This window comes from Malurus melanocephalus, unplaced genomic scaffold (genome assembly GCF_030028575.1).
Source record: "Malurus melanocephalus ecotype Western Australia unplaced genomic scaffold, MMel_1.1 scaffold_60, whole genome shotgun sequence".
Taxonomy (NCBI): Eukaryota; Metazoa; Chordata; class Aves; order Passeriformes; family Maluridae; genus Malurus; species Malurus melanocephalus.
In genome coordinates, this window is record NW_026623292.1 from 329606 (window position 1) to 401694 (window position 72089).

Sequence of the window (72089 nt, forward strand, 5' to 3'; positions counted from 1 at the left end):
CCATTGGTACTGATGTTTAAATTCTCTTCTGGTTCACAGGCACCTGATCTAATTCATGCGCAGATTATGGACAAATCTCATTTAAAAGCTTTTGCCAAAGACTTTGCTTATAAATTCAGGTAAAAGCATGAAAACTCTGTAAAGCAGTAAAGTGTCATCTTGGCAACTCCAGAGGTAAGTAAACTATTTATCAAATTCAGTTTAGACATGTGTATCCCCAACTGTAAAATTTGAAGTAGCCAGGCACCATTAAAGCAGAGCATAGAAAATAATTCATCAYCAGTGTCATCTCAAAGCATTAGTGGCATGGTCATATTTGGTTTCTTAATGAAGTGTAAACGTGTCTTTTAGTTCTGGATCATAGATTTAAATTATAGCAAAAATAAAGTTCCTAAGGAACACAAAAACTTTCTTGAAAAGTTTTTTACTATGCTTCGCTTTGCTGTAGATCACCAACTTCCCCACCAGCAAATATTACACTGGAAGAGGAAGGATTTTTTTTTTATTCTTACAATGTTCCAATATAATCTGCCTGTAGCTTTTTCTAATCATGTTCTTTCTAGCTCATTAGTGCACTTAATATAAAGGTGATCTTGTAAAATATATAATAATGGTATTGATGAGGTCACATTTTTGTAGATCTTGTCTACTTAATCAAATGAGTTTTAAAGATTTTATAAACTGATGAAATCACTCAGTGGACTTCCTTTAATTCAAGGTACTATAGCCTACACTCTTACTACAAAAAATTTAGTGGTTAAAATGGAGTCACCTACAAACTTGAATCAACTTGTCTGAGCCAAGAGGACTGGAACATTCAAGAAAAAGATTTTCAGGTCAAGGCAAATCCAGATGACGCACCTGAAACTTCTGATGAAGGTGAAATGARCCAACTGATTTAGTCCTGTTGAACTGAAGGCTGGTAGACAAGAATATAAAAAAAGTTATTCCAYCCGCTCCTTTCTGATGAAAATCCTACAATTTACTGGAGAACAAATGTCCAGGGAATTCTTGTGCTGGACAGCACTGGGGCCATAGTACCCAAAAAGCCTGGGTAAGTCTGTTTTCTCAAATTTGTTGAAACTTTTTATATATGTTTAACCTTGGACAGCAAAACATTTTAGGAAAACTAACCTCAGTTTAAACTTTCACTAGTTACATTGTCAGTTTGCTTTTAAAGTGCTGCCTAATAATTCCAGGGTCCTCTTTTTCTAGTACTGTGGTAAATACTGAACAAATTAAATCTCCATCTTTAGTTAAATTTCCATTTTATTCATATTTGGATGAAGTTTCCCCAATCTCAAAACTCTTTATCTGATCAGCTTTTGTACTGACACTTTTCCATGTTTCTTGTGATTTTTGTGGCCTCTCTGTACTTTCTCTGGTTATACTCTATCTCTCTGAGATATGATGAACAGAACAGAAAATAATGCTTAAGCAGCAGGGAATCCTGGATGTGTGCAGTCTGGTAATGATGCATTCTGATTTATTGTGATGTTTTCCAAACAGCACCTAGAATTCTTCAGATTTTTCTATCTACTTATTTTACTGATAGTTACCTCTGAAAGTAACAGAACAGATAAAAGAGGGAGAAGTTGGTTTTGACAGAACATTCCTCAGGACTATGTCAGCAAAGTAATAATGGCTTGCAATGAGAAGTCCCTGCCAGAGCCCAGGCCACAATGAAGATTATTAATTTAATAGAACATATGTATAGCTAATACTTGTTCTGATATGTAATTTGCAGATTGAAAAAGGCTTCCAACCGTAATAAGGCAGAAAGTGCTTTAAATAGCAAAATTAATTTTTGCCTCTGYGGCTAGATAAGCTATCAGTGCTCTGTTTCACTGAGTTCAAATGTGAGAATTAAGGATGGAGAAGGAAAGGAAGAAGGATTTATCTTGAACCTAGAAGGTGTAAAAACAATTTAAAGGGGATGAACAGGAAGGTAGTGCCTATGGGAAGTGGATATTCCCACTTCTCCTTAACTGGGTGGAGGGCTGGGTGGGGATTAGCTGCTGGGAGGAAACGGGAAAGAGGGGTTTTCTTTGAACTTAAGGTCACAAAATTCTAAGAAAATTTAGCATAATGATAATGTTACTAAAATAGAATGATATTTTCTACACAAACTTTTCCCGGGTCTTAAAAAAATTCAGCATCTGACCTAAAGTTTACTTAATAAATGCTGTACTTTTTATCATTCTGCCTGCTCAGTGATGTTGAAGTATATGCATATAGTATATGCAGTATGAAGAGACCAATTCTGGGTGAAGTGTCTCCTCAGAAACAGAGATTCCAGACACAGCAGTKCAGATTTGTGTCTATGGTGGATTTGGAAGAGGTAGGACCTATGGATGGGTCATGTCAAACTGCAAAGGTCTGTGTGGTAGCACTTCTGGGTGCTGGGATTTAGGATAACCTCCCTCTTGTATTTACTCACCTGCAGCTTTTCTGCAAACCCACAACAGCACCACATTTTCCTCTAATTTGGAATCCCTTCACAGACTGTCACCTTTTAGGAAGAGTTCCATTCACAACTGACCTGCAATATTCTGTGTTATTAAAYCTTCACTGTTTTCCACTTCTTTCCGTGTGTGGCCTTGTTTCTGGAATGAGAAGTCCTTAAATAATTACCAGTCTTGCTTTTCTCAAGGCTCACATTTGTTTTGCTACACACAAAAGACAACTTATGTTGGGGTATTATAATTMTTCTTAACTTGAATACATGGTCTTGTTTATACCAGCACCGTTTCATCAGACTTTCATTTGAAGGTGTAATACAACTGTCTGATACAGACTTTTACGACRTGTACATGCATAGATGTGTACATCGTCCTAGTTCCCTTTATGCAGAGGAGCAGATCAGCTACTTCAAAAACAATCCCACTCAAAAACTGAAGTTTAATATATGACAAAATGAATCACACTCTGAAAGAGTGGACAGGGARCCAAGAGTCAGAAGTCCACTGAAAAGAATCCTACACTGGAATCTATTTTCTCATAGGTGATCATTTGAGAACAGGAACTATCCTTCTTGTCAGCATATGTATGCATGTAAACACCCACAGGCAGCACAGCAATATGACAAAAATAATAGCAAAATGTTATCTTGGTTTTAGATTATTTTTTCTTGCATTTTTTCTTAATAATTGCTTCAATTCTTATCAATTTCTGTGGTGTCTAGTACAAGCCAGCAGGTCCAATTCCCTTCTAGTTGCTCTCATATCCAAAACTACAACATACTTAACTAACAAAAAAGCATTTCTTGTAAGCTGTTGTATGCTGTGGTTGAAAGCCACTCATACCCTTTGTCACAGCTGCAATCATYGTAATTATGTTGTTACTGCATTAGTTGGCTTCCATCTGGAGCACAGTGTTTGTTCTCAATAGATGTCATATGGTTGAAAGGCACCACTTAACTATGAATCACCCTTTATTGATGTAATCATTCTTATTTTATGAACACAGATAATTAATATAAAGCTTCTCTGGATGCAGCATTGGCAATCTCATTCTGGCAGAATATTTTTTTAAGTATCTTTCCAAAACAATAATTTCTTTCTTTTTTTCACTTTTCCAGTACCATTCTATTAAACTTTCTCAGCTGAAACAAGGAATTATAAGGAATTCTTAATTCCTTTTATCTATATGYATGGAAATGCTTGTGTTCTTTATAGTGACCAAGAATTAACTTCTTCCTCTATGACTGTTAAATGCCCAAGGAAATCCTTACCACGAAGCCCACAATTACATTCTCTTTTTGACACTGTTCCCCTTTTTCTTATCTCAAAATCAGAGCTGGCATAATTGCAATGGTCTTAATTTTGGGGGCTACATTTAGACTTTAGCACAGCCCATAATCTGTCCTCCAAAGATAACATCTCTTCAACAGTCCAGGCTCTTCCTTCTTTACTTGCAGCTTCACATCTGAATCACAGCCACAGGTTCTCAGGGCAGGAACCTTGTACTTTTCATCTGTTTCATAAAGTATTTAGGCAATACTAATTAAAACATATTTAACAATAAAATACCATAGGTTGATAAATGTAGGTTAAGCAAGAATCAGAATGTATCCTCATTTGTTCCTGTGGAGTTTGCCTGTTGTTTGGTATTTTCTTGTGAGTTTGGGCTCACAAAACAAAAATTAGATTCTTKTTTGGGATCAACTTTGTTATCTTCATTGTAGTAAAGTAAAAAAAGATGGAGAATGAATTTTCAAAGCTACTTGGATTTTCCCATTTGGCAAACAGTACAATTGATTTTGTCATTGCTATACAAGAAGCCAGAAAAAGAGTAAAAAGAATAGAGCAACATTCTAAAATAACCATACTCCACATAGACAAAAATGAGAAAAGAAAGCCCCCCCCAAATCACATTTACCTCCTGTTTTGCTTTGCTTAATTCTCCAAAGACAGCAATATATCCTTTAATTTAATATGTACAAAGTCCTTGCAGCTGATTTTTTTAACTTGTTTTCACAGAATCACGGAATAGTCTGAGCTGGAAGGGATCCACAAGGATCATTTTGTTTGTCCATCTGACAGTATTAAAATTTTATCYTCTTCAAATAAGGTAATATTCATCCCTGGTGACTCATCCTTAAATCCAGTGCTGTTACAACAGGTGAAGTCATCACAATGTATGAGACATATTTCCTCCTACAGCTTCTGTGTTTCATAGACTTAATTTAATTTGCAATGTCTTCAGATTTCCCATGGCCTCATTTCTGYCCTTTCCTAGCCTGCAACCTGCCATTAAATCACCTTTCTCTTCTTTATATCCTTGTTAAAATTGCATGCTTTCCTTCCTAGACTTCCAGCTAAATCCAAATTATCTTATCTACTCTTCAAATTACCTCACTGTGCATCACTTCAAATTTTTCCTCTGTCAGAGCCTCACAGTTTTCAGATCTTTCAATTCTCCTGTTCAGAGGTCACTGGCTACTCTTTCAGTTTTTTCCTTTCGGTTCCCTGTATATCTTCTTTCAGACAAGCCCTTGCCAGTCACATGGCAGCCCCAGTCCCTGGGCCAGGCTCTCCTTTCCTTTGCACTAAATAGCTTTGTTTCCACTTGGTCTTGGGGGAGGGAGGGAGACAGGCAGGCAGGAGGGAAGAAAGGAACGAAGGAAGGAAGGGATTATTCATCTATTTTTTTGCTAAGAGAATTCCAGCCTAGAAAGAGTTAAACAAACACTGAGGTCATAATCAGGTCAAAAGAGCAAATGCATTGAATGAAAATCACAGACAACATGCCGGAACAAAAGAGTGTGTTTAAAAAAAGGAAAGGTAAAAATGTAAGAAATCAGTAAAATTAAATAAGGAAATMTTTGAAAACTTAACGTATTCTAAGTTTTGAACAATTCCACAGAGGCAGAAGCAAGGTAACAGATAAACACATTAAYGCCATGCCTGGTTAAAACTTTGCACCTTATTACTTTTTGTTATTGTATTATTTTACCATCTAGCTTCTTTCCTATGTAAATATTTCTGGTTGGTTTGCTTGTTTTTTGAGCGGTCTCCTTGCTTTTTTTAACTTCTCCACTGGAATTCAAGGACAGATCAGGCACAGTCATAGAACACCTCTAAAATAATAGCAAAGGAGAATTTGCCTTGTCTAATGCTATTCTATTTGGCATCTTCACGAGACATTGAAGACACTGAAGAGTCATTCCTCTGAGTGCTGATGTTTCTTTATAACAGTGATTCATGTGAAGCATCTGTCCTGCCATCTGCAATTACAAAGTGGTTCAACTTCCATGTCAGTTTTGCAAATACAGATTGATTTTTGGAGATATATTCTGATGAATCAAAAYAAAATCAATGCAAGGAATTATTTGTTGAAGTATTGCCAGCCCATGTAAAAGAAAAAGATTCCTGAAGGAAAATGTCACTCATCAATTAACTAACTTGCATATAAAGAAGAAATATGAGCATATTGAATTAATCTCCGATTCCTGATTGCACAAATTTACCCAATAATAATAGGGGCAATAAACTAACAGTCGAAAATTTGACTCTATACCCTCAAGGTATTTTTACTCTAGAAAAAAAAAATAAAACAAGCTTAAAAGTAGCAGTTTGAGGAAGCAAGATGAAGACTGAAGGGATGGTTACTGGTAAACGGAAAAAATGCTCACSAAAAAAACAGATTGTCTGAAAGAAAATCTTAATACAATTTAAGTGCTAAGTAAAGTTCTGAATATTCAAAGTTGGAACACATAATTTTGGAAAATTGATGACAGGTTAAAATGAAAGCACTTTAAAATGTGTAATTAATAGCAATGATGAATTTCCATTAATAATAAAGCACTTTGTTCTGAGAATAATGTACATTCATTTAATGAAAAATATAAATTATCCTTAATCACCCATTTTTTGTCTGTATGCATTTTTAACATTAGCAAGTCTTTGCAATGGTTTAGAGTGGAGGCTCATTTTAACAGGATGTCAGCAGCTTCCAGACCAACATTAAAATGCAGGATAAGGAAATCTAGGGAATATAAACACACTTTGAAAAGCTATTTCAACAAATACATGCTGAAAGAACTTTCCTAGTGATTTTAGAGCCATTTGTTGTGTTCTCTAATTGTAAGACTAACCCAGCTTTCAGAAGGGAATATTTTTAGCTTCTAGTTTTCTAAGAAGAAAAAGAGTAACCTAATGTACTATAAGTGGGTGTAATTCCGCTGATATACACCATATTTTAATTTGGCAAATCCGAGCTTTTGTCTACTCTGTTGCTTCCCTGAAGCAGTCAAGGATTTATACACAAGCAACACAGAATGTTTAATTTAGCAAAATTGCCATTTCAAAACTGTATAGTCAAATGTTTAACTAGAAGTGTTYGGTGAACAGATGGACTATTTAATTGTTGATTTTTAAAAAAGTCCTTAAAACAAATAAACAGCCTATTTGAATGCAGTTTTGCTTGAAATATTCTCAAGGGTATAACTGTTAATGTATGAATAAATGTGTTTACAACTCCATTTTTATTGCTTAGACAATCTTACAAGCAATTGAAGTAAAGTGTAAATATCACTGCATTTAACATGGTTCTTTTATTCTACAAGTAGTAAAAGAATAAAAATTTTAATATTTTACATATTTGTGACTGGTATATGTGCTCCTTGCATGAAACATTCTGGGTTCTAGGGCACTGCAAAACCTCCCATGTTCCCTGCTGTACTAAGAAAATGCAGTAGAAGAGCACAGGAACGAAGAGGAAAAGCCCAAAAGCTGTTTCTCTCGCAGGTACCAAGGGTTGCTGTAATGGAGCTCTAAACATTGACCATGAGACTGAAATGGGGCACTGCATCCAACTCAATCCAAGGCAGATGTAATTTCTGAGATGCTTTCATCTGTGTCATGAGTATAAACCAGACTAGAAGTAGACCTGGAGGCAGCTATGATGGGAAGTCCTAGATCTCTGCAGCATTTTCATAAAACCATTTCTGATTCAGGGAATATGTTTTACACTGACCCCACCCCTGCAATGAATTGAGGCAAAGTAGAGCGAAATGATGTTTAGACTGCATGGGGAAGGAGACCACTTTACGTGTGTGGAAATACCAGATTCCTCAACCCAATAAATCAGATTTTTATAAATAATTTTTTCTACAGCACAATTCAGAATGACTCATAGCATTTTGATAGGAGTAGAGCAGTGACTGCTCTGGGGGATGCAGCCCAGCAATCGTGGATATTTATAGTGTGAGACTGGGCAAGAAGTGTCATTGAGTTGTAGGTGAGTTACCTCCTATTCCCAATTCAGTTGCCTCTTTCATAGGCAGCTGCTCATTTCCTAGCTCAGGGGAAGAGCCTTTGGAGACAAAAAGGCAAAGGAGACAGTCAGCTGAGCATTTCCTTGGCAGACATGCTATCCTTGGCATCAGACTCTGCTCTCCYGGCTGGGAGAGTATGTATTTCATGAAAATAATAGCTTTGACAAGGTTGGCTGTGTCCTTTTCCTTCTCACCTCACACTTGTCCATCAGGCAACAGTTCGAAGGAATGAGACTGGAATATCACCAGATCCCTGGGACATCAGCACACCCCTCTCTTTCACATCCACACAAAGCTGTAGGGAGGAATAATGTCTCTCCCCAGCCTCTTTTACTCCAATCTGGAGTAAAGTATAATAGAGTAGTAAAGTGCTCTTAATTCTTGATGGATGGCAAGAACATAGTGTTAACTACATGTTACCAGCATTACCCTCGAGGCTGTGTCCTTCCCACRGGAAACCATCACCAGCTACACTGCACATACTTGCCAGAGTTCARATCAGAATGAGCAGGAAAGGCCAGGTAACCACAGCCCCATCTTTGTTTTTTCTACTTGTCAAACCCTTACTGTTCCTATAGCATTGTAAGTGACAGTGTCTAACTGCTTCTAGGTGAGCCACTTCCAGTCGGTGCTTGTAATACTCAGGCTGTTACGTACTGGGTGTGATTTTTTACCCTTTTTTAAATTCCTATTCATTAATATAAGTGTCTGCTGTCAGACCTGTTTGTTTTTCTGCTTCTCTTTGTTTTCAAGAGTAGTGCTTGGTAGACTATTATAAAGTGTCTTAATTTTCTTTAATTAGAATCGTTGAGATCTGGTAAGAGCCAGCTCGCATGCAAAAGTGAGGGTGAGTGTAGAACAGAGATCAGTCAAGTTTCTTCAAATAAAACAATAAACACAATGGAATTAAAAAAAAAAAAGAAGGTGAGAAATCTACACACAGATGAGTAGAGTGAGTAGAGCTGGGGAAATATTAACCTCCCTACTCATTTTCATCACCCCTCATAGAAGTTCAAGCTAACACCAAGACAGCTTCCTTCACCTCCATCCAAAATCAGCTCCAAGAGGCAGCTCAAAGACAGAATCAGCAGCTCTGCTCTGGCTGCAGTTAAGGTCAGGTCAGTCCCTCAGAGGACGCTGCCTYCTTCCCTGGGGGCTACATCACCTCTTCCTGCTTCCACTACTTGTACAAATCTCMCAGGTATTGTACACCACAGAGCAATCCCTGCTGGAGGACTCCGAAGGAAAGGTCATGTCATTTTGGTAGGTTTGGATCTGCAGGATAAGGTGTAGTTTGCTACACCCAAACTAAGGACATATCCTACYTCCAAAACTACACCTTTCTACATTTTAACCTTCAGGCCATGATTTCTTTACAGAAACCTCCTCAGACAGTCCCTGGGAAGCAGTTTTGGATGAGCTAAGTGCCAATAGGTGGGAGCCCCGTGAGGTGGCAAGGTCTTGGGGCCAGATGTGAAGACCTCTCATTTGTAAGATGCAGAGTTGAGTTAGATAGAGAGGGGGCTGGTAAGCATGAGGAGGAGGGAAGGAGAGGCATTGTGGGTCTGTATCTGTGACTGCAAKCTTAACAACCTGTTGTACACTGCCCTGGAGTGAGATGTTATACAGCCAGGYGCAGCCTCTTTTACCCCAGCACCTCATTACAACATGAGAACAGTTTAACGTTATTTTCTGACTCCGCACCTTAACTCATACACACACTCYTTCAGATGAAAACTCAGAATTCCTGCTATGAGAAGAAAAAAAAAAAAATGCTGCAATTTATGTAACTATCCAAAAGCTATTAAGGGTGTAGCAACAGTTCAGTCAAGGAAGCAAAAATAATTGCTAATTAAACAGTGTAGCCTCAGCATAACCAAGAAGATTAGTGAAGACTGCATAAGAGCAGGAAGGCAATTKAGCATCTTAGGTGTAACTTCCCACAATTTAAAAAGAGATATATGTAAACAATTAATCCCAGATACTCTTCAAGAACCCTTCCGTACTACAAAAGAGCATCAAATATCTCAAATAAACAGATAAAACACATATCTTTCTAACTTATTTAAATTTCCATTCTCTCCTACGCCCTACATTAAACAAGAAGAGATCTGAGCAACACACAGGTTTTGCAAGGACCTCAGTCTTTACAAGCTCCCTCTCAGTCGTGCTGTTTCTTGGAAAAGCTTTTTGCTTTCAAAAAGGCAGCAGTGGGGCAGCAATGAAGAATTATGCAAGCTGAATTGATACATGACAAACTGTGATATGACATGGATAACAGGGGTATCAGTCAAGTGAGCTACTGATGTAAATACACTTTGAATTTTTCGTGACACTAGCAAGAAAATATCTCTACCACAAGAAAACCTGAGGTTTTATACAGCAGTGAGGCAAAGGACATGTACAGTTCTGTGGGGGAGATATGAGTAGGGTTATGGATAAGCCTGTAGGTATCAGTGCAGATCTTCCTCTTTCTTTCCAGTCCCCACTCCCCCACCCTACTAAATCTGATATTCAAGTAGGAAAGCATTAAAGACTCTAAAAGCACTCTAACAGTTTTGCATAGATTTTGCTGAGAACACAAGCTTTAAGATTCTAGCCCATGGCAAACTTAAATAGACATGGTAGCAAAAAAAAAGTAATACTCTCTAAAACCAATTTTAAATTAAATGGGTGCCTTTATTTAGTTGAATAGATTGGCAGAAAAGACTTACCATTAGAAATCATTGATTTCCTTTTTTGAAAATCTGTAAAATTAAGGTATTACCTAGGAAGCTGGTGTGAAACATTCATGCACAAAACAACAGCCACCCACCACAAGTTCATGAGCTTGTGTAATGGCCCAGAACATAAGTGCATTACCCCTGCTGTAAACAGAAGCAGAAAGGCTGATTTGCTCTCAGAAATAGCTGTCAATTCCCAGAAGCATTCTGAGTAAGGAAAGAGCTGTTAAGAACTGAACAAAGAGGAGTCTCTCATGCTGTATCATTTCTTAGCATCCTGAACAAAAACAAWGGAACATCAGATACAGGGAGATACTCAGATGTAAAATTGATTCCAGCTGTCACTGTCCAAATTGTGACTGTCAGTTCATACTAAGTCCCTGCTATATTGCATTTACTTTGGGAGATTTACTTTGGGAGATCTCATGCTTCCTTTCATGCTTTTTTTTTTTTTTTTTTTTTTTTTTTTTTTTTTTTTTTTTTTTTTTTTTTTTTTTTTTCAACTCAATTTGCAGTTTCTTTCCTTGAAGGGAAATGGAGGAGGTTTGCTTTTTGTCCTTCTGTTTTTTGCCTTTTCATTGTGGTCTTTCTGAGCTGCTGCATTTGCCTCTTCCTTTTATTTATTGATATTAGCTTCAGTTTGTGCTTAGCTTCTTTTATTGCATAATCCAGTTTCTCATGCAGCAAAATCTGTCATTTTCTGAAAGGAGGTTGTCTTTGACTTGTTTTCTGAAGAAATGTCTCTGAACTGTCTACAATCCTAGTAGATATTCTTCCCTCTACTTAGATGCTACTTATTGGGACATCTTTTTCTCAGGCAACAATCATCCAGTCTAGGTCTTGGCTCCTTTTTGCTGGCTTTATCTCAGAAAGTATATGTGGTATCTAAATATAAGAAAAAATATTTCTTCTTAATTTCAGCTTGTTCAACTTGTTCAGTTTGTTCAACTAAAGTAATTTTTTTGTGTAAATGGTTGAGTCTTCTGAAGTTTTTAATTMTCAGTGAGTGCAATAGCTCCTGCTTAGAAAGAAACACTAAAACATACTCCACCTAAAAAACCACTCACCTGTAAACCTTAACAAATTTATCCCTAAACAAAACTAGATAATGTTGGGAAAAAGATAAGAAAAGAAATTGTACCCACTTTTTTAGGGGATAATCAAATGCTGCTGTTTCATTATATGAAGATCTGCTTTTTCAAACTAAATTATACCTGGATAAACAGTAAATGCCTTGCCAGGGCAAAATTCCTACTGATATATTGATTGTTTGTTATGATGGTTATGTTTGGATTCTTCCAATGGATTTCACTTTCTATTGAATTTCAATAAATAAAACAACCTGAACCTGTTGCAAATACTAATTTAATGCTATCTTAGATATTCCATCCTTCTGTGAGAACCARTGAAGTAAAACATTTAAAATATCCAGGTGCACAAATTATTGAGCTCTATAATGAGATCGCTGAAAGCAGAATAAGATATCAAACATGAAAGGAGGCCAAGGGACTAAAATTACTCAAAACCTAGATACATTATAAAAATAACCATTGTCTGGTTGCATAGTTGACAATAAATAGCTTTCAGAAACTAAAAAATAAAGTAAAAAAAAGGTTGGGGTATATATTTCTGATTTCAGTGTACACATTGGATGCAATAGGAAGAAATTTGTACTGCAGAAAGTGAGCCTGTATTTGTCCACTAGGATTTTTTTCCTCCCTCCTTTGATATATCCAGTATTGACCTCCAAAGYCAAGGGCTAAGGGACCTCCAGAACTTAGCCGTTCTTTCAACAAATGTACTTCTAGGATTAAAAGGAAAAATTTTGCAGGAAAGTCTCAGCATGCCCCAGGAAATGGGAAAAAATTACTTTTCAGGCCACATGGCAAACCAGAAATGTCAATAGTCCCTCACAAGTGCTAACAGGATAGGAAAATGAAGTGTGAAGGAACAATACAGAAAGTGGCATAAAGGAGGACACATTTGATCCCCAAATGACTGGAAGACTAACATTCAAGCAGACTGTTATGCTGACATTTTGTGAGAGACTTTGATGAGGTGACAGTTTGCCTGACTGAAATGTCAGAGTTAAGCAAAGTAAGCGTTCTGCTGTGCAACTGAACAATTTGTGCCCAGCTAGATCAATCTTTGACATGTGGACTAGAGGTTGCCACATGGTATGGGGTGGAGGCGAGACATGATTCCCACTTTACCAGCCACTATTTGTCTTTCATCTATGCAGTCTTGCATTTTGCATTGAATTGTCTTCCTGTGTGGGGCTGATATGAAATTACTGATCCATGAATGCACRTGGCTGCAAAATTTAAAAATGGCATTTTATTGCAAGTTCAAATGTCAGCTTTCTCTGCCAACAGGTAATACCTMAAAGTGACTACTCTTCCTGGACAATTTAGACTACATTCAGTTAAAGAATATCTACACAGTAGAGCTTTATTCTCTTGAAATAAGTGAGACACCGTTATTTACATTGCATAAGAATTTTCACTGAGCAGTCAGCTGGGCAGCTTGTRAATTTTATTGCAATATACAATAAGTTACTATAAATATGCTGCAAAATAGAAGAAAAACTGAAATATGAGAAAAGGCAAAAATTTCCATAATGGTCAAATATCTTCTCTTATAGGAGGGAAGCTATTGCTATCAAAACATTTCAAACACCATTCATTGCCTGCAAATGYTGGTTTGAGACTTCTCAGAAAGTACTGTGTTTTTAAGAGAAGCAAAAAGCAATGTATGTAATAGGTTTGTGTCAAAGAAAGACATTGATTTTAATTGCATTTCAAAAGGTATAATTATTCTAGATGAATGCTTGTCACAAGCACAGAGATACAAAGTTCAAATTAACATTGTTTTCAAAATCAATCTACAGTCCAAACTTTTAATTACATACAGGTAATGGTACTTAGGTGGATTTTAGTTTCGTTTTTTTGGGTTTGGTTTGGGTTTTGTTGTTGTTGTTGTTGCTGTTTTTCGGTTTGTTTTTTTTTTTTTTTTTTTTTTTTTTTTTGGTTTTTGTTTTTGTTTTTTTTGTTTTTTTTTTTTTTTTTTTTTTTTTTTTTTTGGTCTTTTTAATTGTAATTCATTTTTAGGCATAATCCTTTGATACACTCAGAAACTGGAAACTTGCACCCTCAACTCCCAGAGTAGTTCCATGTTTTCTTCTAAATAGTGTTTTGACCATTTTTGCTATTACGTATTTTCTTACAGCTCCATTTTAGCTTTGCTCTATGCCATGAGCAATTACTTCTGCTCTTTACTAATATAATGAAATTTCAAGGCACCAAAGAAGGGATTTTCAAAACTGTTTAGTGTTGGCTAAACCTTATCCCCAAGAAAAGGCAATATGATTTTTGCAATTTATATTCATGGGAGCCAAACTAGGCATATATTACAGGCTTAGGAGTATTCYACCAGTCTGATGGTTTCTCTTGTTTATACCAAAACTGTTTTCTCATCTGTTTTGTTWTATGCAGTATTTACACACATTAATAGTTGTGTCCAGTTAAGAAAGCAAAGATTTTCTTTTAAGAGGACAGACTATACATTTCAATAACTGAAACTACTTCTTGCTACTGGATCATATATCCTTAACCAGAGGCTAAAAAGCAATCCTATTTATAACTATTTCCATTTGCTCTTTAACTGATGGTTGTATTTTCAATATCAGCAAAAGGGCTTGTACATTGTGCCTGGCAAAAAAGGGACAGAAATAATATTAGTAAATAGTTATCACCAGGGGTTGTGTGGTTGATTTTGTACTGCTGGACATATTTCTGTGCAGGAAAAAGCACAGAGCACACCAACTTTTTCAATCTTTGTCTTGCATTTAAACCACCTCTTGGTGAGGTGCATTTTGATGTTCTTTAAAAGCAGATCCCTCTGTATTTCCCTCTGCAAATCTGCAATCTCACCTCCTCCCSTTCTTACCCCAAGGAACAGAGCTATTGCAACTTATATTTTAAAGAGCAAAGCAGAGGAATCTGCTTCTGTTATTGATAATTTGTACCTTTGGATGCAGTGCTGGGTACAAGGAGCTTTGAGAGGGTTCTCAAGCATTTTGCTCGTTCGTACCATTGGAAAGTTTTCTGCCCTGCCTCTTCTCCACTGCATTAAAGAGGTCTACAATGATGAGGTCATATAAAATACTATGAAGACACAGAGAAAATGAAARTCCAGGCTATTTTCATGTCCGTGACAGGAATATGTACCTGTCTTTTTGCCTGGGCTATTTGCCTTCATTGACATTGATAAAGATTCTCCCCTTCTTAAGAGCATCCAATATCACTCAGACATCTCATGAGCTTACAGAATCCTTAAAAACACTTCATTACCTGCATGATATTTGGGTCAATTAATAAGGCAGCTCTGTGACTCTCGATCCTCTTTAGTTGAATGCTACTGCTCTGTCTCAAGGGCTTTAAAGTCTCTGGGATTGCAAATACGATAATCATCAGCACTGAGTTTGGATTCATTGAACTCAAAGGATGGAATTTGGCATTGACCGAGACTTAAAAAAAATGCTGAGAAAAGTCAGTTCCTTCAYTGTTGTCTCTGTTGTCTGCAGAGGACACTGGAGAGTAATCAGCCCATGTATAAACACTCAGTACTGTCAAYAGGAATATCACACACTTCTGAAGATCTTTGTAGTGTAACAGATTTTGACAGGATAAAGCCTGGGGCATTGTTTTCCTTTGTTTGGAAATTCTTCCCTGTCCTCTGTCAATAATTATCTACATTCTCCCATAAGAGCCTTCTGCCTTGAAATATAAACAGATAGATAAACTTAATAGTTATTGCTTTAACAAGCAGTGAAAGCTGTAATTGAGAATTAAAACTGAATCCTATGCAGGAACAAGTACATGCGAACACATAGGCTCTGTTTCACAAACAGGTTTATGGTGTGCTGTGACCTCAGAATAAAAGGGGTTATATGTATTTTTCTACTTCAGTAAGCTAGATCAGTTATTTTGACATTACACTTTTTGGTATTGCGAAAGAAGACCATTTTGCCAGAGTCTAGTTCAAGAGACTGAATTTAAAATTTACAGGAAATCTAATTTTTCAATGGAAAATTATAAACTGCCCATACCCAGACATAAATCAGTCCATTTTTTTTTTTTGTGCTTCAGACAATCAAAGACACAGTCACCAGGCCCAGAGTAGCAGTCTCTTCTATTTCTGCAGAGGCCCCTTCTGAGAAGGTAACAATATTGATTAACTTCCAGCATAGGAGTTCAGAGTTGTCAAACCCAGATCACTTGTCTGTGAGCAGCCCTAACTTGCTCTATAATCCATTGTGGGAAAGAAATGAATTATGGCATCATAAATTTGGCACAAGTTATTACTTTTTGCTAAAAATAACAAGATTTGCCATTGCACTGGAGATGGAGGTAGGAAGAGAGGTAATTCCAAGATTCCACAGTGTTTTCATGGGACTTTGAGACTGTTTCTGTTCAAAATAGCTATCCATGGAGCAGGCAGACTACGAAAGAAAGTAAGGAAGAATATAATAGTCAAAAGAGGCGGATTGAATCAGTTAAGAGAAAAAAAATATCCTATTTCTGCTTATGAATTTACCATACTTTTAGAAAACTGAAGAATATTTCAGTCTTTGGTTTGGATAGAATGCAATTAGAAGAGTATGCAATATACTACTTGCCAGTAGTCTAAACACAGGTTAGGACTATGGGTTTTTTTCATATCTCCAACATTGATTTCAGAAAAATTAGAGGAGATGGAGAAWTWAAAAAAAAWAATTAAAACAATTAATACTTTTATTTGTAGTTGTAATCTAAAGGATATGAAGCAATGAAGCTCATAGATAATAYGAGTATGAACTGAAGTCATATCAAGAAAGAATGTGTGGATAACTGTAAGAGCAATAAAAATGAATTGGCAAAGGTAAAATCACAATATCAATTTTAAAAATGAACTGAGACAAGTTTAAGAGTGCATTGAAACATAGCTACTTCATTTTTCTCAGGAGTAAGACAATAAACTCATTCATGCAGATATTCTTTAAAAAAAAAAAAAAAAAAAAAAAAAAAAGCCTACCATGGTTTTAGCTACTCTATTTAGAGATTGTGTGTGTGTGTGTGTGTGTGTGTGTGTGTTTGTGTGTATACATATATACACAGAATCATAGAATCATCAAGATTGGTAAAAATCTCCAAGATCATYGAGTCCAACCTTTGACCAAATGTTACCTTGTAATTAAACCGTAGCATGAAGTGCCACATTCAGTCATTTCTGGAACACTTACAGGAATGGTGATTCCACCACCTCCCTGAATAGCTTGTTCCAATGTGTAACCACCCATTCAGTGAAGAAATTCTTCCTTATATCCAAACTGAATTTTCCATGGTGCARCTTGAGACCATTTCCCCTTGTCCTGTTGCTGGTGGCCTGGGAGAAAAGGCAGATCCCCACCTGGCCACAATCCCCTTTCAGGTATTTGTAGASAGAAATAAGGTCTGTCCTGAGTCTTCCCTTCTCCAAGATAAAGAGACCAACTCCCTCAGCTGCTCCTCAGGTATGCATGCACCTGATCTGTTTATTTATTGAGCAAAGTGTTTTATGTTCACTTGGTTAAAAGCTCAAGGCATTTTGAAAACTTTATTTGTTATACCATATGGCTAAATACACTTAGACTAAACAGGGATTTTTTAACAGCTTTTCCACATCAGAAAAAACACACATCCCCCTGTGCTGCAGGGAGTACCGGATACACAATGACAACCATTTTGATTTAAGTATTTAGACAAAATGACAAAAAGATGCCATGTTGTATTTTCAAGGAGAGAAAAATAACAGCTCGGTGCTTAAATATATGGCTCCTTGTATTTATGGGTGTTTGGAGACACAGATTAGTGTTCCCTCCTTCAARGGAAACCTAAATTTGACATATCAGATAAATTCACTGTTCCATCTTGCTTATTATCTATTCTTGGGTAGCAGCCAGTACTTAATATTCAGAACAATAGAAAGGAAAAATCTTCCTGCTCTGCACAACCAATTTACGTATATTATAAGCTGCAAAGTTTAATAATATTGCACTGCTTTCTTAGCTTGTGCAGTTCAATGACAATGAACCTTCTCTTCTGCTTAAATATTTGAATCAGTAACTTTCAAAATCTTATTCACAACTTTTTATACTGATGAGTTCATGCAAAACAATCTGAGATCACATATAAAATTGTTGCACTAGTGAAAAACTGAGTAGCACAATAACATGGACAAAATTGCAAGAGCAACGATGGCTTTAAATGGAATCCAGTCTTAGTTATGTGCCCCATGTAGCTACTTTCTTTTCTTCTGGAACTGCCACATTCTCTGGGCAGATAAGCTATTTAAGTGCCACTCTCTTTAGTAGCACTCTTTCCCAATTTTGCTGGACTTTACCTAACTGTGTACACTCATCTACAGAAATGCTTATTCTGGGAATGCTAATGTCTAAAGTTGAAATATGATTCAAACCTAGGTGGGATCACTGAGCTGCCTGACCTCAGTAAGTACCATCTTCACTTATTTTGCTAAAACTAAATTTTCAAAAAGCAAGAGGAGATCAGAAGTACTAAAAGRAGTCAAGAGTATGACTAAAGTCTATTTGAGAGACTGAGATCCTGATAAAGATACTTAGGCATTTTATGCTTAAAGCCGGTTTGATTTTAAAACAATTTAAATAATCCCCTTTGGGGTAGAAAATAGAGCTTCTTTGGCTACTGTCCTTACTGAAATCAGTCAATAAATCATCTCAGCCTGTAACTCCATTTATCTTTTTAATCATATCATTCAGCCTGGAGCTCTATTATTCACCATAAATTGTTGTTTCCTTGGTCTTCTTCAAGCACCATTTTTTTTGTTGATGACTTTAACTCTCCTCCTGTGACATCACCCCCTACTTCATGCYATGCCACTTAGTGTTTCCTGATCTCCCTCTTTCCCCTCCTTTTTACACCTCTCTTCTTCCCTGCTCTACTCCTCTGTTTTACTGATGGAATTGTTCATTATATTTGTGCTTTGTCTCATCCTTAACCCTTTATTTTATCTTTCCTATTRCAACACTTCTTTTATTATTTTTAGATGTGGCTCACTTTTGACACTATTTCCTTCATTCCTACTCCTGTATTAGGAAATATTTATGACAGAAATTCTGAGTTCTGATGAGTTCATTTTTTCCTCCTTTAGTTTTGCTACCTAGATTTTTCAGATCTCTTCCAGGAAGGTTGTCCTTCTGCTTGTCTTTCAGGTCAATAATCTTTGACTCAGGCTTCAGTGACAATTCAAGCTTTCAAACTACAAACTTGACACATTCTTTTATTTCTAGGATCTGTCTATTCTACACAGAAACCCACCTTGTCATGCAGCCCATATTCCTCTAACAATATGTGGTGCAATATTGYTCCAAAGATGATTAATAAATTCATCTCTCCTGATATTACTTGTCCCCTCTTCATGTCAAGGACAAGCTGATAGTGTTGACTGTCAAAGTCCTTTTTGCTGTTCACTSGCTCTCCAAACTCTGGCTTGAAATAACAGCTTTGTCGGACCTCCATCTGACAGTTTGATCACATTTTGGAACAGACACTGATGGGATTCTACATGTTTCCCTTCACATGTGAAAAGCTGTGCATGAAGGTGTTTCATTATTTTTCTCAATCAGCAGTTTTTTCATGCCACATAGGTCTATCCACATCACTGGAATCTTCTATTGTGTTTCAGTTGCAAGCCTTTTGAAACAAGATCTATCTTTGTAACCTTATATTCTTTATCCATGTAGGCCCCTCAAATGAGCTTCCAGGCACTATGATAATACAAATAATTTTAATAAAAGGAAAAAGTGTTCAGGAAGTTTTTACTCCAATTAAAACAAATTAAAGGAACATATGGGATTTTTGCAGTATGTTTCACAGAGGGAAATATGATATGACCACACTATCCCACCTCCTGGTGGGGCATATGGGGCAGAGCACAGGTCCAATGCTTCCTGTAGACCAAATGGGGAAATGGGACCCTTCATTTCAGCAAGGAAAGTGCAGCATGTGCTTCCACCTCCTTTGCTCAGTATGAAAAAAGATAAGCCATTTCTCCCCTTTTGCTATCAGTGCAATGCCACCCCTCACAGCAATCCATGCAGCTGGGGCAAATCACGACTTTTTGTTATGCCTGTTCCTGCTTCTGCTTCCCAGAATTCTCCCATCCTTCTGTATATCTCTGCTTTGATGGGTGCAAGTTAGTCCAAAGGGATTAGTGATTCAGTGTAATGAATAGAATGCACACACTTTCCTCATTGATTATACAGATTTAGAATATTAATTAGAGTTTGGATGTATACACACAACTAAATCATAAAACTATCTCCAGAGAAATACAGCTCCTGGCTGCCTCAATCCATCCRATATGTCAAAAAGCAATTACTCCCTACAACCTTCCAAAAGCACTTTTCCTTTGAAGATGKCATCAGAAAAAATCCAGCAGCTTTAATGGTCTAGAAGTGAGCTTCTGGCGCCTCAGAGTCAAAATCTCCATAGGACACAACACACAAACATTCTCAATGAGATTTCAGCACACGGTCAAGTGATTGCCTGTTGAAATGTCTTTAGAACTGTGTGGTCACTCAAATATAAATCAGAACTGTGATTGCTGAGTTTTATTACAGTGTGTCAGGATGACTACAGGAAGCAAGCTTCCACTCTGCTACCTTTTTGAGAGGGCTGGCAACCTTTCCCTCCCTGTCACAATCCAGCAGTGCTTACTGAGCTGCACCACAATCAAAGTGATACTTTATCTGCTGAGTACACGAAGAGTTAATTCAACCTAACGGCTTTCTTTAGAGAAGAATGCACTCAAATATATCTGTGTAATGAAGATTTTTATATTATACAATGCTACAGAGCTATCTCCTTTATAACAATGAACTATCAAAAATAAATCTCTCATCTCTCTTATTTAATTCAAGCTGGGAGAAAGAATGAAGATGAGATAGGGAAGAACAGTAGCTGTAGAAATGAAATCAGTTTGGTACTGCTGAAAGATCATTAAAGGGAGCAATATGGAATAAATTAATTGTGCTATAACTGGTATCATGGCAGATTTTGGCACTTAGCTGGAGCCTGCAGAGACCACTCCAGGACTATGGGAGCAGTATATTATATCCAAGGCCTTTGTGCTTCATTTTGTTGTCAGTCTGTGCAGCCAAGAGCAGGAATGCATGTTTCAGGAAATTAAATATGAAATATCCTAGTGTCAAAGCCTGGACTRTAAACTATTATTCCTACTTTAGCTGTTCAGAACACTCAAAGAGGAAAGTTCGAAATTCTTTATGAAGAAGTACTTGGGGTATTTTTTGATGTGAAAATATACACTTTAATTTTTGATTGCCTACTAGTTTATTTGTCTGTGAGTTGAAGTGATACAGAAAATACCCAAAACACTCAGGGATTCCAGAGGTGTGATAGAGCTTACATTAGATTTACTTACCATCTTTGCTCCCAGACAGAGGCAATACAACAGAGAAATGCAGGCACTGTATAAAAGCTAGTGTTTCTTTCCCAGGATCTGAAAGATTAAGCTTTTGGAATATTTTAATTTTAATTCACTTGCAGAGACAGGAACCAGATCCTCTTTCTTTATGTCAGTGATTATGGTGTGAGCAGAGAAAAAGACTTTAAATCATTCACARTAAACAATTCAAGAATACTGAACAAAACAGGGTCCTACAATAACTTCTTAAATCCTCAGGATATTTCTGCATATCCTTAACTTAAGCAAAACGACTTCTCATTTGAAGCCAGAATGAGTCTTACTCTGACATAAAAAGTGAACAAATCCTACACAAAAAAAAAATATATTAAAAAAAATCCTTTGAATCTTAATCCTGTTCTTCATGCTGTCACTGTATTCTTTGAAAACTGAAACATGAAAGACAAAAGGATTGCAGAAATTATTGGTTTTTATTCATTATTAACAGTATTTTAGTAGATTGAAGTGGAATTGAATAGTGTCTGAGATTCTTGAAGGAATACAAAAAGCCATCACAATGTCTACCAGGTGGTAGATTTTAAGGTAAGATCTATGTTTGGTAATAATAAGTAAAAATAAACAATTGTGACTATTTCCCTGGGGTTCCTTAGAAAGAAAAACTGCAAAGATCAGAGTTAACAACAGTATTGGATTGCAGAATGCGCCTTTGCTAAGAAGAAACAAACAAATCTATGTACAGACACGCACCATATTCTCCGACAAGAACAGTTTCCCATCTGGATTTATGGGAAGTTTTATAACTGAGAATTACAAGCCTGATGTTACAGGTCAAATTCTACCCTCCAAAGCTGTAATACCCAGACCATGCAAGTGCTTTGCAGGCTTTCTACAATCACTCAGGAAGACAAAATTTCACCAAATAGCTTCCACCCAACGTGCAGACTTGGATGGCTCATTTCCTTCATCTGYCCTTAGGATAAAACAACAGGATAGGAAGTGTTTTAAAATACAATATATGTTTCTATCATTGCACACCTAAATGTTCTGCCACRTAGGGGTCCCTCAGTGCAGGAGTGTTTCTTGTGAAGGCCACAATGCATAGCAGAGCACTCCTCTTTGGAAAACTTCCTTTGAAAGCATCTGTGGATTTTAACCAAAGACAAGCTGAAGAAAGTGTCACTTGTGAAGTAACACAGAGAAATTGGCAAAGCGGAACCAAGTGCTCTACTGCCAAAATCCAGTCACAGTGATATCACATCACTTTCTGCCTTCAAASCTGCATTCTAATCCATTTTCAGCACTGAATACACATTTGCTAAGCCAGAAAATCAGTATGTGTGAGAGAATCAGRAAAGTAAAAGTGAGAGAATTAATGGTTTAATAGGTAAAGCAGAGGTTGTGCAGACAGGCAAAAGGAAAACAAGGGCTTCCTTGAGCACTTCCCAAGGGCAGGCAGGTGTTCAGCCTCCCAAGGAAAGCAGGGGTCCATCACAACTAACAGTGTGATTAACTCYACCCCAGTCAAAACCAGCACTCACACTAAGGGACTTTTTTCTTGAAAAGAAAGTGATGAACAAATCAGGGGGAAGGCGCATGTCTCATACCCCTTTGTCTCCCTGCACTGTGCAGCAAGAGGGGAGGGAGCAGCCTGGCAAGACAAGAGCCATGGGAGTCTCCTGGTGAGGGGCAGGTAGGAAGAGAAGATGCAGAGAAAGCTTTCAACAGACCAAGACTATGTCCCATAAGTCTGAGATACTGATATCTCATGAGTGCCAAAACATGAAATCATTTGGAAAATACAAATGTATATTTCAGTTTTATAATAAAAGGACAATGGAAATCCTCCCTTCATTTAATTAGATTGGAGAAGAAACCCCATAAATTGCTTCTTGAGTCCAATGCACTCAACCATAAGAGGAGCAAAAGTCTTAAGCACCAAAGTATGTTTAGCAAATGTGTCTAAGCACTCTGCAGGCTCTTAAATGAACTATTCAGGTGGATTATGTGCTAGTCACATAACATTGCTTTGCCTTTACCTGCCAAAATCCACAGCACTACAAGATCTTTCCAACAGTACCTATTCCCTTCATTATCCCATCTGATCCTACTGTAATACTGTGAACCCGCTATGAATATCTTTTACAAATTGAGAGTCATCACAGAATGTTTTCACGGGAAAGAACATACTGTACAAACATTTGAAAATATATCAGCTTAAYTGAAAGTGTAGCAGTGTAGCACAGACTTACTAAACCCATCAGGACATTGAAAGAAAATCCAGCAATGATTTTCAGTTCTGTTTCCAGATGAGAAAGAGACCCTAGATACTGACACRTTATTCAGTCAGTACCAGAGACCCTGGGGACCTAATTAGCTCAATACMTAATACCAGGTCTTCTGTTGCCTATAAAAGCAAAGATAATATATAATCCATGTGTGTGCAGAGCAGACTTCTTGCTTACAGTCTTTACAGTTGCTAATACCTTTAGGAAAGCCTGGTTTTACTGGAATGATAGCACTGATTGGTGGAATATTATTTTAGAGGGGATTCTGTTTTATAAGCAGTGTTATAAAAGTCAAAATAAATATGAAAGRCAGCTTCCAGAAGAAAATACAGGAAAAATTGCATGTAGTCCTTGGATAGCTTAGCTATTAATAGGTCTTTATTTCTATTATGGTCCTTATTAATTTGCCACAAAAGTCAAAGAAAATGCTGTGCTGTATCTCAGTAGTTCCTTGTAATTGTGGTTTGGCTTTCCAGGCAGCATCTGGGGACGCTGTTCTGCTGTAACACATTGAGGGARTGGGAATTGGCAGGCTGGTTACAGGCATCTAACAGATCATTGACTTTAACCCCTGTTAACCAAAATCAGYTAGAAATTGCAAACACATATGTGTTTGAAAGTGAAAAAAGTGCTACATTTAGAACATAGGTTGTTCTGCATTATTATTCTATATATCCTATTCTCATAGTTTTCAGAATGACTGAAAAGAAACATTGGTCTGCAAATTTCCTATTTACCTCTATACTAGTTAAGCAATCCAAGGTGTGTATTAAAACATTCAGTATGTGTATTTTATCAGGCCTGAAAAGGAAATAGGCATATATTTTTTGAATCACTGTTGTTTATGTTTATTAAAAAAATGATAAAATTATGTTCTTCTGAGATGATACCTGCATCTATTGCCTGGATTTAAATAACTAGTTGCAATGCAGAACTCACAATTTTATCCAACTATTGACCTGAGGTCAACAAACAACTTTTTCAGTTATGAAGGATAATGCAATTTTTCCCCTGTATGCATATCCAGCATTTCCAGGGGTAAAATGTCATTTATTTATTTATTTACTTGTTTATTTATTTATCTTAAAAGACTAAGTCAAACCAAAGAGACAATTTTTTTATCCTTCTGATACATGGATTGAAGCTCTTTTCTTCCTGCCAATTGTATCTAGTTGTGGGGTTTTTTCCCCCAAAAASCTGAAAATGGTTACAGAACTCATTTCATCGTTCACATTTCATCATCACATCGTTGATAGTGTAGGTGAGCATTGCATCTTTAGGCCAGGTTCAAGAAAATTACCCTATTATTTAACAAGTAACCAAGAAGTAAAACATGATTACAGTTTAACAAATTTCTAACACAGTTATGTTCATTTCTGTTTACCAAATCACATAGGGACATGGTAAACTGTAACTAATTAAGAAGAAAAAAAAATATAGATTGACTATTCCATTTAAATGGTCATATAATTTTATCTATAACCAGTATGCCATTGCACTCCAAATCAAAAAGTAAACAAGAGTATTTCACAGGTCCTCTAGAAAGTGACAWTGAATAAATTCTTTATAACCTCTCTTGTATTCTATGCAAAACTCTGTTTATTAAAAAAAAAAAACCTCCAAATTTATTTCCACATAAATTAAGTCTTTCATGTGGATCTCTCTACAGTGTGGKTCCCAACAGCAGCTGAAATATTTTTTACTGCCAGCATTCAAGTTCTTTCTTTTTATAATTCAGTTTTTGGCTTGAATGCTTTTGCCTTGTTAGCAAGGAGATCTGCTTTGCTGTCTGTGGACTAAATTAGCTCAGTGGGGCAGAGGCAAAGGATGTCTGCAKTAAGAAAAGCTCCCCTTTTGTAAAAGTGGAGTTCTTCACAAAATGCAGTCACCTCCTTTCCCATACTGCGATCTGGTGGCTTTCTCATAMCATTGTCCAGAAATGTGTAGCATCAGAGATGAAGCAAATTGTTCTGTGCCAACCAAATTCTTCCTGGATCTTTCTACCCTGAGAAGACATCAGGAAGATAGTCAATAGCTTTGAAGCTTATCGTCCTTTGATAACAGTAATTATTTTAGCCAGTGGCTACAAGGATCTTACCAAATTCCTTTTTGTACCATTCTGATCTCAATACCACAGAGGAGCAGTTTGTTCCTCTATGAGAGGAAAAATGATGGTACTTTCAAYTTCATCTTGAAAACCTTGGCTCAGATCTCAGGGGTTCATGACTGCATCTCTTTGATGTGGGAAAATGGGAGGCAACTACATGGCCTTTTCATTAAAATAATGTGCTCTCATGTTATTCTAAATGACTTTTGAACCTTTTCCTTGAAACAAGTTGTGTCATTCTCTAATGGGTTCTGTTTACAATCAACATTTCAGTTATCTGATCACAGTTGAAGGTCTTTACAGTGTAAGTTGAAAGAGCTATCTGTGCCAAGGTCGGTGTCGGGGTCTGGTTYCTTGCCAGCATAATTTTCTCTTCACTATTTTCCCCACTGCTTGTCTGCTGCAGAACCTGGATGCATCCAGTTTGCCTGCAACTCATCTCTTTGAGTCTTTTAAGACCACACTAGACTGTTCTTAAAGAAAAGACTGTCTGCCAGGCCTTGTAATGCCAGGGTTTTTACAGAAAATAAAAAGCAGGTTAAACAGGTGCTCCTTCCCTAAAGAGACATAGCCAGTCACCTTCCACTCTGTAACTCACTAATCTATCGCAGAACAGACATTGCTGGAGCTTCCAGGCTTTGACTCTATTACATCATTAAACCCAAGAGAATTGGGGTCACTGGGGGGATAAAGATCCTCTAAGCATAAATACTCTCTCTGGACAATTCTGTATCTTTCAAGGCAGACATCTTTCAGAGAGTAAAGAGGTTTGGAAGATTCAACGAAGTGACTGAAGAAATTGAGCTAAGAACYGGTTAGCTCCCATTTGCACCTGCCTCCACCCTCATTAAGAGGAACCTGACAAAATTGTAGCCTACCTAACATTCAAATTCTTATCCAGTGCTCTCAGGACATAAAAAGACAAACAGCAAATATATAGCTGTGGTAGGTTGCCCCTGGCTGGATAATAGGTGCCCAACAAAGCCACTTTATCACTTCCTTCCTGAGCTGGAGAGAAAGAGAAAATAGATCAAAAGGCTTGTGGGTTGGAAGGAGAGGAAAAGATCACTCAGCAGTTACTGTCACAAGCAAAACACACTCAGGGAAAAATTATTTCACTTATTACAAATCAAATCAGAGGACGATAATGAGAAATAAAAACCTTAAAACACCCTGCTCCTGACTGAGTCCTCCACTGAGTGTCTTCCTCAATGCTTTCCTTCCCTGGCAGCTGGAGAAAACTAGTCAGGAGATTTTGCTTTCAAAGTAGCTACAATGAAATTTACCTTCCTGAAAAAGAGTGTGCTTATGTATCTCATATCATAATGRTATCTTCAACTAACCACCTGTCACAGAAATTTGGCAATGTTTGCCTAAAACAAATTTTTCATCTTCCATCTTATTGACACGAAAAGTTGAAAGCCAGTTCTCTTGCCTTGAAAGATATTGTACTCTTCAGATTCTTTTYGTATCCTTCTGTCTGTAGAATCAATAATTTGAATTTATTCAGKGACTCCTAGATAAATCCAAAATTTATCAGAAATCAGGAAGCACAGAATTGTTAATATACTGTCAAGATATTTTTGTTGAATCAGGACTACAATATTGGAATATATTTCTTGCAAAATTATGGTAGAAGGACACCTTATATGATGATCTAAGAATTAACTTCAGGCTAATGGAAGCCTTATTTGCATAATCAAAATAAAACAAAGAGTTACTAGTCCAGTTACAACAATCTTAACACTGATAGTTTAGATTACCAAATTACAGAAGAGTTTCATTGGTAATACAGTGTAAAATTATACACATATATTTCCTAGTATTTTCTTTAGCACTATGCTCACTCTCCCAATATCCCTCCACATCCAAAGGCTCATAACTTCAGTCTTCCTCAGGCAGAATTCGCATGACAGGAGGGGAAAGTTAGGTATTAAAAGTCACCAATAGGCTTAATCATTTACCAGCAAATCCATAATATAAATTGGCATGGAAAAAAATATTTTTAAGTCTACTACTCAAAAAAGAATATTTAAGGTTATTTTTAGCTTTTTGTCACAGAGGCATCTTATTTTTTATTCTCTGTTCCTATCTAAAATTCCTATATCATCCATCAGTACATTGCTAAAGTTATGCAAAAACCTCCTCCAGCCCTAGAGGCCTGATGTTTGTTTGCATGTGCCCATAATGAATTTTTAGATCTCTACCATACACGGAGCYAAACAAAGAGAAAATGGTCAACAGTCACCTCACCTTTAGACAACAGTTATGGAGAAAACAACATAAAATCAGTTCCTGCTGGCATAAGGCACCATGCCTAATGTGGTGACTTAATACAAAGGTAGGTCAGTCTTTCAACAATCCTGGAAAAACTGTGGGCCACAGAAGCTATGCCTTACATTATSTAAATAAAAAAAGACTGCTATACTGACAAAAACTAAACACAAATTAAGAAACTACAACTCTATGTGTGTCTGTTATGGAAAAACGTCTAGATTCATCTGATTTGCTTTCATTACAGACTGTTCCTTAAGAAGAAAATATAACCTTTTTTCACACTATTATGATGAGTTAACTGTAAAAGACCAGATATGGTCTTCCTGGAAACTCTTGATTACAGAAAATGTGGAGCAGACTAGAAATATATATTTGCTCTGTAAAAACCTACAGGGCAAACTTAAAATCAGATAGTTGTCAGTGAAAAATGTAAATACCAACTTTTATTTAATTTTTCTGGGGTTTATATAATTTTTTGRCTTCTGTTTGTATCCTGCTGTTCTTCCACAGGCAAGCTGCTATATMTCTCTCATTCTAGTGAAAATTTAATATTAAATCGCAGTTCTGCTGCTGGACATAGGAACAGAAATGCTCTTCATGATAATTCCAATAATTTTTGACCCTCAGCTTTCCTTGGAGAGCCACATCAACAATATCGATAAGGTTTCGTGTTACCATCTCAGGAACATAAAAAGGTTAGGATGATTGCTGTGTCAGCAAGATGCTGAGCTTTTGACTCATGCCTTTACAAAAACAAGGTTGAATTATTGCAATTTATTGTTGGCAGCTCTCCCAGGCTGTTCACTATGTAGGGTGCATTTCACACAAAATTCAGCAGCCAAAACATTCAAACACTAATAAAAAACTACCAAACATGACAAGCAGCAACATCACCACCAGACACATGATGAAATCCTGATCTGGTATAAAGAAACAGTGAAACAAGTACTTGTTGTGAACSTTGTGCATAACCAGGAATTATTTAATCTAAGAGTTATCTGCTTGTCATTTTAGAAGGTAACTTCTACCACTGTCTTTGGCAATACTTCTCTTCTGTGGAATGTCTTATTGTGCCGAGCTCTAAGCCTCTGTTTCATTTAATTGTAGATTTGAATATCTAACATTTTTATCTTGATAGCAATATCATGGATGGATTGGTCAGTAGTATATCCTAATCCTTATTGTGCTCTGTATTTTTAGAATAAAAGTTATAAAAATAAAAAGAAAAAATACATAAGATATACACTCTTTAGTAGGTCAGCTTTTGGTGGAGCACTGCCAGGTTTACAAATATTAACTCAACAATATCTGAAATAGTCTAAATCTAGTTAGCACTTTCCATCTAACRATTTTAAAATGTTTTACAGTTAATGATATATTTCCAYTTACACACAATTTATATTTTTGCAAAACAGAGCAGATAATATTTTCCWTTTWWAAAGTATCATTAAYAWTATTAATAGTAATAACAGTAGTAGTAGTAGTAAYAGTAATGATAACAGAAAAACAATAGTATTGTAAAGGTCTAAAAAGCATTAATTTTGAGTTTTGTGCAGCTTACATAGTTGCAAGTAAAGAAAAGCTTACAGAAAAGCTGTCTTTTCATTTAACATAGCAAAAAAGTATAAATTTCAGAGAAGAGATTTTTGATTTTGTCTTAGATTTTTAAGAGTGGAAAAAAAGAAAGATATCTATATAAAGTCCAGCTGCTCTATTTTGCTTTTACAAGCTGATACATGCCAGCATGTACCTGATTTTCTTTGCAGATGCTTCTTAGATTGCCTATAAACTGTATCCCAGATTTGCCCCTACATTCACTTCCCTTCCTATGGCACGGCCAAACCACTGGTGAGATAACTTTAAATTTTGTCTGTACTGATGAGAAGCATCAAGCCGAGTTTGGATGGGATGGAATGAGAAAGAGTATACTATAAAACTGGTGTGTGTCTTGAGCTCATACACTTTAGTACCCACTGGAATTACAGCTTTTAGCATTCATCTTGTTCTTCTGATGGTTTTTTACAGACTCCCCAAGGATTAGGTCTCATAGGACAGTGGTTATTTTGAAAAACATTCTCCTTCTATTTTTGACTCTGTSTGTCACATCTTTTCTAGCACAGAGAGGTTGTGTGATCCCATACACATATTTCCATTAACATACTTAGCATAGTTCATAGTGTAAATCATACYTGGAGTTAAATCAGTGTAAAATTTGTCGGTGTTAATGGTCTTCCTCTAGAAAAGCACTGATGATAACATCTTCAAATACCCCTGACCTCTCAGACGCAGATGCTGACAACCCATTTTCCTATGTCATAAAGCTCTAACAATGCATTCCTTGCTGGTACCTGGCTCTGCTCCACTGGTGGTGATCACTCACTTTCTCTAAAGTTGCTTCATAAAAAAAAAAAAGAAAGATATTAAACCAGGACCATCCAACTACAAGGTAAAATTTTTGTCCATAAAATTATGTTCTTGACTTAAAATAAAACATTGCCTTTTTGCTTTATCATATTGAGAAACAAACAAACAAAACCAAATCATTTAACTTCAACAGTTCTATGATTCTTGCATTCTCATTTAGACCAAGTTCTTGGTCAGAATATGTGGCTGCCTTTCATCCACCAATCAAATCTTTAATAAATGAGTTAATGATTGAACAATATCCAAAATTTAAAAGTTCCCTCTTAGATGAAGATCCAACTCRACATAAAGGCATTCAAAAAGGTTCAGGCTTGAACATTTACTTAAAAAGGATACAAAAATAAACTTCCATTCGTGGCTGTAACTACTATTTCCAGATATTCTTCTGCCAGTTGAAATGAGAAATATAAACTCTGTATCTAAAGATTCAACACAGTAATACCTTTTATCTTAAGTATACAATATATACTACTATACAATATTATATAATTGACAGCAATTTCAAGTTTGAATTATTGTAGTTAATTGCATGTGAATTATCACAAYACTAGAGAATAGTTACTTTCAAACCCACTTGACAATATGAGTTTTTAATACCAAAGTTGTCCAGTGGTAGCTGTAATTATTTACAGGGTAGAAGCAAAATTATTAGGTAATTCTTTATCAAAGCAACACTAACAGACTCATTAAAAACAAGTTCAGTTTTAAAACACAGGCCTTGTAATACCCCAAGTAAAAGAAATTTCAGGACAAATTTCTAATGGATTATTTATTCCTTGCCAAAGAAAAATGCTTGAAAATATTGAATATATCAGAAAAAAGTAGTGAAAAAAAAGTAATGAAAAATAATTCTGAAGTATTTTTGCATATTTCTGAAATAAGTCACCTTCTGAATGACAGAACATTTAACTGCGTGAACAATTGCAAAGATTATGCAGTTCTCCTGCTCCTGTAAATTTGTGTAGATAAAATATCCAATATAAAATATGTGGTTATTGGGTAGCATTAATTATTAGGTATCAAATAAGGACTTTTCTCAATTACAATGAAAGATTTTAATAAGGTCAATCTCTGATTTTTGATTTTGCGTGGAATTTCTGTCACCTCATGTCCAGATAGTCTTCCTGCAGATTAAAGAAGCTAGGCTGACTTTTCTCWTGTGTCTAATGCACACAGAGCTGAGATTCTGGATGCTGAGAAAATGACACTATTTCTTCTTTGCATACAAACTAGCTAATTCATAAATTTTGTCTTTACTTTTTGTAGAATACAGCTGGATACCTATCAAAAACTTCTTCACTCAAAATAAACAAAATGGTTACCTACAGTAAACATTTTCATTTTCTTAAATAGGGAAAGGTCCTGWTAAGGAATCTTATAGCTGTAGTCCATGTATATCTGGGTATCCCAAAAGAAGAAAGCAGCTCTTTTAATCCTTTCATACTTGTGAGATTTTCTGAGATTTGTAAGAGCTTAGAACAGATAGGTCCATATTTGATAGCCCATCCCTCCCTGACTCAGAGGTGTTTAGTAGGTCTCCATGTCTTGCAGACTTACTTTAAGATACTCTTCACTATGAGGGTGGTGAGGCATTGGAACAGATTGTTCTGAGAAGATGTGGATGCTTCATCCCTGCAGTGTTCAAGGCCAGGTTGGATGGGGCTCTGAAMAATGAGCCAATCCAAATCTTGATCCAAACAATGATTCTATAATTCTATGGTTCATGTCACCATTAAAACACCTCTCCACAAGCAGCCAGAAATGTCTGCTTGATGCAAGCTGAAATCCAACATGATGGACAGCAACTCTGACCGTTCTGCTGTATTGCCCTGACAGAGCAATTTCAGTGCATCCCCACAGGACCAACTGCCAGTCAGAAATTTTATATTAATGCTTTATTTTACCAAGGACCAAACACTGGTCCCTGGACTAAGCAGAGCTCTGTCAAGGGTCAAATAAATAATTTGTACCCTCATCATAGGAAAATGTTTCCAGATGACAGAAATATAACTACAATCCACAGTTTTCTCATTATTGTCAGTAGATATTGCTGTTAGAATACTAACTTCCCACATATGACCAACTTATAAACAGAATAAATACAAAGCAAGTGAATGAGATTATGTTATATTAAATTATAAAATAAAATAAAACATATCATAAAATATAAATCAGTCTTACTAATGTCCATGCAGATAAGGTATTTTGGTTTCTTTCCATGATAAAGGGATTTCTGGTACTCTTGGTACATGTAAAATGCTAGATGTTATCTGCATGCTTAAGCTTGAAGTGACCTTGTACTGGGACAATATTTGATGATTTTATTTCAATCTTCAAGTAAATTTAGTTTTAAAACAGTAGCCATGCAGTTAGATAAGTCTGCTGGTCTCCGAATTTATTCAATATTATATTTTTTAACCATCTGGACAAGTTCAGGTTTTACTTTATTTCTCTTTGCTAATGGGCTTCYTTCACTGCATGCAGTTTTGGCAGGACACCAGTGATTGTATCTGTGTGGTACATTCTGTCCAGAATGCTTGGTAACCTGTTAATGATCTCACATGTTTGTCAAAGACTGTCCTATGAATCCTCTTCAGAAATGATGTATAAATTCATTTGCTTATCTGCTTTTGCAGACTACCCTTAAGTCAGGATTAAGGTATATGTATGATGGGACTGCCCATGGAATTTWATTTAATCACTGAAATTCAGGGCTAACTTTATAAGATAATAGTTGATCACTGCCTTACCTGCACTACTAGGCAAATGAAGAGACCTTAAATCTAAACTAATATACAATAGTCAATTAAAAAACAGGTATCTAAATGGAGCATTTGGGCTATTTAAGTTAAAAATGTCAAGTCTATAACTTCAATATTTATTGCAGTTTTTAGCGAATGTGTTTAGATTACACTAATTACAGTCATCGCTTATTGGATCTTAACTCTGTGGTTCAATTGGCATGATCTAATGGTAAAACTAACAGTTTTTTATGTATCACAGCTCAGCTTGGATTTAAAATACTATTAGTAGGGTTATAAAACTGAGGGGTTTGCTTTGACATAAATCTGTATTTTATGGATAAGAGGTGTATCTATTCCCTTTATTATGTACTAAAATATTTAAAGTAGAACTCATGAATATGTTTATGACATTYAAAAATTTACTAGCTGACATTTATTCCTTGTGTGAAATTTGTATTTGATTATGAAAATTTAAGAGAAAGTACAGGCATTAGTTGATTTACACAATGGAATTGCTTGGGCAGATTTCTTATGTGTCACCATAACAYTTAAGGTATAATAAAAAATTGCAGTTACTTTGTTGCAAATTATTCAATTTAATCTTCTGAAGAGACTTTTATTGGCAATGTTTGGAAGCTGACCTTTACCTGCATGACACTTTCAATAAGAAATGTCAAGAAAGCTTACAAATTACTTTTACAGCGCATTAATAGTTTATAAAATTTATTTTGGATCATTTAAGGAAACCCACATACTACATAAACACCCTGCCATAACAGAGGTGTTTGACACTTCAGAGTACCRTGAAAAGGAATTTGATTTCTTACAGATCATAAAGGCAGGGAAGTAGTAAAGGCCAAACTGTGACACTACACTAATTTTAAACTGATCTTAATTTTATGAATGCATGTACTTACTATAATGGAGCAACAGAGGAGTAAGATGTTGTTAACTATGAGACATCARGATGTGCCTCTCAGTACTGCATTGTCTCAAAGAGTGCACTGACTGCATCAGATATCTTGAGAATTCTGTTCATGAAAATAGTTTTATGTATGCATTTGAGAAAATAAAAAAAATCATTTCTAAAATGGGCCCAAAGCAAGGCATRAGAGATGGGTCTAACTCCATATTTCTCCCTGTACTTATATCCAAGTCTGACAGCTTTTCTRTGAGGCTTTGCCAGAGACAGAAGTAAAGCATCTAATTCTGGGCCAAAAAAATTATTTGCCTGAGATGTATTTTTTTTCTGGCTGTGGATACTCTGGATCTCTTCAGGTGAGTCGTTCATCCTATTCTCCATTCATTGCTGGTATTAAAAATAGGCACTTTTAGTGCACAATAAATCTAGTTTTGAAATAGGCACCTTAAATAATTCAAATCTCGCTTTGAAAAACACATAGGTATCCRCTAGGTACAAAAGAGACCTTATCTCAAATGCAGATGTTTTTATTTGGGTTAACTGAATATCACCCCTCCTGTTTATTCAATGGGAGAAAGATTAATGAACATCCAGCCATAAGACTTATGGGAACAGCTCAAAGCTGTGTCAGGAGAGGATCAGACTAGATATTAGTCTGCTTACTGAAATGCTGGTCAAACACTGGAACAGACTTCCTAGAGAGGTGGTCCATGCTCCAAATCTGTCAGTGTTTAAAAGACAATTGGAAAATGCTCTTAGTGACACACTTTATTCTGTTTAGCCTTAAATTGGTCAGGCAGCTGTAGTAGATGGTCACTGTATGCCCCTTSTAACTGAAAAAGACTGTTTTGTTCCGTTCTGTTAAATCTTCCAAGGTTCTCCTTTGCAATACTTCTGGTTTATATGTCCTTTCTCATTCTCTTGAGAAGTTCAGTTGCTGTATTGATTTAACTATTAGGTCAATATGATTAGATAGCATGGATTTTTGGGAAATACCGTGTCTCCTTAATGCTTTCAGTTACTTCAGTGCACAAGTGTTTTACTGCATTTAAATAATCCTTCACACATGAATGTTATTTCCTCTCAAGTATTGATATGGCTGTTCAATTGCATAAAATGTGATGCTGAAAGAGGAAATGGCAATTATTTGGCTTAAAACAGTAGTCGGAAAGTTCCTGTGGAGCAAGTCTTTTATTTTTATTTACAAATAGTAGAATTGGAACATTTTCTATTTTAATTGATCTTTTGAAGAGACCTCTGCTGGATGTGGCACTCCCGATGAATAAAAACCCCCTGTACAGAAATACTRTAAGCCTAACATCAGTGATCATAAACCAGTCTCCCTTTGGCTTAACTTAAAAATCAAGAATTTTCCTTAAATTTAATGATATGGACCAACTAATGGAGAAACCAGTTGAAGGCCAATTTAGGCTGGATATGTAACACTGCACCACTAGCAAAATACCACATAACTCAAGGGAAAAGTAGTGTGCAGGACCTGTCACTTTATTTACAGAAATACATAACGAATAAAGTATTTCTGCTTACTGGAAAGAGTTGAAGATTTTTAAAATAGTGTAATTTATGGTTGSTCTTTTCATTTTCATACTAGTCAGCTGGTAAAAATAGAAGGAAAGTTGACTTCTTTGTCTTGGTTTTGTTAGGCCTATATCCAATACCACTGGGGTGTCCACTCCAACCCTAACTGAGCTAGGGGTGTTCATACTTTAAAAATGCTTCATCTGATGCATCAAAATGTCTTTTGTGAGCAAAACCAACAGCAAAGCAGAATAAACTCACAGACAGACACTTGTAAGGGCAGATAGAGCTGGTTAGCAACAGTAACCTTAAGAAAGAGTCATAAACTCAAAACAACTTCAGCCTCAAAAGACGTTCTGAGCAATAATTCTTGATTTCACCAAAAACATTCTTGAACACCAAAAACATTTAATTTAGTGGAAACGCTGGTTTCATGATAMAATATTGTTTGTGCTACTTTCAGTTGGAGACTGCTCTGTCTTTCACAGCAAGCCAAATGTTCTTCCTTTGCCCTTATACTATAGATACCAAGCACCTACATTTCTTCTTGGATTTTTTGATTAACACAACAAATTTAAACTGAGAGCAATTATTCTTAGCCTATACTTAGCTTGAACTATGTTACTTCTACACCCAAATGGCATCTGGAAGGCTTATAGAATTTGTGAGAATTTGTGGTTTTTCTTCCACCCACAGCCATGCATCTAGTAAAAATTAATGCTACTTTATGTGGTATGTGCTTTCTCTGTATCTAGAGAATTATCATTGTYACACCACTACTGCAAAATGCAATTATTCCACTAGTTTAAAATGCAAATAAAATATAGAAAAACTGGAGCTGTTCTTAGGGTGGATTTTGTGGTAAAGTGGGTTTCTGTTGAAATGTTGTGTTTGATGTTGRTGTGTATGACATTTCATTTTTTGAATACTACAGACAGGTTAAAGGTTGCTCAAAACAACTTTCAGTGTTCTCTGCTCTTAGAAATCCACTCCAATATTATAATCAAGGGTTTACTTATAAACCACGAGGGTTACARTAGGATTATTTGGCATTTATAAGCAAGTCTTTTGTTTGCTGAATTTTATGTGCATATGTGAACACCCACAGAGTTTACACATAGGATATAATTTCCAGAGGTGCTTTTTGCCTTGTGTAAAATGGGAATCAATTTTGCATGGTAGCTGCCTTTTCCCAGCAGCAAGCATTTCCACAGTTGGTTTCTGTTTCCCTCACGCATAGTTTCCTATCACATACTATTTTTTCAACAGTCCTCTTGCATCCCAAAAAAAAAGAAAACATTTATTCACAGCAAATCAAAAACTATGAAAAAAATGCTACTGAAAGCCTGCTTTTTTCTCTTGTGATTACAGAAAACCCACATCTTTTCTCTTCAGACTTAACTGATGCAAAGTCATGGGTATAAGCCTTTAAGGATCAAGAACTTTGAATTTTGTTTATTTTGACAAATAATGTAAAAATTAAATATTTTGTTACACCAAATAACACAGCTATTTTTATTTTTTTCAGACAMTTTTTTAAAGAATGGGTTATATAAAGCATTGCTACATTTTTGTTTCTTTGTTTATCAGAACTTTTTAGCCATATCTGTAYCTGAAGTAGCAGAGCACTGCCTGTCCAAGACAAAGATTTCAACAGAGAAAATGAGATTAGAAGGAGCTTCTGAAAGCATTTCTCAGATAAATTCTCAAATGTCAATGCACAGAAGTGACTTGCTACCTCCTCCTGTTGAACCTATTGAAAATATATTTCTAATAGTTTTTATACATATTTTTGAAGGAATGAAATGATTGGYAGTTGCTGTACTGCTTGAAGAAGTTCTGAATGATAAATCAGGGTGAGGATATTTAAAGMTTTTCTTCATTCTAATTAACTGATGGTAATGATAAATGTAAGCTCAAGGCAAAGACATTGTCCCTTCAGGCAAGGACAAAAGTAGTCCTGTTTGTTCCAGTATAGGTAAAGATTTGATTTGCCTCTTTACCATAGTAGAATTGACATGAACTTTAATCATTCAACTGATAAATGAAGAGATGCAAAGCTGTAAGATATGCATCATTTATTTTACAAATTAATAGATGTCATAAAATTGAAAATCATACTGTATAAAACAGCCCCTCATGCTTTCCAAACCATTTTGATCACCAAGAAAGTGAGGATAACTTAATGATTACACTAATGTATTATACAGGGTCACAGAASCACTTGTGAAGCCTTGTCAGTCTGAGGCTGGCTCCTTGTCTTAGAAATTACTACCCCTGCAATAGAGTCAGCTGGAAGGATTTTTTTTGCTTGTGCTTCAGGTGTGTCTGCACAGCATCCTTCAGCTTAACTTAAGTAGCATGGCTTTCAGATAGATGACAGACTCTGCACCCTACTGCTGAGGCAGGGGCAGGCACTTTGTTCTGTCTCCCCTCCCTGTGAAGGAGTGAGTTCCAGCAGGAGGGAGGAGCAGTCAAGGATAGGATCTCTGGAAGGCTGGTTAGATGTCCCGGGTTAATCCTTTATCCTCCTACACAGATATATCTTCCAAGGAAGAAAGGATGAGAGGGACAAAATGAAAATTGAGCAGAATATTAAAAACCTTCAAAGGGCTGTGTTTATAGCTCTTTTATTATTCAGTTCCCCTAAGAGCTGCCATTTAGCATTAAGTATTTTGAGAATATCTTTTGTATGGTAATGACTGTCATKGGTATAACTTTCATTGATGTCACACCTTTATGGCTTAGATGAACACCACTGCCACTACAGAGTTAAAATTTCTGCAATCAGAGTGTGTAGGGGGGTCTGGCTGGGATGGGGTCAGCTTTATCCAAAGCAGCCAGTATGATGATGTTTAGAATCTGTGACTGAGCAGTGTTGATGCAGACCAACATTTTAGCTATTGCTGAGCAATTTCAATAAGATTTTTTCTGTTTCTCACTCTGCCCKACTCCCAGCAAGAAGGCAGAGAGTGAGCAGGAGGATGGGAAGGGATAACATCAGGACAGTTGGCCCAAAATTAACAAAAGCAACTTCCAAGCCTTATCATGCTCAGCAACAAAAAAAATGAGGGTTTGKTTTTTTCAAACACACCACTGCTTGCAGTCAGACTGGGCACCAGTCTGCTTGTGGGACACTTTTTTTTTCCCTCATATTATTTTTTCTCATATCCTGACAGACAATGCAGTAGATTTTTCAGATCTACCCTGAGATTAACAATAATTTCCAGCCTCATGGCAAGCATATAAAAAGGAATATGCAGCTGACTCTAAAGATCTCAACAAGACATTTATGGTAAACTTCAATTTTCAATTAAATTATTTTATTATTTCTAGACTATTGTTAAAGTATAGACTGTATTAATTGCAAGTTCTTCTAAATTATTTCCTTAAAAAAATTATTTAATACTTTTACACTGACACCAGCAGTAACTTTGACTATGATCCAAGTAAACTTTTATTAATAAAGATGGATTAAAACAGGCAACAGTGTTACAATGAAGTGTTTTATTTTAATATCTCTAGTAGAACTATGATATTAACAAAAGTTTATTAAGTGGGATTACTCCAGATTTCCATCATGAATATTGATAGGACACTGCAGACTATTAAACGTTTTCCATGTCTCAGATTTTCTGAAGTCAATGCTTTGTCGATCTTTACTTTTAGGTTCAGGAATGCAGCTTTGCCATCACTTGGTAGCTGATTTCTAAGAACACTGAGGGACACAAGTGGAGATAAGTCTATGCTTTAACTTACAAAGCCAGTATAAATTGTATATTTTGCTCTGTTCATCTAAAGATTCCATTTCAGTGTATATAATCAGACTGCATGATTCTCAGGATTAAGTCCCTGCTCTACATCCATCTTCACTATACAGAATAAAATGCATTGAAGGGTTTTGTAATCACAGCAAGTAAGGTTAAGATCACARTCTAAATTTTACCTGTCTCAGTAATATGTTTCTCAGCTCAGAATATGTTATGCTATTTCACTCTGTTTTCTATCCCCTATCAGGGGAAATGAAGTCTGCCTCTCAGACTCATAATCCTTCTCTTGATGAGGCAACTTCACCACACTTCCCCCTCTTATCTATGATAGTTCCTTAATGTTTATTTCTCAGAGGRGAAAGACTGTACTTCCAGTATTATGTACTCGTAATGCTGCATCCTGAGATTTTCTCCAATTTCAAAATTACAAGCCGTTTTTCTGTGAGTGTTGTTTAGTACCTTCTTTCACAGCTCAGTTCTCAAATTCCCATATATGTTTCAAATTTAATTCTAGTATCACTAGCAAGAGCCATACATTCAGTGTTTCTGCCATACTGAGTCTCCTTTTTCTTTCAGATTTCATTTTTCTAAACTTGAATTTCCCACAATAATATTCTCCTCCACTCTCTTGCTTCCACTCCAAATATTTGGTAACCATGCCACTTTTGCCTGCCAAAAGGTAACAACAAAAGTAAAAATCAAGAAACTGAAGAAGTAAGAAAAAGCATCACACRTATTATTAATGATAAAACCATATTCTAGTAACAATCTGTTATTATTCCTTTACTTAAAAAAAATACTGAATGTGACCTCAGAAACTGTAAAAGCAAAATTACACAAATACTCCTTGGCAGAAGAGAGTTCATGAAATTCCATCAAAGGGAAAAAAACCCCAAACACCAAGTGCAAAGGGATTGCAGGCATCTTGTAGGGTCAGTAAGATGATGAAATGATACTAGTTAGAAGTTCTGTTTCAGTGTAATATTTAATAATTCTGTATCACACTCTATGGTGCATCTATACTACTTTAATAACAATGGGATATAAATAACCATTGCACCAAAGAATGAAACAGAGAGATTGCATATGACTCCATAATGTTGAATGAAAGAGACCCACAGCTATTTATAAACTCAGAAAAAAACTGTGCCCTTTTAAATGGAGAAATACAGAACATTCCCAACTGACTCCATTAAAAGTAAGTCCCCTAAGGCACTGCAAAACTAAATATTTTTGTACAAGTCTTCATAGTCAGAGCCGTACAATATGTGAAAATAGGCCTCGGGGCAGCAACACACATCACCAAATTCCCCTCTGTGAAAGCAGGTTGGAATTGTGCTCTCTGGCATACACATAAAACAGAATGATTGCTATTCTGTTCAGAATTGAAGCCATGTTCTGTTTTCATTTTTAAGGTTGCTTTCAAGACGTTGAGGTTGGTTTTATAAGTGATTGGCTGATGTCAGCATCAGTAATCTGGTATCAAAAGGGGCTCTGTTTAGACCTGACAATGGAAAAGGAAAACTTGACAGATGCAATGTTTGTGGAGTGGTGTGCAAAGAAATGCAGATCTTTGTTCTATTCCTACAGTCAGCTATAAAAACAAGTCTGAAGAAGCTTCAAAACTGCAGAAGCATCATACATATTAATCACACCGAATCAATAAAAACCTRATCCTGTTTTCCTTTAAGAAATGGTACAGATCCCATAGATTTCAGTCACAGCTCAGTGTAGGTTTCCTAAGCATAATGAGGGAAAGGACTTTGAAAGTGAAGGAGAGATTTACTGTATGTCTTCTTATACAAAAATCAAACTCTTTACAGTTTGCAGGATATTTGCAGGATACTGCTTTCAGAAATGTCAAGAAAGGAAAGGAATTTTTTTTTGTTGCAAAATACGTGAACAAATTTGGTCTCTAAAAATAAAGAGACGTTGTGGGTGGGACTGTTTTCTGGTTTCTTTACCAAAGGATTGTCTCCTGTGCTATGAAGTTCTTGCTCTTTAATGTTTTGTGTGTCAAATCACCTTGAGGTCTGTAAGCTGTTCTCTGCCTAGTTTCAGCAAAATAATCACAAAAATTAAATAAGATGATCCTACATGAAGTGTGAATGCAATATTACGTTCGGCTTACTGAGATCTATTTAGAGAAGAGTTTTGTAAGGAAAAGTAAGGGCTTATTCTGACCCATCTTCCTTTTCCTTCAAATAATCAGCATGGAAAGCATAGTAATCCCCAAAAAKAGCAATTCTTTTGGGGTCTGATGTCCTTTTTTTCCTTGCCTGTAGTTTTGTTTTCTTTTGCTTTTAGGCTTTGGATCAGACCCTAATGWTACATCCTTTTGGACCACACACTTAGCTGATTGAATTAGCATACTGATATAAGGCTAATATAGTCTCCCCCCMAAAAAATAATGCCTTTGAGTACTTACATATATCAAGGTACATACATGCACTTATGGGGCACAGGATGGCCTTAGGAGTTCTGACTTGGGTGTGAGTACAGTTGTCTTTTTTACACTTATCCAGATTATGGTCAAACTGTTGTGTTTCCTCTGGTCCCAACTGACTTCCAATGGCAAAAAAAAATGTGGTACTTAAGCAGGATGTGACCAAAAACACTTATCAGGATGATGTGGGAAGAAAGGCTGTGGACCATAATTGTTGTACATGTTTCAAGTGAAAGTAAATTAAATTTCCATCTAATAACTTGGTCAACCCAAAAGTGTCCATAGAGAGATTAACGTCCCTTGCATCTGTAAAGGCCAAATATTAGCTGGGGAAAATACCACTCAGTCCCTTGATATCACTAAATACCACTGGGCTACCTAGAAAACCAGGAACTTCATCTGTGCATATGAAAAGCTTCACATCAAAATCATACATGCTTTTTGGTCCACGAGAATTGTGGCTGCCTTGGYTGAGATATTTTTGATCATTAATATATAAATATCTATGGTATATAACAAAGTAATTGTTAAAATTATTTTTTCTAATATGGGGAAAAGGCTTGTTTAAATTTTATGCTTTTGCTGTTAATTTTTTGATTGAAAAAGCTGTCTCTAGAGATGTCAACAGACTAAAAAAGACCAGTCTTATGGACTGTTAAACCAGATTTCTTTAAGCAGATGAAAGAAGTTAACACAAAAATTATCAAGCTGGATGAAAAAGAATATTAGTGTATCCATAGGCTCTATGCTGTCGGCGAAGGGAAGACTYGGACCACTCAATATGAGTTATAAGCGAACTTCGATTTATTGTAAACAATGTCTAAGTTTTATAACATACATAATTAGCTCATACAYATTCTGTAATACATATATTTCATATGTCCACATCCTACACGTCAACTCCAYCTTTAATGATTCAYTTGCCATATTTCCCTTATCTACTTCTACTTTTTCCCAAGGCTAACTAATACAAATACCTCATAGGGAGTTTCCAGCGGCTTAAAAACATGATGTCCYTGCATTGCCTTCCCATCACCTCAGAAGGATGGTTCACACAATTTCAGCAATTAYTCTATCTGRRYGTGACACTTGCATTCCTTCATCTCACCAAGCTGTAAAATGTCTACGTGACCCTCCTCAGCTTAGCTAGCCTTCCACACWATGCTAATAGACAACAGCTGATATCAGACTGATATAAGAACAAGACAAGCAGTAAGTGACACTTTCCCAGTGTAGCAAAGTTTAGGAATCACAAGTTAGAGATTAAGTTTTTACTTTATTAGCTGATGAGGCATTTTACTTCCATTAATTCATTCAATTAATTTCAAATTCTACATCAAAATTTGGCCTCCACAGTGCATCGTGTCAACAAATTTTGTACAAACTTGTCCTGGATCATCTTTGTTTCACACAAGTTCCTTCTGATTTATGAAAAGACAGTAAAAAAAATCTCTGAGTAGCTTTTTCATGTCCCTTAGGATTATACAGACTTTGCTCATATTCTTTTTGCCATTTTTTTCCAGGATAAAATATGTCATTCACTTAGCAACTTCTCACACTGAAGCCACTCAGTCTGTTTAGCTACCCTTGTCATCTTTATCTGAGGAAACGGTAATATAAACAGTAGCCAAGATGTAGACCTTGTTTTTCTACAGTGGTAGAATGTCATTTTCATATTTATTTCCTGCTCACTTTTTGTCATTCAGTTTGCTTTGCTGGTCCCTGCTCAGCAGTGTATGTTTCCATTGAAATACTCTAATTATTTTGGCTAAATGAAAATCTTTATTTGATATATATTTATTCTAGTATTATACCTAGATATTGAAGAACATTTCCAAATTTTTTCTATTAATTGACACTGATTTTTTCCTACCTTTTTCACTGTCTAGTTATTAGTCATTTTCATAGGAACCTTTTAAATTTCTCAAAAATTGGACTTTCTAATAACTTAAGAGCAACACCAATTTGTTAGATGATGCTTCACCTCCTTTTCAAGGACATTTGTAATTTGGTTCCTTTGTCCTTWTAGCTTTGATATATAATGAATCTGTAAATCAGGCATTGCATGTTATATCAGGCCAATATTTTGGTTTTCATATTAACAATGGATTTGTCAATTTTTCATCACCCAGCTTTTTAGGAATAGAGGCCTCCTCAGTTCCCTTATTTTGCAGGTCTGCCACATGAACTTCTTAGTAAATTATTAGCACCTTCTAAATTCATTAGCTGATTTTGACCAAATTTAACACAAATTAAATGATATTATCAAAATAAGCTCCATTATRCGCTTGTCAGAAAACAGCCATCAGAAATCCATGTTCTGAAACTGTCAGGTAGAAATCCTCCRGTAAAATCTGAAGTGTGCTTGTCATTTTGCAAAATAAAAAAGTGAGTTAAAATAATGCCTATGTTCTAATTGTATGAATAGTGAAAAAATGCTGTGATTATTTTTGATGGCTTGTAGTTCATCAAGCATATTGGTCCCACTCTATGTCCATGAACAGACAAAACAGGGTAAGAGAAATATCTAAATCTTAATGCCTGTAGTGTTGTGCCTTCCAAGCACATAAGTGGTGGGAATTAATGTGTGCTCTGAGTGCAGTCCAGAGTCCTCAGTAATGAGTAATTAGTACTAAACTACACTGTATTAAGGACCAGTASAGGATAATACTTCTCTTTAGCCCAATTTTACTGGGAAATTTCTTTCAGATTATATTTCTCTGCTAATTGCCGAAGCAAGCGCCAAGGTAAAGTGGAAAAGTGGAAAGCTTTTGGAGATAAAAGGGTCAGTGGAAGGGGGTAAAGGGTGGGGAAATTATGGGTTGCCTTGTTCATATGCTCTTAACACGGCTGTGCTAACACACTGAGAAAGATACCCTAAACTGGGTAGATATCTCTCCTCACAGAAGACTTCAGAAGATGGCTATGTCCTGATTTGCCACTTCTTCGCATCACAACAAAGTCAGTAGCCYTTTTCTCTGGCACTTTGAAAAAGTCACAATACAGTGAGACAACTTAATATTTTTAAATCATCTATGAGCTACATGATCATATTGTGGACACACATTTTATTTTCATCTCTCAAATTTGATATAAATCAAATTTATTACAAGTTTGTTGTGGCTCCTTTTTTGAGTTTTCCATGCCTGAAGCTTCCCAGGTCCTAAAATAGCAATAAACTCTCCTGGGTTTGTGTAATTGTGACAGATTGTAAATTCCACTGTGTCTTTCAGTAGAACATCAAAGCATGAACATAAAGTATGCATTTGTGATTATTGTTTTGTAGTGATGGTGACATTTTAAAATGTCTTTGGCGGTTATCAGGGGATAAACCGATGTACGCTGTCAAAGTAGTTCACAAGTTGACAAGTTCTATCTCTCTTTAACTCTTACCACCCTTGAACAGATGGACAATTCATACAAGGATCTTTAAGACCAGAAAAATCTGGCTTAACATGCTGTGGAAYCTGCCTATCAAACAAGTGAAGTCTTTGTGCAAGTGCCAATGTTCCACTTCAACTAGCCAATACCTGCTGCTAATGTCTCTTTTTGGATTAAGAAACTCTCTTTCCTAGACCCACCAGGATCTTTATTTGGGGTAAATACAAAGTATTTAAGAAACTTGATAGGGCACTCTAAATTTATCAGTTGTAGACATGGATGGTCTCCACTGAGCTATGAATATAGATTTAMATTTCTCTCCCCTTAAATATGTTCTGGTTTGATATCTCCTGTAACTAGGTTGAACACTTTTATTCCATTAATTAATATGTGAGAGAATATGTGTATGCATACACTATATATATCCATGCACTGTATTTATTACACATATGTGTATCTCAGTTCTGCAACTGGGAAATACAGGCAAGAAAGTAAAACAATTGTATATTTCTTTTCATTGCTATATGTATGCTTTTATTGCTATAGTGCAAATGTGGGGTTTTTGAACAATGACAGGATTCTGAGTAACCAARGGCAGATAAAAAAGCATGAGAAGGATGATACATATTTTCAAATGTGCTTGAGCAATTKCTTGAGCCTAAGACTTATTTTCAAGAGTAGATAAATGGGATTTTGAAACTTTCTAGACTGTTTTTATTGTCACTATCATTGCTGCAGTGGAGGAAAAGGAGAAATTACTAGACCCAATGTCTAACATTCTCAAAAATGGGTGTGAAACTTTTTTTAAAAAAGAGGAGGTACTTCTTTTGGTACTTAGCAAAGCCATCTTTTTATTCTATTAAACCTCAAAAACAGAATACTGACTTTAATTAAACGTTTTGCCTATGTACAATAAAAAGTAGAATCTCAAGTTCAGTTTCTCTTAGTATAGGTTTTATACCTCATACTTTCTCTTAATGTAAGTTTTCACTTGTGCTAGTGTGCATTTACTAGACAACTTCCCCCCAGCTCCCTGTATTGCAGTCTTAACTGAATTCTGATTTCACTGAGTGGAGAGAAAGAACATGTACTGTAAGTTAAAAATATCTCCTTTTAATTTTCAGAACTTGAAGAGAGCTCTTTTCCTCAGTCACAGTGAAAACCAGGCCATTCTCCCTACTGAAAGGTACACAGAAAAAACAGGTGATGCCCATCTGGTGTGGCAGCCAGCTCAACAGTACAGATGGAAGGAGCCATGAATATCAATACCCAAGCTGGTACTAAGCATCCAGGACTGGGCAGACTGTCCTGAAGGGCCAGCCTCTCTTCTCAGAATATAGAAGAAGCTGGGRAAAGTGCTGTGTGATGTCTGACATTTACATGGATGCCGTTAGGTGAGATCAATAATTCCTGACAGTCTGTGGCAAGTGGATCACTGCAGAGAAAACTAATCTCTGAAACACTTTGTTCCATGGTTCCCTTCATAGATTTAGTCTAGAGCCAGATTAGCACCTGCTTTTCAGCTTTTAGTGTTTGCCCAAGCAGCATGTTCATAATGGAAAATATTTCTTATTCTGTTCTCGTATTCAGATGAAGACATCTTCCTGATTTTCTGAAATTGAAAATTAAGGTTAAGCATCAACTTGGATTACCCTAAGTAACACAGGCAATTGAGGAAACTGTAGGCAATTTGGTGTTAACTTTCTCTCTGTGGTATATAAAAGAACCACCTTTTGAGGTACAATTCTCAATGAATTTTAAAATGTGCATTCTTCTGGAACTGTTCTGACATATGTCATGTTCTCCTGTCACCTGAGAATGTAGAAAACTTACAGCATAAACTAAAATATGATTTCCCGTTTGTTTTCCACATTTCTTAAAGTCAGCTGGAGCATATGCCAAATGTTCCTGTCAGCTAAATAGAAGTCTGTTGAAGAGAAAGATTAATGGCTATGTACCTATTATCTTTGCTTATACATATTCTTTAAAACAAAATGATCTGCAAATATTAACATGACTTCTGCAGGAAATGAATGTTCATTCTTTATTCCTATTCTTTCGGTCTATGCTTGTTTTCTTTTTTACCATGATAGCACACTAACATAAAGAAGGCTATCAATGACCCAAGTCTGTGATCCTAGCAAAAAAGGATCCTAGCAAAAAATCTAATCCATTTTATTTCTGTCAGATTCCAGTGACTCACTTTTCAGATTTATTGTAAAGCTCTGAAAATGTTACACAACATACTGTATATTGCTAGGACCTCTAAGATAATTAAGCACTTTTAAAAAAAGCAGTATTGTTTATTGGCTCTTTTGACATTTACATTACTACTACAGAATGACTAATCTCTTAGGGAATTTGAATCCTCCACAAGCTTAAATTTTCACACCTTTCGCTATTTTTTTATATTTTAGAGTTTCATATCCCACAATGAATGATGGAATAATAGTATGAATGGCATAGTTATGGAATAACAAGTGCTTTGCAACACAGATTATCATATGGCATGACATACTTATTGATAGCTGCTGACAGAAGGAAAAACAATTGGTACTACTGTCTGATACTGAATTTTCAACAATACTTAGGAAATATCTCTTGATTTGTTATGCCTGACATTTTAGGGGAATGTGCCCCTAATTCTTCATCTAACATTTCTTCTACACTACAGTTAKAACCGGTGTACCACATCCTTTAGTTGTCATGTAGAAAAAGCTTCTGAGTTTATAATTTATACCTGTGCAAGCTGAAAGGGTGGGATTAATGTGTGATCATAATTAAAAATGCTATGAAGGACTATTATACTAAGACAGAAATATTGCATGCCWTCTTAATTCAGAATAAAGAAAAGTTAAGGTATTAAGAATTGAATTTAGTAAATATTGGCTTTGCTCTGTACACTAAATTCAGTTTACTTAAAGAGACAGCCGACATGGTTATTGCATAATAAATGTTCTTCTAATAGAGAAGTACAATATATTTTATTTTACTATTCACAAAAATAATTACGTGATTTGATTAAAAAAGTTATATTTATAAATATGGAGATATCAAAGACTTATTTTAAAGAGACTTGAAAGAAAAAAGCTCAAGAAATAAATTCCTTTGATTTCTTTCTGGGCTCAGTTCTGCATTGCCTTACATGCCTTTAATCTATAATAGTTGTAGTACAGACTTCCACAGCAGCCAGGTAGCCCCTAACAAATTCTGTCAGTTATGAAAGGATTAGGCTGAGCTTGAAATCATTGCACAAAAAAAAGGAAGTGTCAGTGGGAAAACAGCTCTTGCATACGCACTGTGCTTTTTACTGACTGATACTCCAAGGCTACATCTGCGAAGTGGAAAGCACAAGGAAGTTAATTATGAGTTTCCTTCCTTTCCCCTTTTGGTTTTCCAGCTTTTTTTTTTTGTCAAAAATAGGTGGGGAAGAAAGCACCTGTGTTTTGACAAGGTAAAGAATAAGCACTTGTGGATGGAGTTCTGTTCTTCACTAACACTGAAAAACAAAACTAAAGGTTTTACTAAAAGACATGTTCCAACACAAATTCAGTCAGAGGAACACAAAGACCTCATTACGTAAGACTGACTGATGGAAGCAGTGCCCCTAACATCCCACACTATTTATAAATGCAAAACTGAGGCAGAATCACAGGGGACCATTTCTGCCACCTGCTGATGCAAAGGCATCTAGAAACTTTTCACAACTGTCTACGAGAGATCTTTCAGATTTATACATCTCAGGTTCAAAAAGACCCATTATAATCATCTAACTCAATATTAAACAAAACATAAAGGTTTTCTCACAGAAATTTATACACAACTTGTGGGTGATGGAGCATTCTTCCTGTGTGCAGTACCTATATGCTTAATCAGTTTTGCTTTTCAGCACTATGGAAAGAATTTCACATTTTTAAAGCCTAGTGCAAAGGCAGCTGGAGCCCCAGAAAGCAAAAGCACATGTCTACATTAGAGACTGTGATTTTTCTCTCTTCACAGCAGCTAATGAGCATCAATAGACACTCTGGCAGTTCACCTCATGCCAAAATAAATATCTAAAACCAGTTATATGAATCACACTAGGAAATGCCTCTTCCTTTTCATCAGCTGTAAAAGAGGCTTAGGATGAATAGTTCAGATACACACATCCACACTCTACACATCAAAAGTCAGATGAAATAAAATCCTCAGAAAATTTTTTATAGACTATAACTATTTCATTAAAATCTCTCTCTGCATGGTTACTGCATATTATGGGACTTTACAACGCAACAAATGCAATAATTCTCTATATATGAAAAAAATAAAAAAGGTCACCTGTAACTTTGGGAGTTGATGGTTTCTAATTCAGAAAATATCTGAAATTAAAGAAAAATCACTGACTATATACTATCACAGCAGTGAAAATACTGTCTAAAATAACCCCAAAAATCTATTTTGGTGAAGAAGAGATAACAAATGTATAGTTTCAATATACATTAAAACAGCTGATTTGTAGCAGGTTACAAGATAATAACTGATGTCTTACAGACTACAAAATATTTGTGCTTATGATAGCAATATCCTTTGAAATAGTATTTTTTATCTTGCAAGAAGTAGAAATGAAACTGCTCAGGTATTCTACACATTACTTGTCTAAACTGGAATGTTTTTTTCTTCAAAATATTGTCTATAAGTGCTATGTGAGATTGATCATTTTAAAGTCAATGCCCTTTCCAAAGATAAAAAGCATGCTGATATGGCATTCTACTCAAGAAATAGCTGCTTTTCACTCCCTAATGTTATAAAAAACTTGACTTGCCTTAAAAACTGTTAAAATTAACTACAGTACTTCCTCTGTGTACTCGCATCTTCATCTGATAAACTGAGAAAACCATTTTATATCAAGTTTAGCTTGTCTAGGTGCTTAAACAATTTCATCCTGTTTTATTAAATTAAAAAAAATCTCGTGCAAGATCTCCAGTAAAAATGAAGTAAAGTGTCTGCAGTTTCAGAGTAATGATAGTAATGTCTGTTATTTGTATTTATTGATCGGAAGAGAAATTGCTGTTCTATTTAGAAAGTGCAGAGGAATGAATTTTCTGAAATCTCAGAGCTATATTTTTCATGAGTAATGTGTGTAGCTAAAGCCAATACTGTCAGATTTATTAGCAATGTGATGCTCCGTATTTCTAAGAAGTTAAATCAACAATATTAATCCAGGAATGTTAATTACAGAGCTATTTGGCAAACTACCATGATTGCTCAGGATCAAGAGTTAGTCATACCCCAGTAAGTGGTTTTATTCTTCTTTCCTTTAAAAAAAATAGTTTTGAAAGGCTCACCATAATAGAAAGTGGCCATGATAACTGTGAARCCTGTATGTTGATCCTACATTTAAACGTTAATTAGAGACTTAAGATACCTTCAGAACAAACACAGGCAGTGCTCTGTGTTCCCATTTGGTGACTGCAGGGACCGGGCTGACAGGCCCAATGCCTGGCATTCTTAAATTGCATTAACTAAAGAGGAAAACCAGCATTTAAAGAGATTGAAAGCATGAAGACAAGGTTCTATCTCTAACTCCACTTAGTCTGCAAATCATTCACCAGAGTTGGGGTTTTTTTTGAGGTTCTGTAGGGGTGGTAGACGGGGGATCTTGGGGTTTTGTTGGGATTTTTTGTTTTTTTGGTTTGTTTGGTTGTTTTTTTTTAATTTTTGTTTTTATTTAGAATTAAAATAAACTTATAAGAAGCCCAAGATTTTATGAAAAACTGTAGCATGATCAGTAGGAGCAGTTTTTTCAACTATATCATAGCTCCAAGAAAAAATGAGAAACAATTGGAAAAGAAAAAGTGCTCAGGGACTGAATATCATTGTAGTTTACCTGTATGAGTCTTTTCTTCCACATGAACCCATTATGTTTCTATAATGACAAAATGAAAACTACCTTTTATATTTTTCTTTGAAGGTTTTGAAATCTTATCATTTCAACATGAGAATTAATTGTGGGAGAGAAAGATGAATTTTCCACAACTGAGGAGCAAGCTTAGTGTTTTAGGGAATTAGCCATCTCCATCTTTTGATTAAGCTGTGCTGGGAAATATCTCTTCTGAACTATAAATCAGTAGAACACATTTTGTTTAAAGTGCAAGCTTAAAATATGAAATATTTTAGGCCAGTTTCTACCTCCCCAAATGATAATAGAAAATTTCCTGAAATATTCAGGGACTAACACTATGACTTATTAGATGCCTCTCTGTCATACATATTAATTGAGAAGACATTAAATACCAAACAGAAAGCTAATTCATGGTCACAGAGCAAGCATTTGGAAGCTTACTCATCCTGAGGGAGTATGGAGAGAATTTCTTAAGATAGTAAGGTGCACAAGAGCTATTTTAAACACCAGTAACCTGATCTTAGGAAATAAGATGACATCTGGCATATGCTGGAAATGTTAATGTTTAAGAGGAAGAAAGCAGTAATGCTGGCACCCTTGGAATCTAGAAGAAGGAGTTTTTATGACCAGAGTCTTTAAAACYGTGCTGCAATCCTACCGGAGGGAATGAAAAAAGCAAAAGCATCTGGTACCTGGCATCAGAGCACTGACTCCTTTCTCTGGGTAATTGACAGCTCCAGCCAAGGGGTCTGAACATTTATGGCCCATAGATCTACTGACACTGCATGAGCTGTGTTTCATGTAAAAGTCAAATCAAAATAGAGTACAGGTGAGTGACTCATAAAACATCTATCAGCTCAGCATAGAGAAAAAGGAAATTGTATTGAAATGGGATGCTCCAAAAAACAGGCCATACCACTGATCATGCCAAAACTTCTTCCATAGTAGCATTATTTATCTGGCACTTCTAAAAAATTATTGACTATTTCCTACTTCTACGGTGAAACAATTCAATGGGAGAGTTAATACTGGTAGGGAGAGAGGAGCCAAACCACAGCCAATGACCCAAACCACCTTGTATCAGTTCAGTGTCAGTGCTAATAGAACATATTTCCAACTAAAGCAAAAGAACACTGACCCACAAGGGTCATTTTGCTAGGAATAACACTGAAAACAGCAGGTCTAGGGATGAGGAAGGGAATCTGTTCCAATTTTTCCAAAATCTCAAATCTGAGAATGATTGAATCTTTCTTGTCTGAAGAAAATTCAAATTCTATGTTGCTTACAGATGGTTCCCAACAACGAAACAGAATATCTTCCATGCTAGAGGGAAAGAAATGAAAGAGCAATTTTATTTCAAGATATAACAAGCAGAAATTTTCTATGAGGGTTCTGCAATATTTAAATTTTAATATTTGCATTGTATGATGGCCCTACCTTCTCAGTATTCCAACTAAATTTGATATATTGTCAATCTTGTACTTAGTAATCAGGCCAAAAACAAAAATAGAAATAATCTCTAATACAATCTACAAGTATGCCAATGATTTACACTTTTCAACTAAACAGTCACAGCCTGATAAAATAGATGGAGGTGAAATTTAAAGGATACATCAATAATTGATACCTAACTGTGGTGTTAGAAAATGCAGCCTCTTAATATTTTAATAGAATATTATCAACAATAAATTTTCTGTGGTCTAAATGTCTATTACAGTTCAAAATATGTTAATACATACTGAAACAAGACCATATTACTCATTTCAAATACATCAGGATTTCACAGAGCACCAGAAAGTCACCAGCCCTGCTGGGATCATAGACTACAGAAAAAAAAAGAACATGTAGGTTTTCATGCTTCACTGAATATATTTTTACTACATTTAATATCATTTAAATGATTGCAGAGAATATTTGAAAAATTGGTGCTGCATCCTTGCCCAGAACCCTTAATGAAAGACTGTGACCAGAGCAGTCAAATATCAGCTAAAAGCTATCCAATTATTGGCATAAAAATTACAAAACTTTCACCTATTAGTATTACAATGTACATTCAACTCAATGTTTGAGCACAGCTAAAAAAAAATTAAATAATGKTGAATAAATCTTTTTTTATCCCAAAATCAAAAAGCCCAACATATTTTACAAAGAGAATCTGTAAGTATTGAAGACAAATGTTAGAGGTTTTTCTATAGACTGCTTACATTTTTCAGACATCTTCATTTCAAAACATAGAAAGAAACAACAAAATATTTTTAATCAGGTAATCAAAAAAGCTTACTTTTACAAGTTTCTGGTATCTGTCACCATCCAGATTACAGGTATCTGTCACTATCCAGAATGAAACCTCCTACAAGGCACAAAAAGGCTGAGGAATTGCATTGTATTTTGCTTTGCAAATTTCCAGTAGCCATGAGAGGAAACCTGAAGAGATTAGAGAGGGTGCATGAAAAGACAAGAAGGAAACCGGTTCTCAGCACAGAAGTGGCATACACGATGTGAAAGCTGTTCTGCAGGTTAGTGGAATAGAATTTGAGGCTGAACAAACATAAAAATATGTATCAAATAAAAATATAAAAATATGTATCTCCTATTTGAATTTCCGTAACAGAATCAACCTCTTCTATCATGAATTGCTTAATTATTTGATCAGAGCAACAACAGGCTGCTTGAGCAAATGTAATCTTTTCACCTGTGCCTTTAAACACAGATGGAACTGCTGAAAGTCCATAGTAAGTTTGCAACACCCTATCAGTATGTGAAAACAATAAAATTAATTTATTTTAGGTGTGAATACAACAAATTAATTCTTTGATGTTAATACCTATGTTTTCAACTGAAAATTTAAAGTGGAAATTCTCATTTTTCAAATTTGCATGAAAAAGGAATGACATCTAGTGGCAGATTAAATTAGTTACTACTCTGCCATGGTAGTGAAGAAACACTGTAAGGAAATCTATCATCTGGTTGCAGTAGCATGGAATTAAATGGAATATGCCTTAGTAATCTTTATCACTTTGTTTCATTATGCATCTTTTAGAGCAATTACTAAGCAAGCCTCTTTCTTGAGAAAGGCTAAGGGTACACATATAGGATTGAGCCTGAGAGAAAATAAAATTCAAAAGGGGCACATTGTCAAAACAAAATATTTAAACTTTACCATTAAAAAGGACTGCATGCAAAAAACCAGCATAAAATACGTATTTTTCATATCAGGCAATAAACATTAAAAAAATCCATACAAATTCCTGTCTTTGCAATTTTTTTTTATTTGTGTCAATGTTGGGTGAGCCCCAGTACCCTTTCTAAAGATGGGGCAGTTAGGAATGCTTTCTGATTCATTTACTTTTTCCAGATCAAGGTAATTCTTTCCGGGTCCCATTGTACAATCTAAATAGATCACTTGAGGAAATGACTACTTTTGTACTATCCCTTAGTGCTTTTTAGAATTTATTCTTTAAATTATACAATAAAAAAGAACAAAAAAGACAAAAAATAACATCATCCAGGATAGTGACCACATCAAAAATTTAGACCAGACTATTGAAGAGATCTGTTTTTCTTCAAACTTGATGTTTTGGAAGGATATGAATTMTTTTAATGAAACAGTGTTTATGGTTTCTTCTCAAATATGCAGTGATTCAATGGGTCGGTGTGTATGTTATRATGGGGAATACAGACTACTGTGTTATGGCCGTTTCAGATAGGGGAAGAAAAGGCAAAAGAATATTTGGTGTAGTACCAAATCACAGGCAAATTTATCATTTTGTATTCTGCTGATTTCTCCTTTGCCTTTCAAAAGCTGTAGTACTAACAGAAAAAGTCACAGTCTTTAGTTGATACTGAATGAAACATGCTGTGAATAGAGATCAGATCCCCTCAAACCTCATTTACTGCCAAAACCTGACTTGTGTTGCAGCTTTGATAAATTACAGCAATTTCCAAATGCATGATAGGGATTCAGGGAGATATGGCATTTGCTATCATGACTGATATGCAGCTGAAGACTGTTGGAAAATTTAAATTCATAAGTGCATTACTTTTTTTTGAGTTGTTTTCTATGTAGAATATTGGCAGGTATATTTTGCTTATGTTTGAATGTCTGCTTTTAGAATCATGAAGTTTTATGACTGTTTCTTCTGTACTTGGGGAAAAAAACCTAAACAAAGCATGATGACAAGCATTCAAATAAGACTAGCAGAGAAGCATTATGTTTGCATTTCATTTTATCTAAAATTATTAAACTTTTACATTGAAATTAGGTCAATGTAATTACATGTATAACAGTCCAACTTCATAAAATAGGTTGAATGAAAACTAAGCATTGATTAGCCTAAAACTGCTTCAATCCTAATTAATGAGCAACCTATAGACTGGGACAATTCTCTGCATCTCCCATACTAGTGTCCTACTCAGTCAGTACAGCTCTTCAAGATTTCCAGAAGTTCAAAAAGTTCAGGGGCTTTTTGCACAGGTTTGATAACTCACTTAAATCTGGCTGCTGGCTAAACAGGCAAAATCCCTATTCCTGCAGGTGGCCACAGCATGAACACTGAAATGGGCAAGCTGTAAATATTGAGTGAACATATATAATATATGCATAGCAATATTCCTCTAACCTTCAATGGCAAGTTTGAAATTACTGCATTAAAGTGTTATTTCACAAATAATTGGAACAATTGTGTTGAAAGTTTCCTTTCTCGCATGTAAGAGTTCTGGATTTCACCTTTGCATTGACAAAAAAGACTCCAGGATCCCCCTATAGAAGCAGCTAAAACTTCATCTCTTCTACTGCCTTAAATGCTGTTAAAGATCTCAGGTCCTAAATGTAAGTTTTTTAAATGAAATAAAATTTGTGAAGATCTTTATATGATGATAAACTATTTTCATTCTAATCCTCTTTCCTCCCAAGATTCATTAATTCTTTCATGTCCTTATTTATCTACTTCTGTTTCCTTATCACCTTCCTCCACTCGCTTTACCTGCCCTCCATTTTTTCTCTCATCATGTCAGTTTGAATCTGAATTTTTTTCTCAGATAATATATCACATTTCTAGGTGCTTCTGAAGTCACTTTGTTATAGACTTATTAACCCAGAATGATGAAGGTGCAAGACTAGTTTAGGTAAGTCATTACCAAGCTTCCATTTGTTCCATTATTGATCAGATGAGTCTCATGGAGAAAAACTGCCAAAATCTCCTCTGAAATGAGAAAAATAAGTGCAGATTTGATAAGGTGAAATCTATTATATTAAAAAAGTAACATCTTACCAGTCTCAGATCAGAAACACACTATACCTAGGTTTCATCCTTTCTGGCTGAAATTAATGTCAAGTTTTCTGCAAAATGTAATGAGATGAGAATACATTTCAAATTTCAAATGTTGAAATTCTACATGACAGAATTAATCAGTATCTCTCTAAATTTATTGCAGCAATTAGCTCTTTTGCCAGAGCAGATGAATCCAAGCAACATTTTTGGCTGCAAACCTTTAATTTCAGCTTAGTACTGCTGAAGCTTTCTTTGCACAACAGGGCTAGACCAACATTTAGTACATTGGCACACATGTTTTGGTGAAAGTTAATCCATTGCATTTATTGCATCAGGAATTACTTACAATAGAATTGGAACTTACACAAACTACACCAGAAATGTAGAAGTAACCCATATTCTGTAAAAAAATCCAAACTGCCTCCACATTTTCTCCTGATTTCCAAATACACTAACCGAAACACTTAGATTCAACCTGCTAACAGAAACAAGCTGGCAGCTAGACATCATTGATAAAAAAAATTTCAATAGTGAATAATATGGACTTTCAGATGCTGGAAAGAGTGTGCCTCTACAGCAGCCACTAGAATATGTTTTTCAACCAACTTAAAAAAAATTTCTTCCATGCTGAATAAGCAGAGAGCTGTAACACAGCTCCTTCCCTTCCCTTAGATATAGAGAATACRTAGAAAACACTTCTTTTGTTATTCACATCTATTGTGCCAGCTGCAGAGAAACAAGCTATTTCCACTACTGTATTTTTATCATGTCACAAAGACATTTGTTTTTGAAGTTCTAAAGAGGTACTTACCCTTTCCCCCAGAGGAAAAGTTTGTCCCAGTTACAATTATGATGAATCTCGATGTATCTAAAAGAAGATGCAAGCATCTCGTTTTTGCAGTGGTTAGCATATTAAAAAGGCACAGACAAGGTTCTTCCCTATAATGTTTCTGGGGTTACTGCACTATTTCACATGCAGAATAAATGAGGCACGATAAAAAAAAAAAAAAAAAAGGAAAAAAAAAAAAAAAAAAAAAAAGAATAGCTTTCATTTGGTGATAATCTGAGACAGAAAAAAATCTTCAGGAACTAAAAAAACTACGGGATCTATGGATTAGAGGAGCAAGCCAGATCCAGAAAGGTCTGCTCTTTATTCTTGGCTCTGCTGCTCTTTACTTAGCTGCATAAATACAGCCAAGTTACTTCACAGCTTGAGGCATCCCATTTGTCTTGGTTCCTTTGCAGGTATTCTAAAGGGCTGAGCTTCTAAAGGTTGCTAGAAAGAAAAACACCTTTGACATATGTGTACCCAGAGGAGTGTTCTAACTCTTGGACAAGGGATGTTTAGTCACATCTCTAGACCCCTTATTTCCTTGTCACTGGCTATGCAGCAACTCACCACTCCACACCGTGGATTCAGAAACAGTTTCTCCCCTAGAAAGCCTGAGCACTGCAATCTCTGTGCTCTATGTCTCACCTTGCTGTGATCACTGATAAGTGTCACAAAAGATGGGCTGCAGGCTCCTTAGGGAAGTGCCCAAAATCTCCCCTTTAGGTACATCACGAGTAGCATTCTCTGCTCCTGGTAATTCTGCCAGCAACTGAGTGGTTTACAGTCTTGGCACAGCATTAATTCAACAAAATGTTTAACCTTTTTTCAAAGATTAATTGGCTTGTTGAATGTGAGTTTCTGTGTCAGGCCACTTACTGGGTCTCTCAAAAGAACCCAGAAGCTCTTGCACGGCTGCTGTCACCTGTTCCCATGGAGGTGGCGACAGGCACACTCCAACATGTAGGTCTGTTGCATAGCCATCAGAAATCTGGAATAAAACCTTCATCCTACTGAAAACATCATCTGGATATTCAGCTGAAGACCTCTGTCTTGAAGCCAGTAATTCAATAATAATAAAATGGCTCCATCTGAGCTTTATAGTTTATTAGCTACATGCATATTCTATGCAGAGACTTTTAAAAAACACATTATTTACCTAATAGGCTATAATGACTCCTTCAGTGTCGTTATAGTAGAGTACGTAATTTCTTCTGACTTCATGGATCATTGACATGATAGATAAATTCTTCTTTCATTCTCCTGCAGGCACATAACTTCCATTATCATTACTGAGACTTCCAAACACACACTGAGAAGAGAACATAACCCTTATTGGTATTTGTTACCCAAAGCAGCACATTTGAGTAAACCTTTGTACTACAAAGCAGCCAAGGACAGATACTAACAATCAGATTGTTCAAGGATAGCCACTATCCACTGAGTATTTAGTTTATTATTTATTATCACCATCATACTTGGAAAAAAAAGGAATAGTGAAAGAATCATTAGAACACAGGACAATTAATTTCTAATTCCATGCCTAGAAATAAATTTCTGTGTGATTTTCAACAAGCTGAAACCTCTTTCATATTTGTATAACAAGGATAATGTTTCTTACCATGTCTCACTCAGAGGAGCCCTCTGACACTTAATTGATATATGTTTGCAAACCTCTATTAGATTTTTAAACAAAAGATGACGTTTATGTGGTAAAAGTGCTGGAACTACCCTTCATCAGCATTTTCACAACGTAAATTCAAAGAAATTATGTTTAAATCAAACATTGTTACTTACAGTAACACTCTTAATAACACAAAGAAAAACAGACATGTTGAAGAGTTTTGCCCTTTTATAACACAAATAAAGATAGGATAGTATGCAGTGCTTGACCTTTGAGACAGAAGAGACCAAATGGTTTTCTTAATGGAGTAATAGAATTTTCAATGCATTTATTCACTTGATTGAAATGAAGAACAGATAACAGAGCCCTTTTAACACTTAAAATAAGTTCATTCTCATAAGCAGTTGCTGAGGACCGAATGTATCACTGATATAATAACGTGACAAAGCCAGGGATGTTGGTTGACAAACAATCATGTAARCCAATGGGAAGAGGTGGCACTTTTACCTTAATGAGAACTTTGGAAAGAAAAGAAACAGGAAGTCAGAAAAAGAACCACATTTTATTAACTTCAGGAACCTGGATGCTGAAAAGCAGGACTGCATTCCTGGGCAGAATTCTTCATGGGACATAACAACCATTTATGCGCCCTCACTAAAATTGTCCCAGAAGGTGGCTTCAGGCCAAAAATAAACATTATCAAGTAGGATAAAAAAAATAAGAAACAAGTTACCATTCTTGAGTGGTGAAATACGGTTAGCAAATGCTTCAYGTAAGTAGCAGTCTGAAGATTTTTTAGAGGATGGAATATTTTGTTTAGATGTGACAGAGCGCTCCTCACCTCCTTTTCAAAGCTTTGGGTAGGGAAAGCACCAGTAATATAAATTCTTTTCCCTCCTCAAAAGGCAATCCTATCCAGTTCCTGGGAAAGCATGTGAATATGACACTTCATTTCCTCTACCCTTCCACCCTGAGTTTCTTCACAGATGGGGAATGACCACTGACTGTCCACTGAGAAAAACCATGTTTTATAAGATCTGACATTTATTTAAGATTGAAGAAGTTAAAATGCCAGTTTCCCTGTCAGGGAAACAGCACAATCCATTTCAAGGCATTCACTATACATTCTTGTTTCTGCTGAGTTTTGTTARGATACCTATTAAAATGACATTGGTCTAGAAGTGATATTGCTAGGAGTGTGTAAGATTCAAATTAATTGATATTTAATAGGTTGAGATGGCCTGCTGCCCATGCTATTATACTGAAAAAATTAGAGATAAAATATCATTACCACGGCAGATCCATCTCCCAAGAAGGGAACATGACTAACATGAAAGCTTTTCAACCCTGCAATAAAGTGTCAGTGACACACAGAGTAATCTGGAAGCATTGTGTGCCTCTGAAAAGTTTGCTCATTTATAATGAAATATTCGTCAAATAAACATCAATCTTACGTGCATGTTCAGAATGAGAAAAACACAAATTGGCCGATACTGTGGAAATGAACAGAAACATAGATGGATTTCCTTGATTAATGGGAGTAGCTGTATTACCTCCCCTTTTCCTCAAGCATGGCTGCTCTGTATAATGCCAAGTTTTCCAAGAGAGTGTGTTTGTGGCATTTATGATCTTAGGTTTGCACAAGCATCCACCAAATGTGGATTCAACATCACTTAAACTTTATTTTTATTCTTTAGTTACACTTAAACATACAAATAAAATCTTACATTTTTACTCTCCAGCAGTTTTTCAAGTTTTTTTCTTCTTAATAATAAGCAAGATTAGTTCGAGATGGCTCTGACATTTTATGTAGGCAGAAAATGGAACATCTTTATTACCTCCTTGAGGGATGTTGCTTTCTTCACATATGCTCTTCTACCTCCCATTAACTTTAATGGAATTTCTTCTTGCTAATCCACATGAGACCAAATACACATCTAATGTACATAATCCTTTGTTCAAGGGCCACAAGCTTGAAGAAGAATTATTCAGAAGGGGTTTCAGAACATAAGGATATGCAGTAGTAGATTCTTCAAATCCAAACATATGTATTTTGACATCTGCTTTTTACATGTGTTCAAAAAAATCCTGGGGAGAGATAGGCTCAGACTGAAAATGGGGGAAAAAAAAAAGAAAAAGAAAACCATACAAAAAAAAAGGCACCAAAAAATCCCATGGCATTTTAACAAAGACTAGTTCATAAAAACTGTCAAAAATAAAAGGGGGAGAAATATGTTAATATTCCATTCTTCAGCACTACAGTATTACTCACTGCATCATTCTCCATAAGAAGTCACAGCAAAATCAATGTGATACATCAGATCAGTAACACAGAAATTGGTGGAAATTTGCCATAGTTCCTCATGATTATTTTAAATATATATAATAATAATGATTCATGCTTATCCAGAAGCCCTCATCCACGTGCTCTAAGCATTAAATACATTAATTCTCACAGTCCATGACTGAGGTTCATATCAGCACCCTCATTTTACAGAGGAAAGGAGGATGTGCTTTACTCCCATTGAGCTGCCTGAAAAGGGCACCTGAGTATCGAAAAACTCCCACAAGGATTCATTCAAATGCTCTTCCCCTGATTAATCTGCTTGAGCTAGTACTGCATCTGCAGAATTGCTTCTACCTTCCGGAAAATGTGAAGACTTGTAGAGGTTTGGTTGACGGAATAAAATGGAAGGATTCTTTTCTTATTGGGATAATGTGCATATGAAGGGCACTGTCCTCCTGTGTAAGGAAGGGAGCTGTTGTGGCACTGACTAATCACAAGAGAACAAAATAAGTTCTAATTTCAAACTGTAGATGTCTTCTTTATCACACATGATTGCAAACCACTAAGGGAATAATGACTTTGCTTTTCATTTATGTGAATTTGCTAAATACCATGATATTTTGTTAATTACATGGTTACAGAAAAATTGATCACTAATATGCTAAATGTTGTTGTACCAGATTTGCCTAAAAAGAATATGTAATTGTTATCTAATTTAAAATTGCATGACAGATCAAATCTACTACAGACAAAATAAAACCTCATAAAATGAATCTGTAATGTTTTTTAGACCAGATCTATCAAGAAACAAAAGTTTCGTAATTGCAAAACTCTGTAGCACACTAAATAACAGAGCTCTCTAAACTGTACACACTAATACTGAAAATATTTCTAGCCTGTTTGTTTTACCACAAAGCACTCAGTACTCTCAGTATTTTAGTACTCAAAAACAAACCCCCAGGCATCTGAAGTTTTTCAAGGAAAAAAGTGTACTGCTCTAAATGCTGGAGCAACAGTGAAATGATATTCATGAAAACACTTCTGGAATGTTTAACATTAGGTTTGATCATAAAGGCAGATTATGTTAATGGTATTGTAGAATTTTTGTGAAATTTAATCATTTTTCCTTAATGATTTTCTGAACTGAGGCCACAATCCTTAAATGATACTAATAACTGATTTTTTTAATTACACTTTCCTTTGCTATTCTGCAGTAGTCATTGCCAATCAGAYATTCTCACAAATGTACCTGCTGGTAAACTTAAATTGAAGCATTATTTTGAATGCACATAAAGGCTTTTGAATAAAATCATTGTGCTTTCAAGACTCGAATTGCATTCATGCAGAAACAAAGTGAAAGCTATAGTCAGAAACTAAACTGATTTCTATGGATGTAAAAGCATCAAGGAGAAAAAATCAAACATCATCATGGCTTGATGAGCCCATACAGCAGGTGTTTTGAAACTCAACACGATTTTTGAGTCTAACCCTGTGCAATGACAAGAAATCAATGATATGATGTTAATGAGGCCAATCATATTGGTATGATAATTCTTGAATCAAAGCCGTTTTGCTTATTCCCAGAATAGGGATTAGTGCTTAGTCCTCTAAATTCAGACCATTTCTCCACTGCTGAAAGCTTCAACATTTAGACACCAAAATTATGGTGTTACTGTTTGGAGAGAGTTTTAGCAACCAATTTTTTGCGTATAGAAAGATACGTTCAAATTAAGAAGCAATAATTTTAAATTACTTTGGTAACATCACAAAGTTAGCTACTAAGAGTCAGTTCTGATGGAAAATGACTCATGCCATGCCTAGTGCTCAGTCTCCCACCACACACTGGGGTTCCTCTGCATGGCTGGCCTGGTGTCCCCAGGGAACAGTGGCTTTCCATCGTTCACAGTCCCAGCCAGGCAGGATGGGATGTCAACATTCCAGCAATGAACTGCTTCACTGGAGCCTGCTAAGAAAAGGAGGAAAAATGTTTCACTGGAAAAAAAGGAGTGGGAGATGATAGGAGATGATGCTGGGTGGAAAACTATTGCTAAAAGCATGGCATCTATTTACTATAATAATAATAGTAATAATAATTGTTATTATTATGTTGTTGGTGGTGGTGTTAGTGTTATTATATTAATTTATTGATGCTTTCATTCTTTCTGGATTACCCAGAAATCTATATCTGAAACCTCTAAAATACTAAATATGCTGATTTTTAATATTCTATTAGTATATGGTATTTTACCATTCAATACAGTCCCAGGGGATTTTAAAATGTGAGACAGAGAAACTTTAACACTGGGATTTTGGTTACAATATTAATGTTTTTATTGCAAGGTTTAGCATTTAAAAAAATATAGAAACACAGAAGTTATGTATATTTGGCTTGTACATTGCATATAGATAGTGATGCAGTTCACTTAGTCTGGAACAAAGGAGAAACTCTTTTCAAGACTGACGAAGGGAGTAGGAGAGAGAAAACATAACCTGAACACCCAGCTAGACCCTGAGTACAGAAGTCAGAGTCCAGACCTTGAGGAGAGGCAACTGAAACCTTCCTGTGGCCCAGACACATTCTCACATTTTAATTAACAATGGCAAGAGCAGAGAAGAGATTTTTTCCCTGTAATAATACATATTATGGGTTTCCTTTGCCTTTTCATTTGGGGCCTCTATATTTTTGTATCCATATGGATAAATAAAATGTCAAACTTTTTTTTTCTTTAAAATAAAATAACACTCTTTAAAATAAAAGGAAGATTCCAAGGACAGTTGCCACACCTGTAAGTTTCTATGAACAGCTCATATCCATAAATACAGCAGAAATATTTCTTGCTTTCCATTGCCAGGATAGTCACAGAACCAAGAGCCAAGAGAGCCAGAGCAGCCCTGGCTCTCCTTCACAGCTGAAAATGAGATAGGGCTTTGTTTTCCAGAATGACCCAGTAACAGCCTCCAAAAAAAAACCTCAGATGAGATAAATACAAAAAAAAMCCCAAAACAAGCCAACCCATCCTTGACTTTCACCCAACTGAATAAAGACAAAGCTAGCTAACCACTGAAACATTCTGTAGCCAATTTATATCTTATATTATTTATTTGTCAAAAATAATGTAAAGTGCAACTGATGAATCATGGTAAAAGAAGACAACTACTTAATATGAAAACTTATATTAAAATAGTGTAATTAGTAATGTACTTTATTACTTCTAGGTCTCAAAAATGAGATTCTTGGAAATGCAATTCTTGCCTTCTCTATGTAAATGGCATGAATTTATGCTGATTCAAAAAGGCATTAAAAGTTCTTCCTGTTCTGAAAAACTTATTACTTCGTTTGGGCTTAAAAGATCTCACAATAATTTTTAGTGATCCGTTTTTCAGGGAGAAAGCTATTATTTTTCCCTACTGCCTTTTCAAAATAAATTTATTCCATACAAAGGTGCATTTGAATGTACCAGCAGACTGGGAATATGAATTGACGTATCTATAGGTCAATTTTAGGCAGTTTTCAATTTAGAATGTGATGATGTCAGGAAAAAAATCCCTTTAGATTATACTTTTAAACTAAAATATTAATAAATAACCTAAATAATGTATTGAAATAACTTTAAACATGTTTTATATAGAGAATGCTCTGTACAGAAGGATTGCCTTGATGCAGCAAAAAAAGGAAAAATTATTTAAAGGGAAAATATATTCCCTCACAGTCTCGCAGTCTTAAAATCATGATGTATCTTTAACTCATTGTTGTTATTGAATTAATAAATCTCAATTTGCTGCCATTAACAAAAAGAGTAATATAAAGTTATTAAACTAAAAGATTAGCCAAAAGAAGAATCAAATGTGCCAAAAAGGTCAAAATGCTGACTGAATTTCTATTGATATTTTTAACCATTTTGAATGTTGAGAATGTTCTTATGAACATAAAAATGGCAATTTTGTTGTGATACTTCAGGAAAGAAAACAAGGCAGATAATAAATTATTCTCCAAATTGCCCACTCTGTGGCCAGTCACGAGTCCAACCACAGGATGAAGAGTAATAGGGGTTCAGGGAAAACAACACAATTATTATCTATCTGCATGGTACTATGCAAAACAGGGCTTCTCAAACTTCTTTTGTGCAAAAATACCTCAGCTCTGAGGGAAGAAAGTATCTGTAACACATTTTACATCTGAAAGTTTCAGAACAGGAGGATTGTCTTCAGAGTGTACAGATGTACATGAAGCTGACCATGAATCAAACACAATTACCGTGTTCAGCTCTCTTTACCATCTTCTTTTCCATTATAAAACCACCAGAATATCTTCCAGCTTCAGTGTTAGAGTTCTTTTTCAACCTGCCATCTTCAACTCTGTGGTTTCACTATCACTGGTTGCTCATGTGGGGAAAAGGGAGAGAGGGAATCTTCTCTGCATTCCAACACTCTGAACCTTCTAGACAAATGTTTACAGTGAGAGAGAACTGAAGGAGTTTTGAGAGATCCTTGAGCAGATAATCTCCAAAGCTCTTTGGAGGCAAGAAACACTCAGCACTACTTATTCAAGATGGCTGTGGTTTGCTCCTTGCATTGAATGCACTGAACAGCATAAATAAAAAAGACCAATATCTCTCTGTCAAGTGGTTTGCTCAGCTTCTGAATAACAGCAAGGCACTGAGGTCATGAGAGTTCTGTGCTTTGAATGAGAACTTTGGTTTGCTAAATTGCTTGCCCACATTGTTGGCTAAATTTCTCTTCAAATGAGTGGAGCAAAGACAATTGGTTTGTGAAGGCATGTGGTGAGTTGAGCACCTCAGAGTCCAGCAGCTAAAACTTGAGGTCTATTAGTACTGCAATGAAAAAAAATCTTCATATTGGCAAGGCTTGTGAGGAGAAACTATCCTTTATTAGACCAAGAAATAGTAAGAACAATGTAATAAAAGTAAAATCTAACTGCTTACTACCTTGTATTGCTTATATTTCCTGACATCAGAGCCACCATGAGGACAATTTTACTTTAGAAAGGCACTTAGGAGGTGTGTCCGTGGCTGAATGATGAAGGCTCTAACTGGGCACTGCCACACACAGGAGGGTTTATGCCCAACTAGAATATTTGGATCCATTGTACAGCAAAAAGGGCTACAATATACCAGATTATTAAAATAAATAAACAAATATTTCCTCAAAGACATAATTAGAATATTTTAAAGACTACAACCCCTTGTACTACATATCCTTTCACTCCTTCAGCTGAACTGATTCCCTGTTTCCTTTCATTTATCTCAAGTGATGTTTAAAATAGTAGGATTTGTATGATATTCTTGGTAAGATAGAAGTATTTCTCCAAAAAGTTGATTGAATTGGGAGGCTAGCTCAGCCAGTCTCTGAGAAATAAATACTGTAGGTGTTTAAGGACAAATTCCTTGTTTCCAACTCTAGTGATAAATATGGAGAGAGTTACAATTTTTCATATTTATCTAGGAATCTTAAAATAGCCTTAGTAAAGGGATTTATTGGTGTGAATTTATGTCTTTTTCAGAAGCCAATTACATAAACCATTTTCACACGCTATTTTTTTTTTTCTCATTTTAATCCACATCTCTGAATAAGCTTTCATGCTGTTCTATACCATCTTTCACCCAAATTGCATGATAATACACCACTGTGTGTTAAGTTGCAAGACCACCTACCTTGGAAAGCTTATTTATACTGATATGCAAATCCTTGTAGGCTGCTTTCAGGCGAACAGCATGTTGAATCTTTGTAGTGTTGTCTACAATAAAAATGTGTGTGAACATGGAAATAGAAAATTAAATTTTTAGCGAACAGTGTGTTGAATCTTTGTAGTGTTGTCTAAGATAAAAATGTGTGTGAACATGGAAATAGAAAATTAAATTTTTAGCATGTATACACTTTAATAGTAGCATTTCTACTCAATTAGAACTCCCTGTACTACCTAGTTTAAGAACTTCTGTGTTTTTACACTAGACAAAGATAAAAATTGCTTTAAAAACCACAGTGTTCAAAGGGACTAATATAGTTTTTTAAAAAATTATTTCAATTTTACCCATCCAAGATATTTTCACAGACCAACAGGACTTTTTCAGATACTAGGCTTCCCGACACATTTAGCTGTTTCCCAGGGCAGTACAAAGTCCATGCTTGGAATACAATCATCTTTCAGTAGGAGAGTGTACAAAATTCAGCTTAACAGTGAATTGCCAAATGTTCTGTATCTGCTTTGTTCCTTTGATTTTAAGGCTTCTAGGCGGTCAGAGATGCCCTCCCAATGCCAGCACTGGCAGCAACAAGGAACATTTCTCCCTGAATTCCCCCCATAAAGTACAGAAACACAGGAAAGCACCTTTCCATCTTGCCAAAGCCAAAGCCTTGCAAATACCAGGAATGCAAAAGTTCAGCTTTCACCTGAGCTTTCTGATTAACCCTCACTCTGGTTTATGCACTGGTTATGTCTAAGGTAGTTAGACCACATGCATATCATAAAAAGTGTCAGGACCTGAGAATGTGCTTTGTTATCATTCAACAAATCTTGTGTAACTTGGATATTATCATGTAGATTCCTCAGTCCACCAGCACTTTGTAAAGGATCTCTGCAACAATGCTTATCACTGTAATGGAACCTATAATCAGCAGTTCTTTCAGTCTCTTTAAACACAGTAGCTTTTGTTTTCTAGCAAGAAAATCCAAAATTGAAATCCTTTGGAGATCAGAAAAAGTTAATTTTACTTTTAACAATTCTTTTAATAAAATTTATGGATAGTTATATATGTAAATGTAGAAGGTCTCTTTATGAATATCTGAAAAATATAAAAAATGCACTTTGCACTTACCTTTATATTGTAGCATTTTATTAACATAATATGCCTAAAATTAAAAGGTGGATAATGCTTGAATATGTCTGACAAACTATTTTGCATCTAAGATATGATTTTCCAAAATCAAAACAAAAAATTATTTCTCAGCAGATTATATTTTTGTTTTAGCCCCTGTGTTTGAGATCCAAACAGTGGCATTTTCCAATTATAAAGGTTTTTGATCTATCCAGTTTCTGTAGTGAATAGAATGATGAACTTTTGTAAAAGAAAATTGCTGTTATATCAAGGGGTTTAATTTCCCTTAAATTTCTAAAATAGCTGTTCTAGAGAGGCAAATGGAACATTTCATTTAGTATTTGCTGACCTGTAAATTGGATCACTTTATTAGTGAACCATTGTGGTATTCTCACCTTCTCCCAGCCTTCAGAGTGAGAAYGCTTCTTTTAATTCTCAAGCTACTCAAATACACAAAAGTACACATTAACATTATTTAATCTGTTGTAGTTTCCAAAACTCATGTACTCAACACAAGTTCCAGCTTTTTGACTCTCTAAACACACCTTAATCATACAAAATTATGGCAAGTTTGCAACTTACTGAGCAAGAGGCTTTATAAAATGTCAGATCATTAGAAATTTCTTGCTTCCAGTGACAGTCTTGTTTACCTTATTAACAGATTTATCAAAAAAAATTCTCATCAGACAGTGTGGCTGATTTGTGCTACCCATAGACATAAGAACTGAACTATCCTAAACAGAAAAAAACCCTAAAACAACATAGGTGGAACTATTTTAAACACAACAGAAAATTTCATGCAAATTTATTATCCTCTATGAAAAGAAAACAAGTTAATTAGAAATAAGCGGCAGCATAAAAAATGTTGTTGCTTCCAGGATGGAGGGAACTGTATGTTGTGATTTATTTAGAGTAAATGCATGTTATTCCTCCTGCTGTTTCCACCACAGGCACTTTTTTTCATGTCAAGAATTTTCCATATCTTTTCAAAAGCCTTTATTTTTACAGGTATTGTGCTTATTGAAATTCATGCCATATCACCTATTAAAATTGTGCTGATTGAGTTAAAGTGTTTGGAATTAAAGGCTATATTTTCATCTATCAAAGTGCACGTCACACTACTTAGAACAATCAAAAGTAATGTAAAACTTTAAATGGTTAGGATTTCAAGTTTTTGTCCTCGTGCCCTGAGCTGAAGTTTTGCTGACACTTTTTCTTGTGTCAGCAGAGATTTTAAACTCAATCACTTCATGGTCACTGAGGCCAGGATGGCTGCCAATCTCCACTTGGCTCACAAGATCCTCCCTTTGGGCAAGCAGCAGACCAAGGGCACCTCTTCTATTCAGCTCCCTGAGTAACTGGTAACTTTACAGTTACCATCCAGGTATTTCAGGACACTTTCAGACCTGTTTGTGCCAGCTGTGTGGACCTGTTTGTGCCAGCTGTGTGATGTTCCCAGCTAGGTTAAAATGTTCCCAGTTAAGAGGTGTTGTTGGAAAGTTGAAGTTTCTTGTAAGAGCAAGGGTTGTTGATTTGGGGGTGTCCTTTAGCTACACTGAGGATAATTCATTGTTCAGAGAAGAACAGATTTTATATCTTCAGAATTCATATAATACTTGAAAGAAAGGAAAACACATTGTGAAAGTCAAAATAATTCTAAGTCCCCATCCTAAAGTTTTCTCCCAAAGCAATCATATACCTACCCAAAGTAATCAAATACCTCCCCAAAGTTCAGATTGAGTCCTTCCATCTGTTCACTTCTGTTCTCTCCTATAAATCTTCAAAACACAGCCAACCCTAGACCCTAAGTTCACACAGATCTCTGCTGTGAATCTGAAACATCACTGCCTCTTCTCATGTCTACAAGGAGACTTTAGATTTATCAATCCTGAGTTTCTAGGAGAATGGTCACATATTCTGAGCATCATTTTCCCCATAAGCCACTACTGTTTTGTGATCTATGTGTCAAAACACAAAACTCAAAGGCTGACTGCAAAATTCATCCCAGCTCATGTTGTTGTGCAGTGGCTGTGCAGCAAAAAGATATCACACAAAACAGAGCTGTGTTGCTCCACTCTGAAGCAGAGGTCATGTTCAGTTTCTCTCTTTCTCCATAAATTCTTTATTTTTCTTCTTTTGAGGGCACATAAATAAATACTGTTGTGGAAACCTACTCATTCATATAGAAATGAGACAGCATCAGAGAGACAACAATCTGCTCCACTTTTACAAAATAAAACTAATGAAAACTAATAAAAACTAAAGAAAAATAAGGAGAAAGAGACCGGAGTGAGTCTGCTCAGACAACAGTCTGAGGAAAATGATGAAGCATATTTTTTCTTAACTTAATTCCATTCTCCATTTTTTAAATCTCACTGACACCAGTGTTACTTTATTGACTTCACCATTTCTCTTTATTGAAAGGTTGATTTAGCCCAGCATGCTCCATATGTTTAAGCATATTGTTGTCCAACAATCTCTGAGATCTAAACATTAGCCTAAACTTCTCTGTTTAATAGAGACACACATATTTTCTTGTGCTCTGGAAATGAAGCTGAGGGTTAGGATGAAGGGMAGGAGAGAGATGGAGGGCAAAGGGAGAAAGAGAGACTCGGTAGGTCCATGAGTTATGACGATAGCATGAAAAAATAATACAAAGTTTCAGCTTGCATTTTTTTCCAGTAGGGAAAAAAAGCATAATTTTTCCCACCAAAGCAATAAAAAAAAAAAACCTTATCTCTGCATTATGGTGCCACATCAAATTTCTCTCAGATACATCTTTCTTCTAACTCCTTTCCTTCTGTGGATGTGCTAAGTAGCTACCCACAGCTTTCAACCAGAGCTGTAGCAGCTGTCTCTTRGCAAGATTTGTCTCTGAGAAGAAACCATTGCACCTGAGGAAACAGGCGGTTACTCTTTCAATGTGAATTTCAGGATTCAAAAAAAGTTCTCTCTAGAAGTTAGCAAAGCTAAAGCCTTTGAAATGGGAGACAGAAAACCAGCCTACTTGTCACAGAAGAGCTGCTTGCCAAATTAGTTGTCTGGAAGAGAGGATACCACGATGCAAGCCTTGTCTCTGTGTGACCCACACCAATGACAAGAACATCAATGCTGTGTGAGCAGCCATCCTGTCTCTAGTTGGCCTAATTAATATTGCAATGAACAGAGGTGCTGAGATCAAGGTACTGGATTAATTGCCACAGTCATGTGTCTCACTCAGGATGAACAAATTTGAAGAATCAGCCTGAGTCTGAGATTCAAAAAAAATTTTATAAGCCTGATTTTTTTTTTCCTACATCCCGTTTCTTTCATCACACCCTGGTGTTGTGTGACTAGGGACACTGGTTATGTAGGTCCTCAGTCTGAGCAGAGATTCTATACATCCATTCCAAAATCTGCTTATGACAGCAGTGAAATGTTTCYCTTATTGGATTTTGGTGTGTTACTTTCAGCTGAAAACTCCTTCTTAGCAATATCAACTGGACCAAATACACTCTATTTGCTTGACATCTCCAGCCTGAAAATTCAAGCAGCACCTACAAATTCCACAATTGTGGGTATGTCACTGGCTAAACAACCTACAGATCACTTCTTTATACAGCCATACATGTATCTCTACTTTTCACAGAAATGTTAATAGTTTTTCTGAAAGTTTTCTGACACTTTCTACAGAATCTTTGTTTTCTGATGAGCTATTCAGAAACCCTGTAGCAGTTGACTCYCAGACTAATATTGTCAGAATCTTGAATGACTCTAATTTCATTCTACTTTGTCTTCCTTCCAGAAGTCATTAATTAAGGACATTATTTTGAAGCACTAGTGCCTGAACACGCCAATGAAAATTCAGTTAAATGACTYGGCTTCTGAGAACAAATTTGTTTCTACCCAAACAAAGCACTAGGCCTTTAYGAATGTAGAAAAGAAAAAAGTTTAGAACAACCTGTTCAGATTTCGTGAGCAATCTTTAAGATTTGTTTGGTGCCAGTTAGTCTGTGGCTTTCTCAATCTGCTGAAAGCTAAGCAGAAGTCACTCCCTTTTGCTTTTTATCCTGAGAAGTTCATAAATCATGACTTTATCAGAGGCATTTGCCACTTTAACATGCTGAGTTCCTGTAATATTAATTATCTCTCTCATCTTCCCACGGGATTTTTTTTTCCAGAAAAAAACTCCAAAAAACACAACAGAAACTGTTAATGGTGGAATAATTTTCTTGTAAGTAGAAAATATGGCTAAACAAAGTCATTAGACAAGCTTTGTAAGAACTGCTGCAATCCATGGCAGGGACATAAGTAAAACAGATTAGATCCACAAAGCACATATCTTGTCACTGTCTGCAGTGTCCACAGAGAATGGACTGTTTCATTTCCTGGATTCATGGATCCCTAATGAAGTATAATTGTATCTCCATGATGGTTTCATGCTAATTGAAGGAGACTACAGAGGAAACCAGCTTCTGAAAGCAA